Source organism: Eupeodes corollae, chromosome 1, assembly GCF_945859685.1.
Source record: "Eupeodes corollae chromosome 1, idEupCoro1.1, whole genome shotgun sequence".
NCBI classification, from domain to species: Eukaryota; Metazoa; Arthropoda; class Insecta; order Diptera; family Syrphidae; genus Eupeodes; species Eupeodes corollae.
This window is the reverse complement of record NC_079147.1, coordinates 65,805,587-65,860,110: the sequence shown is the minus strand read 5'-3', so window position 1 is coordinate 65,860,110 and position 54,524 is coordinate 65,805,587. Positions and strand designations below refer to the sequence as shown.

At 35.5% G+C, this 54,524-nt stretch overlaps 2 protein-coding genes across 2 annotated transcripts; one reads left to right on the top strand and one right to left on the bottom strand.

The window, feature by feature from the left end:
• Positions 1 to 12,569: 12,569 nt before the first annotated feature.
• On the top strand, positions 12,570 to 14,298 carry LOC129940417 (serine protease snake-like). Its single transcript, XM_056048735.1, has 6 exons — positions 12,570 to 12,824; positions 12,899 to 13,011; positions 13,320 to 13,487; positions 13,573 to 13,655; positions 13,734 to 13,885; positions 13,947 to 14,298. The coding sequence occupies exons 1-6, from the start codon at positions 12,645 to 12,647 to the stop codon at positions 14,226 to 14,228; spliced, it is 978 nt and encodes a 325-aa protein (XP_055904710.1). The 5' UTR covers positions 12,570 to 12,644; the 3' UTR covers positions 14,229 to 14,298.
• Positions 14,299 to 27,041: 12,743 nt separating this feature from the next.
• LOC129939820 (uncharacterized) lies at positions 27,042 to 27,884 on the bottom strand. The gene has a single exon (XM_056047985.1). It carries the CDS (start codon positions 27,882 to 27,884, stop codon positions 27,042 to 27,044), a length of 843 nt encoding a protein of 280 aa, XP_055903960.1.
• Between the last annotated feature and the right edge of the window lie 26,640 nt (positions 27,885 to 54,524).

Sequence of the window (54,524 nt, the reverse complement as noted above, 5' to 3'; positions counted from 1 at the left end):
AGAAAGATTGCCCGATGAAAGGAATTTCAGCATAGTCTGCCCGATACATAAAAAAGGAGACAATCTAAATTGCGCCAACTACAGAGGCATTGGTGTCCTTAACATTGCATATAAGATTCTTTCTGCCGTATTATGTGAACGTCTGAAGCCGTTCGTCAACAACCTGATTGGTCCTTATCAGTGTGGCTCCAGACCAGGAAAGTCCACTATCGACCAAATTTTCACACTACGGCAGATTTTTGAAAAAACCCATGAGCTTCAAATGGATTTAGTGGCCAATGAGGGCAAGACCAAGTATATGCTGTCATCGAAACAGGAAACTGAACAAAGACGTCTTGGACAAAACATCGCCATGGACAGCTATAACTTTGAGGTAGTTTAGGATTTTGTCTACCTAGGCACCGCTATTAACATAGACAATGACACCAGCGCTGAAATCAAACGAAGAATAACTCTTGTAAATCGATTCTTCTTGGGACTTAGAAGGCAATTGAGAAGTAACGTCCTCTTTTGAGTATCTAAAATCAACATCTATAAGGCACTCATCATCCCGGTTCTCATGTATGGAGCTGAGGTCTGGACCCTCTCAAAGAAAGATGAGAGGGTCTTAGAATGTTTCGAGAGAAAAATTCTTCGGGTGATTTTTGGTCGCGTACGCATAGATGGAGAATGGAGGAAAAGATATAACGACGAGACGAACTGAACGGACTGTACAGCGACACTGACCTATTTAGCAGAATTAAAGTAAAACAACTTAGATGGCTGGGTCATGTAGAGCGAATGGACATCAACGCTCCTGCCCGAAAGGTCTTCGAGGAAGACCGTGACTCAGGTGGTGCACTCAGGTGAGTGAAGACCTGACCCAACTTGGCGTGCGAAACTGGAGACAGCAGGCTAGGGACCAAGCTGGCTGGAGACGCATGTTGGTTGAGGCTCAGGTCCGCCCTGGACTGTAGTGTCACCTTAAGTAAGTATGTCCCTGGGCATTTGCTTTATAGTACGTATAAGATGGTTATAAAATGAGAGCGTAAACTGGGCTAAATATGATTTCAAACCATTTTAGAAGATTTCGAGTAACGTAATGTGAGCTAGAAAGTAAATCAAACATACATATATATACAAAGGGTTTTTCAGAAAGGTGTATGTATGCCATTCTGATGTCAATCATCTAAAAATGGGCATCGTCACTAAAGATGATTGTTTTGCCAAAATGAGATACGAAGCCTAGTGGGCGAACAAACGCCGTTGTCTATGTCCATGAACTTTGAGCTCCTGGATTTTATACTACCGACACAAATTTCGTCAAGTTTAAGTCTACGAAAGGTTGAGTTCTTGTGCACCGCAAGGTTTAAATTGCCTCGGGCTCTGCTGTACATTTTCACAGACCGCGGCGATGTTCTTCGCCGATCTTGCGTTCCTTGAATGTACGATTGTTGGCTTTTTGTTTACTGAACCGTTTGGCCACCAAAAGTTGAAGAGTCAATTGTGAAGAGCCACGACATGTACCTTAAAATGTACGCAATGCATGCAACGTTTGCGTTAACGAACACTCATTTTGATAATAAAGTTGCAATAGTGTAACTTGCCATAATGATTTAGCATAAGCAAGTGAATAATAAACAAAAGATTTGACCGATGTCACCAAACAAAATTGGACGCCACGGGGCGCCAAAATTTACCCTCGACAATTGAAAACCACTTTAGATTAAACGCCTAATAATAAGCAACGATGATAAGTTCAATAGCAGATAGCACCTAAGGGTATGCTACTAATTAGAATACATCGAATACCTGATTATTACCAATGTCGTCTCGTTTTTTCAGTGACATTCTCAAACTTTTTAGATGCGACGAATTTGTAGCAGATTTTTAAACAAGGAAAAACAGATACAGAAAGATCTGATCTTTGCTCTTAAGTTTTTCAGCTTTTTAATTTGGCTTTGTTTATACCTTTTAAAAATCTCCCAGCCAACTGCTCATTGCTTTCCATCAGCTGGACAAGCTCCTGGAATTGGTTTCGGTTTGTTTATTTCAACTGAAAATGTGCAAAAATATTTATTTTGCGAAGGAGTTAAAAGTAAATTCCATGAAATAAATTATTTAACAAGGAAATTTGCAGTTTTCTGAACTTTCATTTCTTGGTCGTGAGCAAATTTGTGAAACGTCGTTTTTTTCCATCATCGTTGTTTCTTTCCGTTTTACAGAATGCTGAACACACTTGACGTTTACAGACAACAGCAAAACTAGTGACTAAAGTTGAAAACGACTTATGCAGTGTAGCTTAAGACGCTGCGAAACCTAGTACCTAGCTCCACACAAAAAAAAATCATGCCATAATATTGCTCCTTTGCTGCTCGAAGGACGAACAAATGTATAAACAAACGGAATTTCCCATTTATAATATTGGTAGGGGTTGTTTAAAAGTAAAAAAGTAATTTAATGCCAAAGACACTTGCTATGAACTATCACGACCTAACCTGAAAAAAATCAAATTGATAACTACCAATTTTTCCTCTCATGCATTACTTTTCCAAAAATATTGTTTTATGGATACATATTCCTAAAAACTGCAAGGTTCACGCAGTGAATAATCCCGACTTTTAAACCAATGCATAAACTAAATACTTAAACTGCCATCATAGTTTGACTTAGTATTCTTCTCTTGTATTCATATAAGGTTCGGTATGCACTTTATTAGATATAAATAATAGTATGTACATTTTTGAATCAAGCCTTTTCATAAATTTTTGCATTTTCAAATAGAAAAATCCCCCAAAAAGCAAAAAACCTTTAAAATATATGAACTTCTACATAATACATCCACTTCCTCTACTAAATTATATGATACCGAACCTCTAGAGATTCAGAAGTCGGCACTGTATGCATTTTTATTTTCCCATAACAGAGACACCGAGCGCACCAGCTACAGTTCGAGTATACCACGTATAATGGCAATAATTTCCTTTGATATATAAATTCAGGTCTTCTGTCCTGCTGCTGGCTGATCCATTCTGATCCGCCATCCTTTCTCATTCGGCTTCAGCTTCGGCCTCATCCTGATTTACGCAAAGTGCTATAATCTGGGGAAAAGGAAAAAATTAAACGATGCGTTTCTGTTTTCCCTATATCCGCTTCACAGATATGGGGAGTGGGGGGGGGGGGGTTATACATACACTTCCCAAGTTCGATGTATATGAGTATTATTTTTTTTCGGTGAAGTGAGTGGGAAAATAAAATCACGATACAAATACATATCCAATCCTCCAAAAACGGAATACTTAATGTGACACATATCGAGCTTATACTGTATATGAACTCCCAAAAGACCATCTCGCATGAGTCTAGTGGGGTCGGGTGGGGTCATGATGGTTCGAGTTGGCGGTTGGAAGAGTTATTGCAAGGTCTCTTTCTTCCTCATTCTCTCTCCCGCTCTGTCTTTCTCTAAGTAGTTTTAATCCTTCGAACTTTTCCAGCATCGCATACTTTCAACCCTCTTGGACTTGACACGCAATTAACTTCAGGTGCGATCATCGCAAATGAAATTGCGACCGAGATTTTCATTTTGACCTGAAAGAGGAAACTCCTTTTTTGCAGTCGCCACCTGATGACACCCGCAATGCGTATGTTGTCCTTCCTTTGGTCGACTTCTTTAAACCAATTTGCGTGTTCATTTTTCAATTAAAAGAAAAAAAGGATTTTCCCGAAACGCAAAGTGAATACGTTTTTTTTGGCCCAAAATGAAAAAAAAAGTAATAAATCCCGATTCGACCCGGTTGTGTTGTCCTGTGTGTCATATGCATGTATTTACTCCTTAACGTCGAATTTGCATAATCAATCGTAGCGAGTGACAACAGCCTTACAACAGCGTTGCCACCATAAGGATTATTTATTTTCAAAAAAAATATGAATGAATGAGTTTATCTGGTAAGTAACATTTTTTTCTATAAATACAAATAATATTACTTTTTTCTAAAAGTTTGAGGTCAATATATATCTTAATTTTAAAGATAATTGAGTCCAAAAACATTTTTTATCAGTTTGTAGGGGCTTGCGAAGTTTTATAAATTTTGTAAGAAAATTGTCAATTTAATTTTTCTAAGAAAATAAAAGCCACCAAAAATATTTTGCATCAATGCTAAAATAAGTTTAAATTCGAAAATTATTTTTTTTCCTGAGATATTTCAGTCGTAAAGCAATATTAACCAATTTTTTTAAAGTTTATATTTCTTATAAAGAAAACCCGAAAGGATTTTTATAAGAATATAACGTTATTTTACCAATAGATTTTTTTAAATGTAATTAAATAATTTTAAAGACATTTCATTTGTTCTGGAGACATTCAAGTCGAAAATATTTTGTTCCAATTTTGAGCATTAAATTTTCAAAAACTTATTTTTTGTAAATAACAAAAGGGTTTGTAACAGGGAATACAATTGCTCTTTTCCTATTGATTTCAATAGCCTCAATTGAAATCCGATATCAAATTTGTTGTATTACGTCAGGTTTTTTAGATATTACTTTTTAAAATTCGAAAATTACAGTTAAATAAGGCTTTTTGATTCCACCTAAATTTAAAGGCATGAAGTAGCTTTTTTTCAATTCGGAGCTTTATCGTTATATGATAACCACCTTTTTTTTCCTGCTATTGAAGAATACTTACTTGCTTACTTCAGGTGGCGCTACAGTCCGGAGTGGACCTGGGCCTCAACCAACATGCGTCTCCAGCCAGCTCAATCCCTATAGTTAGCTCTCTCCAGTTTCGCACGCCAAGTTGGTTGAGTACTTCACCCACCTGAGTGCTCTAACTGAGTCGCGGTCTTTCTCTACTGCGCCGTCCCTCGGGATTGGATTCGAAGACCTTCCGAGCTGGAGCGTTGATGTCCATTCGCTCTACATGACTTAACCATTTAAGCCGTTGGACTTTAATTGCGTTATCTAGGTCAGTGTCGCTGTACAGCCCTTACAGTTCGTTGTTATATCTTCTCCTCCATTCTCCATCTATGCATAATTGCATACGGACCAAAAATCACCCGAAGAATTTTTCTATCGAAACATCCTAAGCCGCTCTCATCTTTCTTTGACTACCTCGAAGTTATAGCTGTCCATAGGTTCAAGACATCGTTGTTGCATGTCCTTTTTTGATGGCAGCATATACTTGGTCTTGCCCTCATTGACCACTAAACCCATCTTCTTCGCTTCCGTCGCAATGTTCAAAAACGCTCCACTCACATCACGGTTTGATCTTCCAATTATGCCAGTATCATCTGCGTATCCGAGTAATTGGATGGACCTTTGGAAGATTGTGCCTCTAGTGTTGACAGTTGAGTTTTGCACAATTCTTTCCAGAATTATATTGAAGAAGTCGCATGACAGTGCATCGCCTTCTCTAAAAGCTTTTTTGACATCAAATGCATCTTTGAGATCTCCATCGTCATTCTGCACAAACGGATCAGTTTGACAGGGATGCCAAAACTAGACATTGCTCTGTAGAGCTCTTCCCTATGGGTGCTGTCATACGCGGCTTTAAAATCGATAAAGAGATAGTGAAGTTCCTGGGTTTTTTCCAAGATTCGCCGTAGTGTGAATATTTGGATAAAGATATTTGGATGATAAGGACCTACCAGGTTGTTGACGAACGGCTTCAGAAGTTCATATAATACGGCAGAAAGGATATTTTTTGCAATGTTAAGGAGACTAATGCCTCTGTAGTTGGCGCAATTTAGAGGGTCTCCTTTTTTATATATCGGGCAAACTATGCTGAGATTTCACTCATCGGGCATGATTTCAATCATATACTGCAGATTAGTTGATGAGTTGGTGCATGCTCCCTACCAAGTCATCGCCTGCTGCTTTGAATAGTTCGGCAGCGAAGCCGTCAGCTCAGATATAGCTATCTTCACTTCGTCGAGGTCGGGGAGGCGGAATTGTTGATCTGCGTTGCCGAGGTTGAGTGGTTCTATCTCCCTTACAGCGGAATTCGGTTGGTCATCGCCGTTATATAATTTGGAGAAGTGGTCTTTAAATATTCTCAACATAGACTGCGGTTCTACTACGATGTTCCCATGATCGTCCTTACAGGCTTCGGTTCGTGGCTGTTACCCTTTGGAGGTTTTGTTTTGGTGCTTCGCAGCTATTATGTTTTTACGTGGTCATGAAGTCACCCCTACGGCACAACCTCCAACCTGGAGGGTCAGATCCTTAGCATAACGAGGACGGGGAGCCCGCTAAAACCGCTCGTTATAGGCCTAGTCTCCGAATAAGTCGTAGAAGCCCTATACCTTATCACTAAGTAGTTCAACCTTACTGAAACTCTAGACGCCAACGTTGATTCCATCAGAATTCGACCACTGTCGTCTGCACAAGGCAGCTCTCTCTTGTTTGCAGCCCCCAACAACTTTCCACTGGGGTTAGAACTCAATCTCCAGTTGAGGTACTACGCACCCGGTGTTCACCGCGGGGATGTGAGAGTAGGAGTTGATAGACAGAGATTGAAGAATACGACTTGGAGAATATATGGTTTGGACAAGACTGTGCCACATGCCACACAACTCCAGCTAATATGGATTTATTGCCAGAGACACGAAAATTACATCAAAAGAATCAATGCTTACAACAATTCACTTGGAGGTCATATTAATGATCTAGTGTTTCAAAATTAATGTCAACATTCAAACTTTATATAAATATACTTATAATAAATATCATGAAAAAAAAAAAACATTTTATATATGTATGTTTCATCTAGGTTAACTTTTGAAACCGCAAAACGGGAAACCCTGTATAATGAAGGAATTTTATAGACAATCCATATATTCTGGAGACATTCTATTCGAAAGTAATCTTTACCAATTCTGAGTAATATTTTAAAGAGATTTATTGTTTTTTTTTAACCCTTTCCGATGGGGTTTGATGGCCTTTAGTCAAATCCGCCTTTAAATTCAATGTATCAGGTCAGGTATTTGAGATACTACTTTCTAAAATTTTAAAATAACAGTTTTTTAAGGTTTTTAGAGGCTATCTTATTTTATAAAGAATTATTTTTCAATAAAATCCCTAATTATTTTTAAAATCTATGATCGCTTTCAATATTTAGTTAAAATATTTATATTATTTCATAAAATATTCTAAATATTTCAAGATTTAACCTTAATTACAAGAATCTTAAAGAAACGCCATTTATGCTAAACATTTTGTTTGTTTGCTTGTTTGAAAAAATATAAAAATAATGATGAAAATGGGTATTCTAAACACTTGAGCAAAAAGTTGAAATGAAAGATTGGATTCGAAATCATGCACTTAAAATTCAAACTTCAAAACATATTTTTCAAAGCTGTGAAAGTATTCAATTCGAGGTTTGCTCAAAACTTCCTATAAAATTAAATAAATTCTTTTAACTAATGAGAATTTCAAGAAACTAATTAAGACATTAAAATGTTATTATTCGCAATTTGCAAAATAATCCTGCAATTTATTGTTACGAGATATTCAGAGTTTTGACTTAGACTTAAAAAGGAATATTTTAAAAACCTGATGCAATGCAAGAAATTCGAATTACAACTTTTTCCTTTTAAAAAGTATTTTTTGATAGAGCTCCTGCAAAAAAAAATTAAATTCTGTCGACCATTGTAACTATCACTTTTATTTTGCTGAAAATTATACCAGGGTCTTTTTTATAAAAATTGACCGGCGACACTTTTACAAACTCTTGCACGGCGACCGAACTGAAAACTGTCATCACTCTAACTTTAACTAATTTTAGGTCTTTTTACAACACATGACCGTAACTGAATTTATTGTTGCATTTGACATTTACTTGACAAATATGTAAATTTTAATGTTTTTTTTTATATCATACAAAATTTTCCAGTCGAAATTTCAGAGAAAATTCCTGACATAAATTAGATTATGTGGTGCAACAGTCCTTTGAGAAGAAGAAGACCTAGTGACTTACAACTCTTAACCATTCCTGAGTGCGAGTAATGCTGTAAAGAATAGAGGGGACCTAAAGTTTTAATCCCAAACCAAATGGCTAATTTGGTAAAAAAAAAACTGTTGATGGGACAGGCAGGGATTGAACCCAAGACATCTGGCATGACAGCCCTACCCACGAACCATCACGCCACGGGTAATACAATTTCTAACAATGGTACCACACAACAGAAAACTGGAAAATACAGAAATTGACCAACAATTACAACTGATGGACGAAACAATAAAACGAACGATGGAAATGACAATATCAAAGTACAAAGAACGGGACCTAATGGACGCTTACAAAAACGCGACTATTGACGCACTACGTAGGAACGAGAGTGGCTTACTGACAAGACTCAAAAACTTGTAGAGACCACTTACAGACCCACAGGACTTGGAGGTTAGAACACTGAAGTCGTCAATACAAATTGTCAAATATGTTGATTAAGTAGAACTACAGGTTATCAATTAACAAGTACTGGGACCGTAAGATCCGATCAGTTAATTCCAGTGACCCTATAGTATGGTTCCCTAAAATCAACAAGATATTAAGAAAAAATGACCTTCCGAGTCTAAAACTCCAAAGAACCGAAGAGAACAGAGACTTACTCAGGACAGTGCAAATAGATCCAGAGGAAGCCATCTTTGACGATAACTTTTACATAATTGAAGATCCGAAGGAAAAAGTGTATGTTGTGGGAGCTGCTTTCCAGCAAGTGTACAAGGTGAATGTTAGCATTCGCCCCAACCACGACCTGGAAAACAAAGCTCTACTTAATCACTTTTACCTTCGAATTGATATGACCCAATGTCGATCCTAGAACCGCGGTTTCATGCGGTTCAATGACGATTCCTTGTCAAATGCCATAATCGCCGAGCAAACGGGCCCAAGTCCCTTGTTAGTGACGAAGGTTGAGCTTTAGCTCATATCCAATTCAATACAAAACAAAAAGTCAGCAGGTGTCCATGGTATATCCAACGTTGTATTAAGCCATTTACCGATGGAAGCAATTCACATTTACACCACGCTCTTCAACAATGCACTGAATAATGCATATTATCCAGTGCATTGAAAGACCGCTGTGGTTCATCCTCTTCCGAAAAAGGGAAAGGACAACTCCAACCCGTCAAATCTTCGGTCGATAAGTCTTCTTCCGAACATCAGCAAAGTTTTCGAAAAAATCATTAATAGGGCTTTGACTAAGTGGGCTGCGGACAACAAAATAGTTCCGTTTAAACAGTTCGGGTTCAAGGCGGGTCATGACACAATTCATGCTGCGTCTAAGCTCGTTTCTGATATCCAATGGAATAAATCAAAACAACAATGCACATGTGCTGTTCTGTTTGATTTGGAAAAGGCCTTTGAAACCGTATGGTTAGAGGGCCTTTACCTAAAACTGAGCTTGGCATAACCAAGCTATTGTTGTATATACTTTATGATATGCTTAACGGTAGAAAGTTTGATGTCAAAAGTGGCAATGTAACTTCTACCACAACATTCTCAATTCAAAATGGTCTTCAACAGGGAGTGGTAAATTCGCCGATTCTGTTCAGCAGTTACAACAGCAATCTGATAGGAAGTCTTACAAAAGCAATTGCGTATGCTGACGATCTATTTGCGTACAGAACGGCCCGAAAGGTTGAGGTTATTAGAATTCTCTTGCAGCGTGATTTCGACAAGATTCAGCGATAATGCGACGACTGGAAACTGAAAATAAGTGTCCAGAAGTCGGAGAAAATTTTGTTCGCGACGCCGCCGTTGGCTAGGGCCACGAGGGATACGTGCAAGAATTGGCGCAAAATGGTTATCGTTGACCTTCACGGGCAGCCATTAGCGAGCAAAAGTGTAGTAAAGTACCTCGGTATCTAGTTAAATCAGTATTTATATTTCTACAGACAACTGACGAAACGGCTGTTTTTTAGCAGTCGGCTTGACCCCAGAGTAAAGGTAATTTGCTACATGGCCCTCATATGGCCGATGATCGTTTATGGTTGTCCTGTGTGGTTCAATGTTGCCCCTTCCCAGATGGAGAAGTTTCGGGTGTTCGAGCGGCAGTGTTTACGACTCTGTACCGGCTTATGTAGGTAGAACAGCCAAATAGGTCAAATAGCAAAAGCTATGCCTTCGACTAACAATTTAATTTTCGGGGCGGCGCGCATTCTATCCGAAAGAGGAGTATCCTGAAAGTGCTTCATTCCACCATACAAGTATCAGTTCCTCTAATCTACCACGGCAGTTCCGCTAATCTACCACTGCAGACGAAGAACCGTGGATAGGCGACTCCTGCACAATCGGGAGGTCATGGCACAAGGCGAAGCAGAACTCCTTTGGTTCAGTAGGGTTGTGTCCGAACGGGACCGAACTGATAGGGTGAAGTAGGAGAACCAGTTTTGGTGACTTCAATCGGGACTTGATAGTGGGTAGTCGGGATGGGGTTTTAAGCCTTGGCCAGCTTACATACTTGTTTTATTGTTTTAGGGCTTAGTTTTAAGTAGAATAGGCATGGTGACACAAAAAGAAATAGAAAAAAATACAAACAAAATAAAAAATAAAATAAATAAAATAAAAAAACAAGGAATAAAAAAAAATAAAAAAAAGGACAACAAAATATGAAAAATAAAAATGTTAAATAGTTCGATTTGCTGCTGTAGTTGTTATAGTTTTAAGTAGCTTTAAGGTAGTTTAGGTTAGCTTGAGGTTTCATATGAAGGACCTTATTTTAAGTAGTTTTTAAGTAAAAATACAAAAGAATATAGTTATTAGTTTTTTTTTCAAATTTTCTAATAAATACAAAAATAAATAAAATATAAATTGAAGTAAAATAGATCTTTGAGCCGAAAGGCATTATTATTAAGTGTTATAGTTAAACTTATAGTGTCCGTGTGGGACCATTAAGTTAGTTGTAAGTTATGGGTAATTAGGCTAGTATAAATAATTTTTAAGAAAGGTTTAAGAATAAATTAATAAAAATGAATTAAAAAAAAAAGAATCTTAACAATTGTCGAAAAATACTTGAAAACTTCTTTATGAATTGTAAACATGATAAATTACACATTTCCATCTGTCACCTATCGCTTATAAAATAGGCCCCAGATGTTTTGAATGCATACGATCATATTAGGAGTACTTTAATTTTGTTTTCGTAAAATATTCGATGCCTCACATATTTTTTAATTTGTAAACTTTTAGGAGAAATTTATAAGAAAAGAGTGTGCTTTTACAATATTTTTTTTGAAAATTTATTCTTTTCGTGAAATTTCAAATGACCAATTTGTATATTTAGTCATGTACGTCCGCGATTATTTTACAAATTCTATTTGAAACCCCTTTGTGGCCGACTGTCTTGAGTTCTTGAGCAAACTTGAGTTGTAATGTTTAAATATCTACAAAACGATACAAAAAAACATTGTAATATCATTTGCGATATGATTTATCCCATGAGACCGACGAGGAATCCACAAGTCTAGGTTTTCGTCAACATTACGTATGTTTACGTATCGATTCATCACGTCATTTCAAACAGGTGTTTTTTCACGACCACCAAACCAGAAACCGAACTATTGGATAATATTTAAAGCATTGTTTCTATCTGAATAAACACTTATTGTCACTTTGACCTTTTTTACTTCTTCAGTTTACAGTTGGTTTTTAATAAAATAATATAATTCAATTTTATATATTCAATCAAAAGAACTTACTTTTGTCTTTGTAGAAGAGGGACTTGAAATAGGAATTCTTATACTTTGAACGGGTGCTAAGTATTTATTAACATTATTTTTTAAATTAGCATGCATTATGCAACATTATGTGAAATTAATTTTTCTTTTCAAGAATAATAATTAGTTTAATGGAAACAGATGTTTCAATTCGAACAGGTCTTACCCAAACAATTATAATTGCAAAATCAAGTAGGCAAATAGTGCTTGTCATATTTACTTATCTGGGCCATTAATAAAAGTAGTTAATACATTAGAGATTAATTATTATGCGAAAATCTATTAAATTAAGTTTAAGTATCAAACTGCATTAAACGCCGCCGTCTATATGAACTCCGCATGAATAAAACTTTATTTATAATAGAACAAAATAGGTATAACTATTTTTTCTAAGCTTATATTCCCCATAAATTAGTATAGAAGGTTACATCCCGCTTATTTGAAAACTGTCATAAAATACTGAATACAACCACACATTTTGTAAGTTTGAACTCACCTTAAATGATATAATTTTAGTTGCGTTCCATTTTCCTCATCGTTCCAATTTTTAAAACTGTCATATGTCACATTTAAAAGAAGTTCTGTTTGTTTTTAGTTTTATTATTCAATCTTTGGAAATAGGTTAACGTTTATTTTATTAAAAGTTAAGAAATAAAGCAAAAGTTGATCAAGTTTGGTAAATGTAGTTAACAGAGATAGAATAAATATAAAAACTGACCTTAAATACAACAAAATGTTTGCATTTCTTTGTTGAGCATATAAGTGGAGTGAACTGTAGGTATTTCAAACTAGTTTAAAATAATGCATGCTTTAAGTTTAAATTAAGTAGTTACAATTTTTTCTTCCTTAAAAGATAGTTAGTAGTAAGTTGAATTTGAAATTATGTTTCAGTCATAAAAATCTCTTTGTTCGATGCACTTAAAATTTACCGGCTCTTAAAATTCACAATAAATATGAGTGGCAAATCAAAATTATTATTCTTGTTTTTAATAGAATTTCAAGTATTTCTACCAATATCTTGTGTTAAAAGTCAGATTTTGAAAGAAACAATCGGAACCTATAATAATACTGGAGGAATAGTTCCATTTGCTGTTGGAGGTAAACCTGCTGAAAAAGGAGAGTTTCCTTTTATGGTAAATTATAACCAAAAACTTAACAGATCCGTAAATGTGTTTTAAAAATATACTATTTGTTTTTACCAAAAAAGGCTGCTTTAGGCTGGAAAGATGATGCAAAAAATATAACAGCTTTTCATGCTGGAGGAATGGTGATTAGTAACAGAATGGTTTTAACCTCTGCACATGTTGTGTACAGAAATGGGTAAATATTTACATTACATTCATTACGACATCAGTAACGGTTTGACATGCTTAAAATTTCTTCACAATTTGCTTTCGTATATTTCATCAATTGTGAAGATCGTTATCATTGTAAAAGTGGCTACATTAAAACATTATTCGATTGTCAGTCGATCCATTATCGTAAATGGCAAAATTTCAACTAATATTTTGACACTTAAAATGACATTTGAAATTGAAAGTTGTCAAATGACAGTGTTAAAGACTTGAAACTACAAAATGAATTACCTTATGCATTAGACATATGTTATAATTTCTGTATCATTTCAGCAAGCTACCTGATGTAATTTATATAGGAGGCAACCCTATTTCAGAAATAAATTCTTTTTGGATACCAAATATACAGTTTCAAGTAGTGAATGTTACAATTTTCCCCAACTATGATCCGACTCAGGGATATGATGACATTGCAATATTGCAATTAAACGCACCTTCAAAGTATTATACATTTCAACTATTTTGGAAGTTTTGAAAATTCAACAACATTTTTTCTTTCTTTGTTTCTCTTTTAAATTCCACACAGGCTTAAAAAAGTGTGTTTATGGCCCAGTCCTAAGCTGCCTAATACTGACGCTACAGCCATTGGATATGGACTCACTGACTTTGGTAGGTCTTTACATACGTATGTGCAAGTTCATTTTTTCTATTTAAAACCATTTAATATTTTCTTTAACCGACTTAAAGCTGGATCACCTTCCAATGAATTAATAAAGGTCAATTTAACGATATTTCCAATTGATTATTGCTATGGGTTTTTCAAACGTGAAAGAAGATTCGGAATGGGCCTCACAAGCAGTCAAATCTGTGCTGGTGATGATGCACAAGATACCTGTCAGGTAATTTCAAGATATCATGAATTTAAACAATCTAACATTAAATATTTTATTTTTGATAAAGGGTGATTCTGGTGGACCGCTAATTACTAGACATAACGATATAATGTACGCTGTTGGAATAACACAATCAGGGCAGGCCTGTGCTGGATTTCCACCAGCAATTTATACAAAAATCTATCCATATATTGAGTGGATAAAATCAGTCCTGAAGGAGCAAGGAGAATCAATTGAGACATGTGGAAAAGATGTTCCAAAAAAATCGTTTGAAAAAAAACGATCCAGAACTGGCCGAGTCACCTCTAACTTCTCTCGAATAAAACTTCAACAAATTTTCTATTTTTAGGATATTTGAAACGTCAAAGTAGTTAATTTTTTTTGTTGGTTTTTGTCAGTTGAATTGTCTTAAAATTTGAATAAAAATATTTAAAAAATGCTTGTTTAAAATTTTCCATATTATGTTGTTTTTGAAATTTTCGAGTTAAAAAAAATAAATGTTTAATAATTTAATTTGATTAGTTCAAAAACAGTTTTTTTAAACTTAAATAATTTTGTATCTATGTATAAACTTCGTGAAATATTTGAGCCCGAAAAAAAATCCCATATTTAACGAGGATAGGCTAAAGTATCCTAAAACTCGTCAAGAACTTAGGTAACACTTCCAGAAACATATGAGAACAATTAGCTTCACGGGTCTTGAATTTATAGAAAAACGTGTGAATGGAAGAAATAATGCCTGACTTTTAGAAGGGACAAGGGTAAAGATCAACGAAAACAAATAAAAGCTCATTTAGCAACTGCTTTAGTGATAAGAGTGTAAACGAGCTAGAATCCAACTATAGCATAAAAATAATGGAGGTTCAACATGTGCAACAGAAAAATCATCTATAAGAAAACCAAAGAGCACGTTGGTGTTTAGAACTCAAAACAAAGATTCAGCTGAGGACCAGCTTAGAAGTTGGATGAATTATTTTGCTTTGGTTTTAAAACATGTACTTAACAAAAACGTTCATTCATCACCTTCTGTGTAGTCCGCTGCAATAAATTCTCGATTACTCTCCGCAAACCGGGTAAGGCGCTAGTTATAGCTATCATTGGTTTTCATCATTGAAAAAACAACTTTGGAATTTTTCGACAGGTCTTTTATAGCTATCATTTCTGGCATTGAAAAGAAATTTCCTGATTGAAATTCATCGAAAAATTTTTGCTGACAAAAATCTGTAGTTGGAATTATGTGAAATTGGAACACAAATGAATGGAGCGATTCGTTCCATTTTTGAACATAAAAGTACAAGCTGTTCAGGAAAATGAATTGCCGTCCGTAGAAAAACACATTCTTAGAGTATAATAAATGCGTGATAATACTTTTATTTTCTCAAACAAAATTCTTCGTGTGATTTCCGGTCAATCGGTGTATAATTTTCACTTTTAATCAAAGGAAAACACCGACAAATATCGATTCAAAAATTGTTTACGGATCGATTCCAATGATAGCTATAACTGGCTCCTAACTGGCCCCTAAGAAAAAATTATGTACCGCGATCAAAACATTGAAACGGTTGGCTGCATTCCCCAGGAATTGTTACAACCAGCAGCGACTGTTCTGGAGCGAATTGCTACAAACGCTCATAGAAAGAGCACAGGTCTCTAAACGGTTCCTCAAAAAGTGGAAAAATAATGTAAGAGAAAAAACCGGAGAGGCGTTTGCGCTTAAAAAACGTCTTGACTTGAAACAGGATTCCTCACTGGATCCTCGTGCTTGATCACATCGATACCTTGACGATCATATCAAATATCACCTGTTCTTCATTGATTTTGATTTTCAGGAGGATAACCTGAAACATAGGAGATTAACAATGATGGAGAAAGTAGCAGAAATCGTGGGCAAAAATGAATACAGTATAATCTAAGATGTTCAGGCTCAGAACCTCGTTTCTGCTAAACATTGTCCAACAACGTAAAGAAAGTAGAGACTTTATAGTATCTGAAAAATATTGGCTCTACAAGAAGTGCAACCGAGAAGAGATATGTCAAGTCGTATCGGGAAATCAAAGGCTGCGTTGGGTATGTTGTCAAAATCTTGAAAAACAACTCTTTCAGCTTGAATACAAAGATGTGACTGCTTCGCTTCAACATCGAATCAGTACTCTTATATAGATGCAACCCTGAAGAATAATAGTTTCGTGTACCAGTAAATTATAAACCTTCATAACTTCGTGTTGAAGAACCCTCTTACGTTTTTTTTGTGGACCAATTGTATCTTATGAAGAACTATATATGATAATCGGTCAAGAACCCATTGACTGCAAGTCGCAGTGGATTAGAAACACGTCATGAGGAGCTGAAGACTGCATTGCACGTCAGTTTAATCTACAACTCACTTAAAAAGGGAGGGAAAACCGTCGAAGAGGAATCGTGGAGATTTGGATGACTATACATTGGCTTCTCTACAATAATACACGGGTTTTCCGAGCCCCAGAGCCTCGTCAGAAAAGATAATTTTTCTACAGAAATCATTGTCCAATTCAACCTTGTATGTGAATTATTTGAAACCTGTGTTCAGAATTTTGCTCAGGATAGTATAGTGCATGAAATATTTAGCTATTGAGATCGATGGCTAATTGATACTTACTCAGGTTTTCAGACCTGTTAAGTGCATTGGGGACACCTTATGGGATACAGGGCCTCTACTGCGCCTTCACGAAGGTTCTTAGTAATGGTTGAAGAAACCTTCTAGATGCTGCAACTATAAAGAAGCACATATCCGACATTTGTGCGAAACAGTCGTAGCTTTGTTCTTAAACTGATAGAGTTATTCCTCCAAATTTTTGACAGCATACCGAATGCCGCTTTTGCTTTGATGATGCCGCAAAAGACGTCTTGATCAGTTCCGCCTTCGATGGAAACGATACTTCCAAGATATTGAGAGCTCTCGACTGATTTTGAGAAAATATTTATTTGAGAGGATGGTTGAGTTCCGATTGTGATCATTTTTGTTTTCCCGGAATTAATTTTCAGGCCAACGATTTCTGCTTCTCTCTCCACATTTGTTGTCCATTGATAGAGATCCATTGTCCTATCAGAAATTAAGCAAACATCGTCCGCGTACTCCCAATGCTTTAAATAAGATGTCAAATTCCAATTGGTCCCACCGCTACCTGACAAAGCTGCGTTCAGTACATACATAGCTTATCACCGGCAAAAACAATATCGGGGACAGAATATAGCCCTGTCTGACTCCAATTCTGATTTCAAAATTATCTGAAAAACCTAGCATCGTGCATAACGTGACACTTGGAGCTATTGCTTTCATAATACAATTCGTTTTTCTGGGAAGCCTCTCCGCTGCAAAGATAGCCAGTTGACGCTATTAAAGGCCTTCTCGAAGTCGATGAACAGCAGGTGAAGTGGTGCTCGATATTGAACGCACTGCTCAAAAATGATCGGCAGTGTGTTGATGTGATCAAAACAGGAGGATCCAGTACGGAATCCTGCTTGTTCGGCATCGAGTGTGGCCTCTAGGTGTTCTCCGAGGCAACGGCAGGTAGAACGCAAATCTCCTTTTTTTGGAAGATCCCTTCTTTCACTCATCGGGGAAGCTTTCGGTGGTCCAGGCTTCTTTTATGAGCGAATGAAGCAGTTCGCTTGATGACGATGGCACTGCTAGTAAAACCTGTGCATAAATTCTATCGAGTCCTACCGCTTTGTTGTTCCTAAGTACGATCTTATCTTTATTAGGAGATGTGGTGCGGATTCGGGGATTGGTTGTTTCGGGCGCTTCAGAAGGCATCAGCTGCACGTTGTTTGGAAACACACAGTTTTAAACCGAAGAAAAGTGTTCTTTCCACCTTCTGACTTATTCATCAACCGAACTTAGAAAAGTACCGCCTTCTTCTTTAAGCTGTGTGCACTGGTCTGCTCTTTCGTTATTCTGTAAATTGTCCTGCTGTCGCAAATGTTTGCAACATCCTCTGCTTCTTGTGTCAATGCGTTGATGTAGTAACGCTTGTCACGGCGCGCACACACTGCGGTGAACCGCGCCTGTAGATAGTGTACGGTAACCAATTCTAACAAAATTTTTGTTTAAGCTTGTGTAAAGTAGTTGTGGTGGGTGATAAGACTCATTTTTACAAAATACCCTGTTTGATTTACACAATTCCTCGTCCAGAAATAAGTTTTTTAAGATATCCCAAACGTTTTTTAAGCTCTAGAGGCTCATTTTGTTCACGGAAGTATGATATTGACTTTATGACAGATTTCGAGTGTCAAAAGAAAACAGTGTTTAAAAAGAAACCACTTTATTTTCTGCTCTGTAGATTATAGAAAGTCCTACCAGGAATATTATGAAGTGTCCTTGAACGATGTATCCGTTTATAGTATAGTTTCGGAAAAAAAGACTTGATAAAATACAATCAATCCGAAAAAAAGACTTGATAAAATACTTCAACAATTTGGCCCCTGTAATGTTCTTAAAGCTAAGAAGAAGGGCATATGGATCAACTATAATATTCTTGGGTTAACTTTTTATAATCTAGACGCACAAACTAAAATCTAAGCTTGAAAAACAATTCATTGCTTTTGAATCTAAATTTAGCTAATTATTATCGCTGTTATAACTTAGCAGACATCCCTTACAAGTTTATACTTAGGGTGAAATTTTTTGAAAACACTTACCTTAACTGACAATAAGGGGATAGATACAATTATTCAAAATTGGGTCAAACATAAAGGAAACTTCCCTATCCTTTTGTTTTTATAAAATACTATTAAAATTTTTGTTTATTTCTTTATCCAAAAATTTCAGCAAAAATTTGCCCCATAATCATTTCGAATTCCTGCGCGACAATAAATAATGCAGATATAGTAAATCGGTCGTCGGCAACGCTGCTGTACTCCTGGGCTGCAAGTTGTCGTGAAGGCAGAGTAAGAGTCAGAAGCAGAAGCAGAGCAACGAACTCCTGTTGGGACATGTGGCTTTGCATAAATATAACTCAAAAAACCATTTCATGGATCTTTCGTCCTTTTAAATGTAAAACTCTGCTCATTTTTGTCGGAATGCTATTTTCTGTATATCAGGCTATACGACATACATCCACAGTCACAGACATTCACAGTAATTCTTATACATACTTAAATGTATATTTAAGGGCCTGGGACCGTGGGAACAAGTTTGTTCACGGTAAGTGCATCCCTACGTGGTATTAAGCTGCCAAGCTGGGCGAAAAAACAGGGGGTGGTGTAGTTTTTTTTCTTTCTTTTTTTTTAAGTTGACAGGGTTTGAAACTTGTGGCAGGCCTTGTTGCTGCTATATACTGCTGCTTTTTAAAAGAAAAGAAGGATGTATGTACATTCAAAAGAGTTCAGTCACACATTTGGCACTGCAACACTGCTTAATGCAAAACTTTCAAATGTTTTCCATGATGCATATTATGTACATATTCATATTTTTATACAGGGTGTTTTGCTGCATGGCTGCCTTTGAATCCTTAAATTTAATGAGCCTATCTTGAAGGGTACTCAAAATATACGAATTTTTTTTGTTCAGTGGTACATTTTGAACTTAGTAAACGTGAGGACAGAATCCTGAAAACCGAAATATCGAAAATCTGAAATCCCGAAAATTTAAAGCTTTTCTGGAATTTGGAATTTTGAGATATTGGATTATCGGCTTTCGAGATTGATAGGCTATTTCGAAGAAAGCCCGCCATTTTAGATTGTCTTAAAGAGACCATCAAGGCAAGAGAAAAACTATTACTAAAACGGCTCAGCAATTCAATTCAAATTGAACTTAGAAAGTATACATTCAAAAGGCCTAGTAATGGTAGAAAATACACTGCAAGAAAAACAAGTTTACTCGGCATTATTCTGAAATGTCTTTGATAAGATTTGAATCTTACCAGAAAGTACTACGAAAAACTGAAATCAATCATACATCCTTTAGCTAGGTTAGGTAAGGTTAGGTTTACGTGGCTGCGGATGTAGAATCCACACAATAAAAGGCTCATTGTGATACTACATGAATCTAGAGAATTACTTCTTACTATTCGAGCATATTGAGGTTTTTATACAGCGAAAAAGACATTTGATATCCTTTTTAGCTAGTTCACTGGGATTATCAAAAGAGTACTCTCCCAGATGAAGTTTGCGTCTTAGTGAAAGAGCAGGGCAAGTGCAGAGAAGGTGAGATTTTGTTTCGTCTTCTTCTTCGTCCATATAGCTCCTGCAGAAGTCATTTGAGGCTACACCAAGTCGTATTGCGTGTCTGCCTATAAGACAGTGTCCCGTAAGGACACCTAGTAGGAAGCTTAAATGAAGTCTGCTTTGAGATAACAAGTCCTTAGAGCGCTTTAGGTCCAGTGAAGGCAATATGAGTTTTGTAACTCTTTAGCTAACAATACGCCCAAAATTACTCGGAATTGAAGAAAATTGAATATGATGTACCACAAGGAAGTACCCTATGACCAACCTTGTCTATTCTATAAACTTGCGACATTCCAGTGGGGCATCACAGCTATGTTAGCCCCCCTTTACTCATAATACTAAAACGTTGCTTCCAAATAAATCCGTACCAAAGGCAACACAAAAGTTGTATCACAGCTGATTCTAAGTCTTATGAATTTTGAAATGGTAACCGTCTTATTTTAAGTACCTCTTAACGAAGGACTCTTTCAGGTTTCAAAGCATTTGGTTATATAAGTGGTTTCAGGATTATTCATTCTTTACCGGTCACCCTGTATGAACATTTTTCATAATGTGTACATCTGAGTATGAACATATATTTAGAACATTATTATAATACATGGAAACAGTTATATCTGAAGAACATAATGAGTTTTGTTTTGGGAAATTTTCAACTCTCTAAAAAGTCGTTGTAAGAGTATGGTGTATAGTATAGGTACTTTTTGCTATACATATGTCTGTATGAAAATAGTATTTTAAAAATAACACTTAAAGACGTGTGAAACTTTTTTTTTTTGAAACTTCTTATACGAAAAGGAGGTAATTTAAGGAACATAAGTTAGGTAAGTTACCTATCCCTACCTATATAAGGAATATTTAAAATTATATGCATATACCTACATGTTATATTTTTAACAAAAAGTTAAAACCTGAAGTTTTGTAAAGAAAATTAGCATATATAATGTGTGTTGAAATGTTGGCGGTGGTTAGCAAAAATAAAGATGTCTTGTCAAACTTAAGATTGCTTTTAAGTGAAAACCCTATGTACCTTCTGAATCATATTCAGGGTTTTAAAAGACAGAATTTTACTTAGAAGAAGCAAAGATTTGATGATGGTAAAAGCGAACATCATCGTTATATTTAATTTGGTTTAACTAAAAGATTATTATGAATCAAGTTATCATCTTTTATCTTTAAGTCAAATAATTCAATTTATTCTTGATGGGAAGTTTGAAACGGCCACTTGATTAACTACCCAACAATTATGCGTCACAGGCTTCTGGTGATCTACTATTCCTCTCAAACTTAAACTTTTGTCTCAATTTGTACATTTCTTACTAAAGTGCAATTGGGAAAAGTCTTTAAAAGAAAGAATAAAAAAGCATTGCATTGTAATAATCCATTTTTGTTAGTTCTCGAAAACAAACAAAAATGATCTGCCCAAGATGCGTGTGATATTGTTAATGATAGACACGCGACACGTTTTCAAGTTTCTGAAGCAGATTCATCTATCAATAAATTTAAATGTTACCATAATTGATGATTTATATTCTCTTTTTTACTAGCATAAGCTTTGAAGCTAATGTTTTACGGGTTTTCAGCCTTATATATTTCGCATGTATTGCCTTTCTTGACAAGTTAGACAAGTTATTGATAAAAGTTTTGAGTATGCATAAAATATCTTTATTATTATGAAAGAAATTTTCAGATTTTAAATTAAATTAAATTTAATTTAAAATTGCATTGTTAAAGTAACACAAGAAATAAGAAAAAAATATTGATGTAATAATACAAAGCATTCAACACGGTGCCAAAGAGTGTTATGACTCCGTCTGAGAGTCTCATTTTTTGAGACCAATCTTTTTTTGTACCCTTACAAAACAGAGTTCTACAAACAGTTTCCCCGAAATTGTTATGAATAGCTTTTTCTTCAAATCTGCTAAGCTTTTAAATCTATCCTATTCTACATATCTCATAGATGGAAAACGGAATTTGTACATCCAATACGCAAAAACGATAAATACCCTCCCTTTCGCATAATTGATCGATCGTATTTACGTCCCTTATTTCAAAAATCATAGAAACACTGATTAACTATCCATCAGATATACAAATGTCTCGAAGGCCGAAGGCTTTTTAATGAAAGGTAGTATAACAGATTGTGGCAGCAAAGGAGAACACGAAGAGAAGAGAAGAGATGAGAAGAGAGGAGAAGAGAACCGCTTGCTCAGAAGAAAAAAAAGAAAGTAGCGTGAAGTCGAGGGCATCCAGGGATGCTTTAACAGTAAACAGGCGCCGAGCTTTTATAGAAGAGTCAAAAAGAAAACAATGGGATTCACTATCCGCCTTGGAGCCTGCAAAGATTAGGAGGGGAATACCGTAGTCGAGACGCAGTCAATGCTAAAACTCTGGAGAGATCATTTCACCCAGCTGCTTAATGGTGATGAAGTAAACGATTTCGTCGGCGAGCAGCCACGTCAAATCCATTTGGTTGACAATCTAGAGTTCCACCCACCCGATCAGAGTGATCTCAAACTATCCATCACCAGGCTGAAGACTAACAAAGCAGCCGGTTATGACGGTCTGCAGGCGGAGATTTTTAAGTTAGCTGGAGCAGATCTGGTAAGGAGCATGCAACAGCTATTTACTGACATTTGGTCGGAAGAAAGCATTCCTGACGAGTGGAACTAAAGCACCATCTGCCAGATCAATAAAAAAGGTGACCGCCTTCTCTGCGTCACATTTGACTTTTAAACATCGCATACAAGATCTTATATGCTTATGTGAACGCCTCAGGCCATTTACTGACGAACTAATTGGCCTTTACCAGTGCGGCTTCAGGCCTGGAAAATCTACCATCGACCAAATTTGCACTCTAAACCAAATTCTGGAAAAGACCCAAGAACTAACTTCGAAACACACCATATTTTCATCGATTTCCAAGCTGCTTATAATATTGTAGACAGGAACGAACTATACCGTGCCATGTTGAGTGTTGGTATTCCTACCAAACTGGTATGACCTATCAGGATGACGCTGGAAAATGCTCGTTGCTGCGTCAAAATTGGAAGAGACTCAACCGAAACCTTCGATGCGCTTTCATGAACATAGCTGCTTCAATATTGTTCTTGAAAGAGTGGTGCGCAACACCAACCTTAATACAAGTGGCTTTCAAAATCCACAAAATATCTTTTATATGCAGATAACATCGACATTATGGGAAAAACCAAACGAGCAGTGACGAGTGCCTTCTCTAATATCGAGTCTGAGGTGAAGAAAATGGGTCTTGACATTAACGAGGACAAAAAGAAATATTAACTTAAGTCAAATAGAGTCGATTCACACCGTAGAGTTAGTCAAAATTTGACAATTGACAGGTAAAACTTGGAGATGGTTAACGAATTTGTTTATCTACCATAGCAAGCAGTTGAGGAGGAATAAGGTCCTATCGCGAAGTACTAAAGTCACACTGTACAAAACTTTAATCATCTCAGTCTTGCTGTATGGTGCATTGACACTCTCCGAGTCGGTATCTTCCTCTCGAATTACAATCTATGGTTCAGTTTGTGTCGATTGGCAAAGTAACATCTGGCGGAGAAGATTTAATCAGGAGTTATACGAGATGTACAGCGACTTGCCACTGGTCAACGTCAACTTGATATTCGAAACTGGAGGCAGGAAGCTAGAGATCGAGTAAGCTGGCAAAAGCTATTGCTTGAGGCCCAGGAGCACAATGCGCTATAGCACCAACTAAAGTAAAGTAAGAATACTATGAATCATTAATAAAGTCCTTAAAGCATATACATTTTCGAGAAAGGCACCATGTACTATTTTCGAGTATGCAGGTAAGGTTTCTGTTAAATACTACTCCTAGATTTTTCGCAGATTCAACAATCTGAACTGTAGTATTGTCAAGCAGTATTGGACGAAAATAATTTGTGGTTGGGTTTAAACAGAAGTTATTAGATTGAGACCAGTTTAGGACCTTATTTAGGTCTTCATTTATTGCATAACCTCCATTTTCAATTAGACCTAGAGAACAGCTTTATCGAAGTTGAACTTCGTCAGCATACAGATAAAATGACGAGTTGAATCCTAGAGACGGCAGTTCATTTATATACATTATAAATAGAAGAGGTCCCAAAATTCATCCTTGGGGGACACCTCGACTAAGCGGAAGGAAGGTAGGCGTTTTATTATTAGCAACGACTGCTTGATACGTTGAAGATAAATATGAAAAAAACTAATTTCACTGATGATGACACAAACTGGAATTTATCTCGTAGTTTGGTGCATAAAATATGGTAGTCAATGGTGTCAACTGATTCGAGAAGTCTAAAAGTGTGAGAAAAGTCTTATCAAGATTCTCTATCATTTCCTATCATTTCTTCAACAACAAATTATACGAGCTGTTGTGCAGTTATGACCTGGGTGATTTGATTTGGGCATAACATTTTATTTTGATCCAAGTAGTATCTTATCTGCGTGTTTAAGATTTTCTCAAGAACCCCCAATGCTATCTACTCAGTCTCGTCTAAATAATTAGAAACCCCTCAAACGATAAAAAGAATCATTTATTTCCGGCCGAAACCATGTTTTAGTCACATACACAACATCCACTTTTAAATCTGCAAACAAATACCCAAATTCATCAATTTTCGGAAGTAAACTCTGGGCATTTATTCAACAGATCTGAACACCATTAAGCTGACTATACAACAAATTAATCATATTCCGAAAAATATAATTATTTATAACTAACAATTGTGGTACAAAAAAACAGTTGCTGGATTTTTATAAAAATTGTACTGAATGTCGAACACAAATTTTCTATAAGATAAGATAACATTAGTTTGAAGCCAATATTTACCAAAAAATGATCTCATCTCCAAAATAATTGTATGCAATGAAGAACAGTGTTTATAATTTTTATAATTATGAGAAAAATCGAATTAACAGTTTCTTTAACAAAATATAACTGTTCGTAAAAATTGATTTTTGAATCAAATATCTTTTCAAAAATATGAAATTAATTTTTTTTATAAAAATATTGCTTTCAACATTCGATAAAATGTTTTCTTTATATCAAAACTAGCTGACCCGACAAACCTTGTTTTGTCATATAAATAAATTCTAGAGAATAGAAATAAATAACTAACTTATTGTAAGTTTGTACGGATGTGGTATTATGTAAGTGGGAGAGCTATAGAGTACTGTAAACGGTGACAAAATATTAAAATAACATATCACCAAACAAATTTTTTTAATTAATCAAGTTAATTTAACATATCGCTAATTATTACAATAATACAAAAAAAAAAACAATATCAATCCCTTAATGCAACAGAGTGTACAATATTTTTTGTGATCCCATCTTTCGCCAATACAAACAAACTGGATGGTTTGCCCACTCTAGAGCATGCCACGTATAATTGTCCATGTGAAAAACATGAAGTGCTCAAATCTAAGCCGCAGACAGACATCGTTTGGCCTTGAGACTTATTGATAGTCATTGCAAATGCCAATCTAATTGGAAATTGAAAGCGCTTGAATTGAATTGGCACATCTGTAGGTATAATAGGGATTCGCGGTAATAATATTTGTTCACCTCCGAATTTGCCATTTAAAATAATGGCTTCGATAACATTTTTCATTAATTTTTTAATTACTAATCGGGTTCCGTTGCACAACCGCGGTGGGTTCAAATTCCGAAGCAAAATTACCGGAGATCCAACCTTTAGTTGTAAATTATGCGGTGGCATGCCTGGTAAATCTAATGAGTTCAAAAACTCAGTTGGATAATTTTCTGCTTCGGTAGCATCACAAACTGTATCTATTGATTTGTATGACCCCAAGTCTTCTGGTAACAAATGTTGTATCTTAAGGTTTATATCGTTGACATCCACATTTTTTGCTGCTAAAATTGCTCTTTCTGTCAGCCACTCATGATTTGTATATTTTCGGTGTACATCGGGAAATATCTGTTCAATGAGAGCATCTTGTGAATCAATAATCGTGCAGAAATCGACCGGTAATTTTATGCATCCAGTTTCATCGGTAGTAAATTTTCCGTCGCCTATATCTAACAGTTGCTTTGAAAATGTTTCAGCGGGTGGATCTTGAAGCATTTGAACACGCATATTTACTTTCAATTGTAATTTTTCAACATAGTGTGTCATAGTGCATTCATCCCAGATGATAATTTTACACTCTTTCAGCACTGTGGCCATGAATGATTGTTTTTTTATATTGCACACCGCGTCCGGGTTGTTTTGAATATTTAGTGGCAGTTTAAATACTGAATGAGCTGTTCTGCGTCCATCCAATAAAGTTGCCGCAATGCCAGAAGATGCAACAGCCAATGCGATACCATTGTTTGATCGTATTTTAGCAAGAATTAGAGAAATAAGGAATGTTTTTCCAGTTCCACCTGATGCATCCAAAAAAAAGAATCCACCTTGTCCTGCCGAAACTGCGAGCATGATGTGGTCATAAATGGTTCTTTGTTCTTCATTCATTAGTGGAACATTGCGAGCAACTACCGCTGTCATTTCTGCAGTATTGTATTGTTGTTCACGATTCAATTCATTGTCTATTAAATCAGATGCATTGCGATTAGGTGAATACATACCGAAATGACTGAGTGGTAAGTTGGCAATTATAATGCAAAGATCCTCAATAGCAATCAATGCTTCATTGTACATAGCGTCACTGAATATTATCGTAAGATCGTTGCACCGTGTAAGATGTTGATGCAGTATATCATCAGTCATTGAATCTTTGTGATTATCCTATAATGTCTCTGCTCTGGCCGGGAAACATGTAGTCAGCACTATAGCAAGCGAATTTGTTTAGCTGTACAGTTCAATCCTGCTTCAGTAAGTACACATTCCCATTGGTTGTCGTCTTCCAGCAAGCCGAGTGCAAGGCATGCATCTTTATACGTTGGATACTGTTGTCCATTCACTTTACATATATTTTAAAATGATAATGGGCCGGTGATATTAACCAATAACAGTCGAAGATAGAAGCACTCAGTCTGCTTTGGATTGACTGTAAATACTCGCCCCAAGGTATTTGATTTGAATAAACCGGGACATGCATCAATTGGCGTACCTTGCTTGCGAGGCATCCATTTTTTTGTAGCAGCCCATGTGAAATAGCGTGGTGCTTCTGAATAGAGTAATGTCCGTGTGAAAGCACCAAAAGCATCCGCACGATTACACAATTCAAAAAATTCAGAGAGTGTAATTTTTGGTGGACTAATAGCACAATCAAACGCTGTCTCGCTCGTGAAATATAAGCGCTGGTCGTTTTCAAGATGGACGGCTAAATGAGTAACTGCTGGATCCCGTTCATGAATTGGGAAACCAAAGATACGCCAAACAGCTTCATTGGAGCTGACGTACCGGCCAATTTGATAAAGTGTTATTTCGTCATCTTTATTAATGGGAGGAGCATTCAAATTTGTATTTTCAAACCGAAAAACAGCCATATCAATGCCTTTATTCACATACTTGCAAATGTATTTGATGCTCTTCACTGAACTGCAGAACTCAACATTAATATGAGCATTGAATGTTTTACTCAGCAGAGGCGAATATGGGACCACCCAACGGTTATCAATGTCAATGTCTACGCTGTTAATATTTTTAACAAATGATTGTCCGCAATTGTCGGGATGTCTTCTACGATAAGTTGGATATCCATCAACATTTGTGATTGTATCGTTAGTGAAATATTTCGGAAAACTTTTAGTACACTTTCCGTCTGCCATGCAAGGTGATGAACGATTAAGATTGCCGCATGGGCCATGAATCATGTTTGTTGTAACAATATCAAACAACATTTGATCAGTAGACGGATCTGGAATTTCCGCAGAAATTATACTGTCGATTTCCACAGGACGTATTTTATCGACTAACCAAACCAAAATGTGAGCATGAGGTAATCCCCGCTTTTACCATTCAACGCTATACATCCAGCAACGTGTGGGACCGAATACATGTAATTTTGTAATGAAATTTATCAAAGACTTCAATTTATGTCTGAATACACGTGCTGTAATGTCATGGCGATGTATTGCATTTTGGCCAGGCAATAGTAAAGATGTAATCTCCGACCATTTTGTATTACACGTGAACGTGATAAATAAACACGGCCGCCCATATTCGCGTACATAAGTCAGAGCATCCTGGACATATTCTTGCATATGGCGTGGACTTCCTATGTATGATGATGGTAGAATGACAGAGTTACAGATTTGAGCGGCGTCGGCGTTGGTGATGATAGCGTCTCGTAGGTGAATATATTCTTCCACACGCAACTTTTGTTGATTAAATCTCAAGTATCGTAATCGTTCGCTCTCTATCTTTACATACATGTCGACCATGAATTGCTGACAAAGCTCACGACATCGTAGAATAACGTTGCTCTGGTCGCGTCTAATCATCAACTGATGCGACACGTCTTAAGTATTTTTGAGGTATTAAGTTAATGTGAGAACTAAACTTTTTTTAAATTATGAATAAGACAAATATAAATAATAAACAATTACAGCTCCTACAAAGAAAAACTGATCAATAATCACTTGCGCAGTTATCGACAGAGTTTAAAATTATTAAATTAACAATATTTATTAAACAATAGCACTTTGTTGGGTGTCGCAACAGTCCATGAAGAACCAGGGCCTAGTGACTTACAACTCTCAACCATTCCTGTGTGCGAGTAATGTTGTCAGGAGTGGAGGGGACCTACAGTTTAAATGCCGATTCCGAACGGCTAATTTGAGAAAGCACTTTTTCATGACAAGAGTTACTCTTGGAGAATTTGTCAATTCCTCGCAAGAGGCAGTACCCGTGAAAAGACTTTAGATGGCATAGGCAGGGATCGAACCCAAGACCTCTGGCATGACAGTCCAACGCACTAACCATCATGCCACGGGTACTACAACAATAGCACTTAGGAATATAAAAAATAGATAAAAACCTATTCTCAGACCTACCGAATGTATATGCAAAATTTCATTGAAATGGGTTAAGCCGTTTCGGAGGAATATGGCCACTAACACTGTGACAGGAATATTTTATATATATAGACATACTTTCGACTCAAATATCTTTTTAAAAATTAAAAATATTGTCTTCAATATTTTCACACAGAAATTATTGTTTTCGATATTCCGTACATTTTTTATAAAAATCCAACGGTCAGTTTTTTTCATACAAAATTAAAATCTACAAAAAATAGTACACAAAATTAATGTAAGATTCTCAAAATCTCGTGAATAAATGAAGGTCTTTTCTTCAAAATGAGCTTGGTGCTGAAATTTCTTTGAAAAATCCAATCTGTATTTGTTTGTAAAAGAAATAAAAACTTTTAAGAAATGCTGCTAGAATTGATAAAAATTGTTTTTCGACTAAAAATCTTTAACCAAAATAGATTTTGAAATCAAACAATTTTTTCAAATGTTAAATATTATGGGTAATTATTAAATCTTTTAGAATAATTATTCAACTGACAACTTTTTTGAACACAGCACTGAAACCCACAAACTTTTAAGCAAAACAAATCGACAAACGGGATGGGAAGTTATCTTTGTGGGTCTCATCCCAGCCCCCTTTTGGACTTTATTTTTTAGAAAGTTAAAGCTTATAATTTATTAACTTCCCATAGGAAGTTATTGTAATGGGTCCGATTTGTCAAATTGAAAATGTTGACACTTCTCGACGTTTCAAGGTCCCTAGAGTCGAAATAAAAGCTTTTTAGAAAGATGTCTGTGCGTGCGTGTGTACGTACGTTCGTACGTCCGTACGTCCGTACGTCCGTACGTTCGCGATGTTTTTTCGTCGTCCATAGCTCAAGAACCAGAAGAGATATCGATTTCAAATAAATTTTGTTATACAGATAATAAGGCAGAAAGGGCTCTCAAGAAAATTGCGTCTGTGGTTTTTTTACCATAGCAGTTTGAAAAAAAGGTGAAAATTTTGGTTAACCTTAAATATCTTACGAACCAAAAACGCTAGAGACTTGAATTAAATTTTATATAGTATATTGTAATGTGATACAAAACAGATATAATTTTTGAAAAAAAATCAATATAACGTTTTTTTTCTAAATCAAAAAAACTAAAAAATAAATTTGTAACCTATAAAATTTTACGACTGAAATATGATTTCATCTCTTAAATATTTTTGTGCAACGACAAATAATGTTTTTGACATCTGATAAAATTTTGAGAAAAATCTAATTGTCAGTTTTTTTTACAAAAAATAAAAACCTAAAAAAAAAGTATAAAAGTTGGTAAAAATTGATTTTCGACTCTTGACTCTTGAATTTACTTTTATCTTTTAAAAACTATTGTTGTTAACATTCAGTAAAATTTTGAAAAAAATCGAATTGACAGTTTTTTTACAAAAAAATAAAAACCGAAAAAAATTAACAAAACTTGGTAAAAAATTATTTTCGACTCAAATATCTTTTTAAAACTTTGAGATAATAGGTTCTAACTAATTTTTTCTTATAAGAAATATTGTTTTCAACAGTAGGACAAATTTTGAGAAAAAATCGAACTTACAGTTTTTAAAAAAAAAAAAATAAAAACCTAAAAAAAAAATTTATAAAAGTTGGTAAAAATTGATTTTCGACTAAAATATCTTTTCAAAAATTTTAAAAATTGGCTTCAAACTAATTTTATCTTATAAGAAATATTGTTTTCAACATTTGGTAAAATTTTTAAAAAATTCGCATTGACAGTTTTTTTACAAAAAAAAACTGTAAAAAAACAATACTAAAACTTCGTAAAAATTTACTTTCGGCTCAAATAGCTTTTCAAAAATTAAAAATATTGGCTTCAAACTTATTTTATTTCACAGAAAATATTGTTTTCAATATTCAGTAATTTTTATATAAAAATCCAACCGTCCGTGTTTTCATAAAAAAATAAAATCTACAAAAAATAGTACGCAAATTTGGTAAAAATTGATACGAGTACATATAGACAAACTTTTAAGCAAGACAAATCGACAGACGGGATGGGAAGTTATCAGTGTGGGTCGCATCCCAGCCTCTTTTTTTTTAATGACCGAACCGAAGAAAGAAAGCTCTTGCCCTGTCGACTATTGCTTTATAGAAATTTTGAATGGTGTGAATAAATGCTTAGAAGGCGTGGTTATCGTCTAAATAAACAAATCGATTTCTTAACCATGTTCACAGAATTAGAGAGCATTTCCTCTTTTTATTCTGAAATCGTCTTATGTGGTGACTTTAATATTGTAATTTGATTAACAAGGAAACATTAAATTCATTTATTAAATCCAACTCATTCATATCATTTGTAAGATAGTGCAACACTCTTAGACTTAATCTTTACCCGTAATATCAAAAACTTTTTGATCTACGACCAGCTTTCCGCATCCGCCATTTCGAAACATGAATCAATTTTTGTTACATTTGATTTTGTTCCCCGAACAGTAGCTATTACTCTTGAATATCTCAACTGCAACACGATCTACTTCAAATAAACTCGTAACAAATATATATGTTATGACTTACGCCGATGACCAGGTTTTATTCATAGAAAATTCTAAGTGCAGTTTATTTGATAAGCGTGTGAAGTAGGGTGTCCCGTCGATGTATACATAAAAAAATTAAGTTTTAAACGTATTTTATTATTAATATTATCTAAACAAATCACATAAAAACAAAATAATCAAGAAATAATTTTAATTAATGACATAACCTTAGAATTTAAACTTATTTTTGTGTCCAAAATTTGGTATTTCTGCACGAGATTTCAACTTGTTTTTAATAAAGCCATCTCTAGAAGTTGGGTCAAGTACACTCTGTGATGCCTCCGTTACCAGTTTAACACATCTTTCTACAGATTGGGGGTGACAGGGAATGTCAACAATTTCCAAGCTCTTATTTTTTGCCATGATGTGAAGGTCTTCAAAAGAAATATTTTGAAGAACCGGGGGTGATGTTACCTGACATTCGTTCGAAGTTCATCTTTGGTGGTATATATATCCTGCGTTTGTTGATATTTTCAACTTCTCTAGCTTTTTATTCTTCGCAATGCCAGCTTCCGAATGTGGTCCCTTTCATCAAACAACATACTGATAAGAAGGTTTTCTGAATGTCAAAATAAGCATTTATTTCTATAACAGAATCCACAAAACATCTCAAATTTTCGGGTAGATATCGGGAGTACATACTTAATTGGAAAATATGTTTGGCTCCATCCTTAAAAGACGCCTGTCGCTTGATTCGGAACCAAATTGGAGCTTATACTTTCACGACGTATTCGAAAAGCAATAGCTAATTCTCTGATGGACTTACAGTACTAGCATAAAGTCTCAGTATGCGATTAGCTGAAGTAAGCCATCTCTAGTGCGCCATTTTTTCAGGTTGACGGTTTGCCAGTTCCGGAGAACAGAAACAGCTTGGCATATCTGATACAAATATTTTTGATACGTACTAAGTTCATCAACCACATTTTTCGACAGGTCATGCATATCACCAGCCACTGCACTGCACAAAAGCTCACTGTGGTTTTACTTTCGCAATCAGCTAATTGTTTCCCAATAGCTTCAGAATATTCTCTAGGACCCGAAGTGGAACCATCTAATGTCAAGAATAAATGACGAAGAGGTAACTCATTGGCGTGAAGCATGCAAATACACGATTGCAGCGGTCTCTTCAAGAACTCCTCTAAATATTGAATGACGCCTCCCCTCCAACCAGTGTTAGTTGCAGTTCCGTCACATCCAATGCTAAGCACGTCATCTAAATTCCAACCTTGACTCTCTAAAAAGGTTGTAATGGAAGTAAAAATCCCTTTGCGTTGCGATAACCTGGTGTTGTATGTCCTAAGTAAATTGATCTAGGTTCTTCCAAAATTGAGATGTGTTCTTCAAAAAATTTCTTTACGTTGATAACCCACCCCTATTTTCACATTTATCAGGGTCTTGTCCTTTCTTCCATCAATGTAAATGGTTTTTATAGCAATAGCTCCAATATCTTTCAAAGTTTCTTTACGTGATTACAGCTCGGTGGATCTTATTTTTGTTTATAACAGAGTTGAATCTTTGGAAAAAACCAAGCCGACATCAGCCAAAACAGGAGAAGCGACAGCAGCAGCAGATTGCGTCGAAAAACCGTATCGATCACATACCTTGGCTACATCAATCTATTGCGATAAGCTCTTGAAGTCGATGGTGCCTCTGTCAAAGAGGGGTTTGTTGGGGATGCCTCTGTTACCGAATGTGTTTCTGGGGAAGATTCAGGCACCTACTCTTCATTGTAGTTTCCTGAGACAATATCCGTTTCCTGCATAGGCCATTTTTTTGCTTCCCTCTTTGACTCTTCAATTTGCCTCTGCTTTCGTGTCTTCAAGATATTTGTTTCTTTCTTGTCAACCCAATATAGCACAAGTAGTCCACAACGTCTTGAACTCATTATTTTAAAAAAATCACAAAAATTGCTTTTAAAACTGTTACAACGCACTTTACACAACCCGTTGTTGATCTCGAATGAATACTAAGGACTTGAAAGTGTAGCTTTTGCACAAGATCAGGTCTAAAAATTATGGAGTTCAACAACCTGTTTAGTCATAAACAAATAGTGAATGAAAAACTTCTGCGTTTTCTCAATAAACCACATATGTGGATTTTCTCATATTTGTCCACAAAACGCCCACTTTTCAAATCCTTGCGCTTTATATCCGACTTTATTACCGGATTTAATTGTGTAGATATTTGTCAGATATAAAACAGCCTTCAGTTTTAATTTCGACTTTATTACCGGATTGAGTAGTGTATTTTACAGGTAGGAAACAGGTAAAAATCCATATTCTTAAAGGACATCAATAAATTAAGTCATTTGTGCAGGTATACCTCAAATTTATAAACAAATTTTTCTTCAAAATCGGATAAGTATAGAAACTTTAATTCAAATTGTGTCAGATTTATAGAGCAGTGGTTTTAAGTTCCAGGAAAATGATAATAAGAAATATGCGCCAAAAATTAAAATATTCAATTTTGGAAACGTATTGTTGCATGCAAATCAAAACGTCAAATATTTTCTAAACCTAATAAGATCAAAAAGTTAATATTTTATAATAAATAGTAGCTCAGGAACCGAAAATAAGGAAGGGAAAAAAAGAATAAAAATATCAATTTGTCAAAATTTTGAGGGTCGGTACAACCCCCTAGACAAATTTTAATATTTTTTTAAATATATTTTTGTAATCTAAGTACAATTACGTAAGTTTTGAGAGATCTTTTGTTCGGAAAATCCAAAAAAAAATTTGTCGGGATACCCTAGTGTGAAGCCCAAAACAAAGGTGATCAAGCACAAGCATAATTCGTGGTTTTCTCTTGAAATTAATTAACTGCTGAAGCAAAAAGACTTAGCTTTTAAAAAATGGAAACTGTTTCAGTTGACTTTTCATAATACTTTTTGTGACTTTCGAAACAAAGTACGCATTCAAATAAGGGAAGGTAAAATTTAAGTATATTCAAATCATGTGAGGAAAGATCGCCTTTCTAAAACACTCTTAAAAAATATGCGAGATCTTGGAGTAGGACCATTGAAAGGATATTACCTTGAAAGCATCAATCCTGATGTTCTTAATGCTGATTTAGCAAAAGTCCAGTCCGAATCACTTAATGAAGTAGAAACATCATATAATATGACACCAGTGGATCCAAGTTTAAATTGTTTTGAATTTCAGGCAGTTGAAGAAGCTGATTGAGCAGTCAATATTTTACAAATTAAATCTTAAGCCATGGGGTTTAATGAAATGCAGCCCATTTTTTATTAAAATAATACTACTTCACATACTTCCCACTTTTAGGCATATTTTTAATACAATCATTACTACAAGTTCTTTTCCTCATACCTGGAAAGTTGCTTAAGTAATTCCTGTGATCAAGAAACCTTCTATCTCCCGAATACAGACGAATTTCGATACTTCCATTTATTTCAAAAGTCTTAGAAAAAACTTTACATGGCCATATCTCGAATTAAAAAAAAACAATCTTTTATGTGTTAACCAATCCGGTTTTATAATAAATCACAGTTGTGTGTCTACTATCATTAAATTAACTGATGATCTTAGTTGTGATATTGACCATGATCAAGTGTCATTTTTAAGATTACTTTACTTCTCGAAAGCCTTTGATACGATTAATCACAGTGTTTTTATTTTCAAAATTAAAAGGCTGTTCCGATTCAAAGATTAAACTTCCGATTTAATGTTTTCCAACCTTTCTGGGAGAAAATAAGCTGTCGTTGTAGAAAAACATGCTTCCGGATTGCTGAATATTCATTCCGCAGTTCCCCAGGGATCAGTACTAGGACCATTGCTATTTTACATGTGTATTTAGGACCTACCAACCCAGGTGCATTATTCGTCCATTTATTTGTATGCAGACGATGTCCAGATTCGCCTAAGTTTTGAATTGGGCATGATTAAAAACGGTGCTTACCTACTTAATGAAGACTTGTATAGAATTTATCGTTTGTCTAAGGAGAATAACTTGAACAAAATCTAAATGTATGGTAATTTATAAACATAAGCTTGATCACAGTTATCAGGTTTAATAAAACACTTAGTTGGGATTGAAGAAGAAGGTTTAATAAAACACTCAGTTGGGATTGAAGAAGAAGCATACATCACAAGATATTAGACTTTCCTCAGCAAAAACTTCAATTATCCCGATTATTACGTACGGATGCCAGATATTTTGCAGTCATAGCTCAGAATCTAAAAGAAACCTAAATGTTGCCTTAAACAACATAATTCGATACGTGTTCATTCTTAAGCGTTATGATCATGTTTCTGCGTATAAGAAAAATTACTTGGTTGTACCTTAAATGCATATCTAAGTTACAATACCTTAATGACTTTGAATGGCATCGGAGCAAGGAAGGAGCCATCTTATCTTTATAACAAGATTGTGTTCTCTACTTCCATCCGATCTTTCGTATTTATTTAACCAAGATTCAATTGCTCTGCCTCTGAGCGCCAATTTTTTGGTTGTGTTGTCAGACTATGAAACTCCCTACCCTTAGACATCCGAGAGCTTCGAGGACGTAAGCAGTTTGATCGCGTTATCTTTAGGCTGAAAATTCTTAACTTAATTTTCCTTTTTTGTTTAATTTATCATAAATGTTATTAAAAATTAAAAAAAAGGTTTAAATGTAATTTAACTATAACATAATTTTTTGTTTTTGTTTTTTATATAATGCTCTAAATTGGAAAAATTTAAATCCAAATTTGTAAGCATATACAAGAAAGCATACAAGTCACATCTTCTTTGTTTTTCTAAAGGACAAGTTAGAATTTTAAGTCAAAAAGTTCAAAAGCATTACATTCTAAGGACTGTTTCTTTCTGTTTTTTTTTGTCACTTAAAAGAGATTTCAATTAAGATTATCATAGATTTAAATTAAACACTGTGTTGAAATTTCCTCGGGACCCAAATTCTCAGAAAACCCTTCCTCTAAAGGCTAAATATACTTAAAAAACACTAAAAATTTCACCCAATTTATGGAAGAGGTGATGAAAACATATATTTATCTATCTACCCCCGCTTCGTTTATATGAACTTCATAGTTTATTTTCACTTGAATGATATTTCTCTATTATATAGAATATATAGAGTCTATTTTCTCGCACCTTCTTTTGTCCTTCAATCCTTGCAGGCAAACAGCCCATTTACCTATGGCATCACATCATCAAAACTATACCTAAATTATGTAGACTTATAGTATAATGTCAACAGTGCCTGGTATATGAGTAGGTAGGTACCTATAGATACCCAGGTATAAAGAAGACACCAGGTGCACATATTGAAAATGCCTTCACATGTGAAATTTCCTATCAGTTCGATCTAAGGATGTCAGTCAGTTGAGGCAGAAGCCATCATATATGTCATCCATTCATGCAACTATATTTGCATTTACCTGTACTGTACAGTATACCGTCACCATCAGTAATCGCTTTGCTCCATCGACGAAACGGAAGGATAATGGAGAGTCCTCGCTCCTCAGTCTTCAATCTCCAGTTTTCAGTTCTGGGTCCTCGCTATCGCTATACGAAGTTAGGTACTTATAGTTATGACTTGAGTTGTGTACTCGAATAGACGAAAATATGAATTCCTTTTTAAGTGTACATAGATAGATCTGGAGGACAAGAGAAATCTCAAAGACACACAGCGAGTTGAAGAGCTTTTGATGACTTCCACTAGATAATACGACTGAGTGACACCTTCAAACTTGCTCCGTGCTCGCCGTGTCACCTAACGTTCTTCATAGAAGTAAGATATAGAGTTCCTCAAAACTTATCGTCGCATATTTTACGGAATAGCGTTCAAACTATATACTCGTACCTGCATCAATATGAATCCTCATTCCTTGCCTCACAGCTCATACAGCTCATAGCTCACCTCAACCTCACACACAGTGACAGAACAGAGGTGCATTAGCCCGCTCTTGCTTCTGCTGCTGCTGCTGCTGGCGTTGGTGATGATGTCAATTATAATATATGGGGCGTGCAAAATGACGCGATCTTATCTGCGAATTCTATGGTAGATTCCAATTTTATTGCTCCATGGATAAGCGGCACAAAACGAGTGCTTATATCGTACGTTTATACGATGATGACTACGACGACTAACGTTACGAATGGACAAGGAAGTCTTAGAATAGTCCGCTTTGCTGCGCTACCGTTGTTCCCGCTCCCACTCCCATTCCAAATTCCCGCTCAAGCTCTCGTTCCGCATATGCAAAGACATTATTTGTAAGGATTTCTTCCATTTTTCCGTTTGGTTATGTGTCCTGACCTGAATATAATATTTATGAGGTGAGCCTCCTCGAGCTAAGAAATTGGCTGTTTTCTTTCTTTTCGACTCGTATCTCAGAACTCCTTTTCTTCACATTGGATTCGAATATCGCACAGAATTGGAGGAATGCTTTCTATGACGTTTTATATTCAAGAAAATGTAGAAGAAGGTGATTCCTTATATTTTCTTAAGGTGTTTTCTTGTTTTTTCCTTTTCTTAAGGTCTTTTTGTCTTTTTGTGTCCTCTGCACTTTTGCAACTCTGCGATTTCAAATAAAGATTAGGACTTGGATTTGAGGTTGACTAAGGGAATAAATTACGAGATAGTTTTTCATTTTGATCGTGTGCAATGTTCCTCTGGTGTTGGAGTAAATTTCATTCAACTATGTGATGGAAAAATGTTTTTTGTTTTCTCTCAAGACGTCATTTTTTTCTCTAAGGAAGACGTTTATGAGCTTAGACTTTAAATATATGAACGTTATGACAGAACTAAGAGTATATGTACAACCTATGTGTGTAGACAGGAAGTCGGTTAGTGATGCGTTGACCATAATGGGTCAGCCTATAAGATTTAAACCGAAAGATATCAATCAGTGCTGCAATTCTGTGTCGCAGTGCGTAGACAGTAGGAATAAGAATGTAAAGTGTTTTTGTTTTTGCCTTAAGGTGCTGTGAAGAAAGTAAAGTTAAACTCTTTATGACGGAGGACTTGGGGTGTGATACAGAATACAGAAGCTATAAATAAGTGAAGGATATTTGTTGGATTTATGTAATCAAGCGTATTTTATATTAAACCTTTAAAATTTTAGTCATAAAACTTGTTAATGCAAGTTTGACCGAAAATTAAAATTTATAGTGAAGGGTTTGTTAAAACAGACGGGTGGGTCAAAAATGCCACCTAACTTTTTCATTCATCCCTGAGAACATGACTCGCACACAGGAATGGTTGAGAGTTGTAAGTCACTAGGCCCTGGTTATTCATAGACTGTTAAATTATTTATTTAGCCTTAAAAGCATTACAGATAACTTATATATATATGTATATACAAATGAATCCCTATTTGCCTTGATCACGTGTTAAACGGCTGGACCGATTATGCTAATTCTTTTAAAAGAAAAAAAAATAGAAAATTGCGCGGAAAAAACATTTAACAACAACATTAAATAATATCTAAAACAATATTATTGATAATTAGATAGCTTTCAACGAAGGAGATATAAAGTCCATTATTGATAGGTTGGGAAACGAAAAAAACGAAAAAAGTAGAGGAAGTGGCGAAATAGGAGAAGAAATTCTAAAATTCTGTGAAAAGTCACTTACCCTGATACTAACAAAGCTTTTTAATGGACAATGGAAGTACATTTTGTTCCAATAGATTTGGAATTAACAAATAGGGAGACAGACAGCGCAATTTTATATTTGCATAATATTGTATTGCTTTCCGGAACACCAGAAGAAATTTTCCACCGACGACGTATAACGAACAGTTGGAAGCTGCTATAGAATGTAAAACACATGTTGGACTCAAAGATTAAAACAAATAGGACTCACATCAGGCTCACTCGACAAATTTAGAAAACTTCAAGTAAAAATGGAAAGACGATTACTTAATATAAGGACGTTTACAGAATAAAAACCGAAGAAACTAACATAACAGATACAATTCAACGAATAAAACAATTAATTAGGTCACATTTAAAGAACGAAAGACAAAAGATGGTCGAAATTAATAACCAAATAGACCCAACCAATTAAATCAAAACGGAAATGAATACCAAATTCTAGATGTATGGATGATCTTAGATTTGTCTACAAAAACTGGTGTAAGAACCCAAAAAACCACAATTTTTAAAGCAATGTACTAAGGCGAAGACGTTTTAATTCCACGAATTCTTTCCATTCTAAATGACATACTCTTTGACTTTGAACGGTTAAAAGTAAATCTTAACGGCAGTTGTTAACTGTTTGTGGCATTAATCTTGAAAATCTATGTTTTTCACATGGCCAGTTTTGTGTCGCCTGTTCCCGTGTCGGAATATCAACAAAACTATTTGAGAACTAAGTAAGAACTTCGTTTCTGAAGTATATTTTTAGTTAATTATACTAATTCAAAATCAATATTTATAGTTAAGACAGGACAACGTCTGTCAGGTCTGCTATTCTAGCTATAAAAATATGTAAAATAGATGGAGCAACATTGCGTAGAGAACTAGGGAGTAGTAACTTATAACTCTCAACCATTCCTGTCTGCGAGTAATGTTGTCAGGAATGGAGGGGACCTACAGTCTTAAGCCGAATCTGAGCGGTTTATTTGCGAAAGCATTTTTCATGACAAGAATTAGCGTTTGAGGATTTGTCAAGTGAAAAATCTTAAAAAATCAGGAATGAAACCCAAGACCACAAGCATGGCAGTTCTACACACTAGACCTCATATCATGCCTCGGGTACTTTAATATAGTAATAAGTCTTCTTAAAAGTGATAATAAGTATTATAAGAATCTTAAAAAGAGGCTGGGATGCCATCCACACAGATAACTTCACATCCCGTCTGCCGATTTGGCTTGCTTAAAATTTTTGTAGGATTCGTGTTTTATAAAAAAGTTGTCAGTTGAATTATTCTAAACAAATTTTAAAAATACCAATATAAATAAATAGTTTAGTTTAAAAATCTAGTTTTGATAAATAGATTCTTATTCGAAAACACATTTTTAGCAATTTAAGTAGCATTTCTTATATTTTTACAAATTGGATGAATAAAATTAATTTGAGAGATATCAAGAACCAAACATAAATTTTTACCAAAATTTGCGTACTATTTTTTGTAGATCTTATGTTTTTACAAAAAAACGGACTGTTGGATTTAAAAAAAAGAACTGAATATCGAAAACAATATTCTCTGTGAAATAAAAAAAGTTTGGATGCAATATTTTTAATTTTTGAAAAGCTATTTGAGTCAAAAGTTAATTTTTACCAAGTTGTAGTGTTGTTTTTTGTTTTTTGTTTTAGGTTTTATTTTTTGTAAAAAAAAAACTGTCAATTTGATTTTACTGAAAATTTTACTGAATGTTGACAACAATATTTTTAAAAGATAAAAGTACGAATAAAAAATTATTTCATCTCCAAAACAATTTTGTGCAACGTTTTTAATTTCTGGTATGTAAATATGTATTTATACCATCCTAATTTGTATATATACATATATTGCTGCTTGTGCTTGTTATTTTTATTAAATCAATGTCAGAGTAAAAAATAGAGAATAAGAAAATCATTAAACAAATTAATATACATAAAATATCTGTGAGACGAAACAGTCTTATTTCAATAAATAAAAATGTTTTAAACCAAGTCGTCGTCCACAACTTCAGAAGTGGAACAGCCATTAATTTTATTTAATTTTCCGAAATTTTGAAATATGTATAAGCCACGATATTATGTCATAAACAATGAAGAAGCAAGAATTGGTAGCTTGGTTAACCGAGCGAAACATACAATTTGCAGCAGATGCAAAAGTTGCTCAACAATTATTCCGAAGACCATTTCATCGAAGCAGAAAATATTGAACGTCCTGAAAAGAAACTTAAGCGTCGTGAACTAGCTCGACAAGAAGAAAAAAGTTCGTCGTCGCCTTCGTATCAACCTTCGTTTAAGGACATTCAATATTACTTACCATTGTTTTTTGGTGATGATACTTACGATGCTATGAAATGGATCAGCACTTTTAAGCGAGCATGTGATTCCGTTCACGGTGATAGTGTGTTTAAATTAAAAAGCATTTGCCGATTTATGAAGCCCGATTCCGCTGCCGAAATATTCTTACAAATTGACGAATCAAGTACCTATTCTGATTTCTGGAGCAATTTTTTGGTCAATTTTGGACACACTTATTCTGTTTCCGAAAATATTGATAATAGGCGAGGTACTCCATTTGTGTCTTCAAACAAATCCATTATGGGCTACAGTTTAAAAATGCAAGAGCTTGCACCACGTGCTGATATTGACGAGAAACAAATTACTCAATTTACCATTGATGGGTTCCAAGTTCTTTCCGCTAGCATCGCTATATTGTACTCAGCACGCACAATCGATGAATTAAAAAAACTGGCACAACGTTATGCTCAACTACGAGGATCAAATTCAACATTTAACAGACGGAAAAACTCCGCATCATATTCAGCGAAAGTTGCCCAGCATCAAAATGAATCGAAACCTTAAGTCAAGTTTTCCGTTAATGACTCCGAAAAAATGCTCGTTCAATGTTACAATTGCTCAGGCATTCAGTATTCAGTAGTTTTTTTTATATAAAAATCCGACAGTCCCTTTTTTCTCAATAAAATCTACAAGTAATATAGCACGCAAATTTAGTACAAATTTGTTTGGTTCTTGATAAAATTCAAGAAATGCTACTAAGATTTAACAAAACTTGTTTCTAACTAAACTATTTCTTAATATGAAATTACTGTTGGTAATTTAAAAATTTTTAAGAATAATACAACTGACAACTTTCTTAACCCAACACGAAAACCTAAAAACTTTTAATCCCAGCCTCTTTTCTACTTGCGACATATAGGAACTATGCATATGGCAAGTTTTGCCATATCGAGAGATTTTAGTCAAACATGATATTATCATGGAAGAGAGGTCGAAAAAAGTGGGTCCCGCGATTCCGTCCGGTCTGTTTTGTCTGTCTGTCCACGGTCCTACAGCCTAAAACATTGGGTCGATTGAGTTCAAACTTGGAAGTTAAGGTTTTGAGCAGATTCGCGTTTGTCGTTTTTTTTTTCATTATTTTGTAAGATCAAAACTAACAGTCGCATCCATAATTTTTTTTGGTAAAAAAACAAAAATTCAAATCTTCTCAAAATCAAACCTTTAGATTTTTTTTATATTTTCTCTAAAATTATATTTTTTAAAACATATTTTTGTATTGCTCAAGAATGGTACCGCTCATAGAACAGGTATTTTGTTCTTTAATTTTCTCAGCAACAACAACTGCATACCAAAAATGTTTTTAGAACAAAATTGAAAAATTTTATACATATATAAAAAATAAAAAACCGGTCTAGCGATTATGAAAAAAAAAAAATGAAAAATCAAGGGTTTTTGATTTATAAAATGGCATTTAAATTTTTGAAGACAAACTTATTTTTTAGGTAAAATTTTGAATTTTTAAATAGATTTTTTTAAAATTATTTTAACTGATGTGCATGAGCCCGAAAGAGCGCATTATTTTGACAAAATTGCAATTACATTCCTATCTTTTATCTCAATAAATGCATTTGGTACATATTTGTGAGTTTTTATAACAGTAACTATTCCAAATACCACGATGGCCGTCCGTGTAGCGACACTGTATCGGAAACTTAAAACCTCTACAACTACTGCTTACGTGTAACTTCATAACTAAAATCCAAAACGCACAAGAGCCTGACTGTAAACAGCTCATGAATAGCAATTTTTTTACTTTAACGAAAAAAATAAACTAATCGCTGAAAACTTGTAGAAAAGAGGGAATGTGATTGCATTGTAGTAAGTACCTTCTACCTACTAATAACATTCTTTCATTATCATCATTAACATGGCTGAGCACGCCAATGAACTATTCTTGATTCGTTTTAGACACCTGCCTAACTACACAACCAATAGGCGATCGATTTAAAATTTAAACATACATGTTCTGCCTCTTTCTTATCTTCAGATACTTTACTTTCCATCCTGGTTCTTCTTAAATTAAATTAAAATAGAGCTAGCCAAAAGAAAAGCTTTGAACGAACTAGTTGAATACACAAACAGTTGTTTTCGTTAAGTATGCCTGCAAGTATTTTTTTTTCCGAAATGAAACACAGGAGCAAGTTCGTGCGACCCAGTCGTGCATTGTATTATATTATATAATTACGCTGATGGAAAATTATCCTTAAAATCCTTTTTATTTATTTCATACCAATTTTATTTCCTTAAATTTCGTTTGAATAGTTTTTACTAAACACAAATTTAATGTTATTCATTTTTATGATTAAATTTATGTAGCTTCCACCATGATCTCAATCCTTTTACATTATTCTTCATTTAATCCCATACCACATTAAATTTCTAGATATAACGACCATTTTTCCTGAAATTATGTTCAACTTTCTCTACTTTCAAAAGTTATATTTACTCCTTTTCCTAGAAACGGTCTTCGATTTTTGTTTGTTTTTTTAATTTAAAATGATTCTAATACTCTACAAAACACTTCAGTGAAATCAAAACCACATTACGACCCACTCGTAATGGTTTTTAATCATAACCAAAACTTTGTATCATAGCAAAACACGCACAAACCACTGAGCGACATGAGTTTTTATGGTAATTTCTGCAACCAAAATTCTCCCCAAAATCCAGAATCCTTTAAATCAACACCCAAAACGAAATAAATACACCATCAAATATTATTGGAATCAGAAAATGAATAAATCTCGGTCACACATGTTGAGGCGAAATACATTTTTGAAAGCCCAAAAATCCTAAACAAAATATATAGATGACACTGCCACCTGTCAGTGAAAAAAAAAACTAAATAAAACAAAACTATCTCCCGATTGCATTTGGAAAACATTTTTATATGCAGTTGGCTTTTTTGACCACTAATCATCAATGTAGAATGGACACTGCACATAGATGCAAAAACATTATCATAGATTCAAAAACTAGTCATACGAAGAAATGCCACAAATCATAAACAATAAATACCACCACTAGGTGTCACCCCAAAACATCCTACATTTGGAATCCGGCTGTGACCATTTTTAGACCACCATCATCGCGTTTTGTAGGTTTATTTGAATTCACTCTAGTCAGGGTCAGAGTCAGAGCCAGAGACAGAACCAGGCACACATTTTAATAGAAATGGGATTATGAGGCAATAACTCGCGGATCCTTATCCACATAGGATCCTACCCAAATATAGGACGCAGAGGACATCGTGTTGACAACATTATTCGTGGCATGCTTTTTACCCGAAATGACCTGCTGGCTGTGGCTCGTTTGGTAGAGAGTTAGAGAAGATTATCATTCGTTATAAAGTTTTTTGTTTTTGAATTGAATACTTTACGCCGCTACGCCGTATATCTTGCGGGGGAAATAGGTCAGTTGAATATTTTGCAAATTATGGCAAAACGCAAAGTAACAGTGGGCGTTTGTTTAATTATCTCAAAATGTTGAAAATTAATATTGGAATGAATTCTGATGAATGGAGTAAAGTGGGCGATTTTAGTGATTTGAATTTATTACAGACATTAGCCCACCGTGTTTAGAGTTAGTTGTATCATATTTCAAGTTAAGCTTAAGAAATTAAGTTTTATTTGCATACAATTCAAATAAAATAATTCATAATTAAAATCGAAAAAGGCAAACAAATTTTTCTAAATAAACTTCTTTATGTTAAGTACAATATTTTCTATACAAAGTTACAATTTTTAAGTAACTTTAATAACTCAAGGAGGCGCTACAGTCTTGTGTGAACTAGGGTCTCACCCAGCAAACTTCTCCATCTAACTCGGTCCCTAGCTAGACCTTCCTCAGGTGTTGGACTTTCATCCTTCTGGCTGAATTTACATAGCCCTTCCAACTCTTCGTTCCCTCTTCCTTTCCGCTCAACCTCTATGCGAACGGGACTGGGGATCACGCTTTTCTTCCGAAACGGCTCAAGATGATTTAAGTGCTTTTTCATACTCCAAGTTTCTGCACCGTATATAGACGGATGCGATGTTCAAATGGTAGACATGTGCATTCAAGAGGAAACAAGCGTCCATAGGTTTTTCTCAAAACCAACCTCTGTCTATCAACTCCTACTCTCACCTCCACGTGGTGAACATCGTTTGCCTAGTACCTCAACTGGAGATTGGGTTCGAACCCCAGTGGAAAGTTGTTGGGGGTCAACAAACGAGAGAGAGGCAGAGGTGTTTCCACTAAGGCACCTCTCCTTATCCAGGCGGCAGCTGACGAATTCTCGAGATAGAATCAACGGTGGCGTCTACAGTTCCAGTAAGGTTGAACTACTTAGTGAACACCATATAGGGCTTCTTCGACATATTTGAAGCCCAGGCCTGCAAGGATCGGTTTATCCGGCTCAACATCTTTGGAGTTATACTAAGGATCTGGCCCTCCAGGTTGGGGGTTGTGCCGTCGGGGTGACTTCCTGGCCACGTAAGAAATACCTTTAGTTTCGAAGCACCAACAAGCCTTGGATACGGACAGATTTACTGTTGACAACCCAAGCAAACAAACTTTGGGTCTGTACGTGGAATTTTAGGTCCCTTAACAGACCACGTGCAGCCGAACAATTAGCGGAAGGCCTAAACTGCTCCAATGCAAATATTACCGCCATCTAAGAAGTGCGATGGGATGGACCGGGCAAACGCAACTGCTATAGAGAACAAAGACAGGGTCTATTTGTGTGGATTTGTTGTTGGAACTAGACTCAGGCAAAAAGTCTTGAGTTTCAACAGTGTGAGCGAACGAGGCATATTCTTCGAGATCTTGGACAAGACTTATGAGCATTGCCCTGGCTATGACATTAAAATTATTTTAGGACAATTTAACGCCAAGCTAGAAAGAGAAGACATCTTAGATATCCCGATCCAATCCGAAACAAGGAAGTACTGTGAGAAGCTTCGACGTTAGACGGCTACAATCGCAAGAGACTGCCATGACCTTTTCCGATCGAGTCTCTAATAACCTCTTTAGGAGTCCTATGCTGCCTGCATTAAGCATTGACAAATAGTGGCAACATTGCCTTGCAGCCATCATTGATGCCGCCTCTGAAGTGCTAGGTTTCACACGGCCACCAAAGCGAAACCCCTAGTTTGACGAAGAATGCCGGCAAGCGCACGCAGCGAAACAAGAGGCATACAAACCGGCGCTGCACAAAAGGACTAGAGCTGCTCGCGAGCTCTACGAGCAGAAGAGGAGAAAGGAACACCGAAATCTTAGATGGAAAAAAAGAGAGCATGAGAAGCGCGCGATCGAGGAGGTAGAGGGATGTCACAACAGGAATGAAGTTCGTACATTTTGACAAAAGGTAAAAAAAACCTCCCTACCAGCCACGAACCGAAGCCTGTAGGGACCATCAGGGGAACATTGTAGTGGAACCGATGATGAGAATTATATAACGGCGATAACGAACCGAATTCCGCTGTAAGGGAGATAGAACCACTCAACCTCGGCGACGCAGATCAACAATTCCGCCTACCCGACCTTGACGAAGTGAAGATAGCTATATCTAAACTTAAGTCAAACAAAGCTGCTGGAGCTGACGGTATCGCTGCCGAACTATTCAAAGCAGCAGGCGATGACTTGGTACGGAGCATGCACCAACTGATCTGCAAAATTTGGTCGGAAGTAAGTATGCCTGATGAGTGGAAGCTCAGCATAGTGTGCCCGATACATAAGAAAGGAGACCCTCTAATCTGTGCCAACTACAGAGGCATCAGTCTCTTTAACGTTGCATATATGTGAACGTTGCGTATTATGTGAGCATCTAAAGCCATTCGTCAACAACCTGATTGGTCCTTATCAGTGTGGCTTCAGACAAGGAAAGTCCACTATCGACCAAATATTCACACTACGGCAGATCTTGGAAAAAACCCAGGAGCTTCAAATCGATACCCACGATCTTTTTATCGATTTTAAAGCCGCGTGTTCTATCTATAGGGAATATCCCTACAAAGCAATGTTTGGTTTTATCATTTCTGTCAAACTTATCCGTTTGAGCAGAATGACGATGGAGAATGCACGCTGATCTATCAAGGTCGGAAAAGATCTTACCGATGTATTTGATGTCAAAAAAGGTTTTAGACAAGGCGACGAACTGTCATGCGACTTCTTCAACATCGTTCTGGCAAGAATTGTGCACAACTTAACCGTCAACACTAGAGGCACTAGAAGTAAAGTCCTCTCTCGAGCATCTAAAATCACCATCTATAAGACACTCATCATCCCGGTTCTCATTTATGGCGCTGAGGCCTGGACACTGTCAAAGAAAGATGAGAGCGCCTTAGGATGCTTCGGGAAAAACGGGTGATTTTTAGTCCCGTACGCATATAGATGGAGAATGGAGGAGAAGATATAACGACGAATTGTACGGGCTGTACAGCGACACTGACCTAGTTAACAGAATTAAAGTCCAACGGCTTAGATGGCTAGATCATGTAGAGCGGATGGACATCAACGCTCCAGCCCGGAAGGTCTTCGAATCCAATCGCTACATGAGGGTCTTATGTAGCGACTATTTGGTAGCTCGAGAGAGGGCTTAACTACTCAATTGCTTTCTTAGAGATCAACGCTGGCCACAACGTCTTTAACTACCTCAATGTTATATCTTTTGATGGTGACGTTTTAACCGTGATGTCGGTATTGTTGGGCCTTTCTTGGTGAAAGAATGTACTTTATTTTTCCTTCTTTAACCATTAAACATATTTTTTCCGCCTCTGCCTCAATACTCACAAAAGCCTCACGCTGAGTTCTTCCGATTTTGTCAATGTCATCAGTGTATGCTAGTAATTGGACAGACTTTTTAAAGATGGTGCCTCCAGTTTTGACGTGGGAGCTCTGCACTATTCTTTCAAGGACGAAGTTAAATAAATGTCATGACAGCGCATCACTTTGTCTAAAGCCTTTGTTGATATCGAAAAGGTCGTTTAAGTTGTTTCCAAACTTTATGGGGATCGTACGTTTTCCATGGTCATCCTACACAAACAGTTTAAAACATTCTTTGCCACAAAATGTTGTTAGGTTTTTTCAACCTAAAATTTGAAATTAAGAATTTTTAATTAAAGTATCGTTACCCAAACATTACTTCAACCACAACACAATTTTTACTCTTCTTGAACTACAGTTAAGAACAATGAAGTCTTTGCTTAGTATTTTCATTATTTTAGTGATATTTCTTCGTAGTCAACCAAGGGATGGTCTTGCAATAAGGGTCAATATTATTATAAGAAGATCATGATTATCGGACCAAACCTTGAGCTATATTTACTTATCCGGCTACCAATCCTTTGACGGTCTCATCCTTAAATTAAACTTTCTTCTATTGTTTGAAGTCCCTTGCAAGCTCCCTCGAGTTGGTGAGTTCAATCGGCTTTTGCATCAGTGAATGCCTGGTCTTTGTAGAGGAGTCTATGTCTTCGTCTTCGTCTCGAACTTCGGGTCTGGAATTCAAATATTTTGTTTGTTGGACCTTTGTTATCCATTCGCTCGAGCCAGGGTAATCTAAGTGGTTTGACTCCCTGGACTACATTCCAGTCTTGATACAGCTCCATTGGCGGTTTGTGCCCCTTTTATACCGTTGAGCAGAATTAGCAAAATTAGAGTTTTGTATAATGTACACTAGTCGTACCCGTGCCATGCGAGAGGTCTTGGGTTCAATCCCTTTCTGTGCCACCTAAAAGTTATTCACGGGTACTGCCTCTTACGAGGAATTGACAAATTCTCCAATAGTAATCTCTGGTGTGAAAAGTGCTTTCTCAAAATAGGAGTTTGTATTCGGCACTCAAACTTTAGGTCCCTTCCATCTATGGCATGACTCGCACACAGGAATGGTTGAGAGTTGTAAGTCACTAGGCCCTGGTTCTTTTCTTGGTGGATTTTAGACTAGACTACTCAATGAAAGCACGCTATTGTTTCAATTGGTTGTAGACTTTTGTAGACAGAAGTACGACTGAGAGTTTCCCATCCAATTGCTCTTTTTGGTCTCTGGCATTCTCCGGTGCGCTAAGGCATGCAGTCTTGAGTTTCTTCTTTGGGGCGGTCTTTATCTTCTGTATCTTCATTAGTCGGGATCAGTACAAAGATCCCGGACGTTTCGCTCGACCCAAAATGTTAGATGCATACCATGTGCTGATCTGGAGATTTCCAGATTGCTGTATATATTTTTTTCCTGACAAACCTAGTGTTACTTATTAGTTATCGCCGCATTGCAAGCTACAGTAAAGTCAATTAGTCTTAAGCCTGTTGCCATTGCTTCGTATAGACAGTGCTTTTCAGCTAATCCGCCAAAGGTATTTTCCTTCATAACTTTAGCATTGAAGTCACCAAGCGCACGATTCTCACATGGTATCTACTCCAGACAGGCTCCGAGGCTTCATCCAGGACATGATATTAGAATGATGTTTTGTAAGGTAGCTTTTATGTGGATTTCAGCTTGCCGATCGATAATCACCTTGAAATCGATGGTCTTCGATCCATGCCGATTTTCCACGACAAATTCTCAGAGATCATTGAAAAGCCAAGCTACATATTATTGCCTGCGAAAAGCAGAATTGTTCTAAATCCATATGACTTTTTTAGGACATGGAGCAATTTTGCATTCCTCCGACGAAATGTAAATAAAATATGGTATCCAGTCACCTTAAATGTCCTCATGAAAATTATAAAAAAGTGTCCTGATTTTGTAAGCATTCCTGTAACTTTTTGCAACGAATTTATAGCAAATATTTATAGCTAGGTATATATTATGCACCTCAACGAAAGTTGGTGTTAATTCACTTGGTCGTTTTTTAAGGGTAATAAATCATTGTGCACACATTCGTAAAAAAAATTGTACCTACTAAAATGCCGGACAAATAAATAATCAAGGATAACAATTTCTATATTTTGAAAGCTGTTTGTTTTTTCTCTTGGTTAAGGTAGAAACCAACTACCCCGTGTTCCCGGATTTTACACCAGACTGCTTACTACCCATATAGCTGGGTAAAATGTTATTCTCTTTTTGTTCTGGTCCCACCAAAATAAAGTGCCTTGTTAGCCAATTGTGTGACCTGTAGAAAAGTGGATGTTACAGTTCATGATACTCTTATGACATATGAACATATGTAGGAGGTGCAGGTTCATAACGAAGGTTTATACCGTGGTCATTATTTAAACTTTCGTGATGGCGTATTGCGACATTTGTTGGTCCTCCAATGTCACAAAATTGCTTATGAAGAACTGCTAACTTGTTGGAAACATGACATTTTTCATCAGGACCGAATTTTTGAGTCTTTGAATTTTTACTTTCCTTTACATTTTTTTAAAGTGGGATTCACAGCTAAACATGAGCTCCAATTTCAATCCCCTGAAATACCAGCCCTGATTTTTTTTTCCAACAATCAGAAAAACTGAAAACCGTGAAATTAAAACTGCAAAGTCCTTCTGCTTTCAGTCTTTCTAAAATGTCCTTGTCCTTCACTTGAAATGAGAGACTAATAGAATCCCTATACCAATGAACTATCCATCTGTTTAGCAAAGGATTAATTTTAAAACAGGACATTTTAAATTAAATCCAAGAACTATTAAATGTGTCCTGCGAAGCTTATCCAAAAGATGGCGAAGAAATAGACAAAAGAAAATAATCATAGAATTTTTGTATACGATGCAAATATAAATTCAAAACCCAAAACAAAAACTAAAGGAAAACAGGCGGAAAAAAGCCCTTTCCGATGGCGTGGCAGGGACATCAACATCATCAGGATTGAATCATCGATCTTTTTACATTCCAACAATAGAACATTTATGAATTCGAAAGCGACATATGGAAAGCGCAATGTCAACCTAAAAAGTGAATCCATTGGTGTATGGTTTTTTTTCCAGGCTACGAGTACTACTTCCGGCTACCATTGCGACTATATCATCATTGCAAGGATGTTACGAGTATATGGATCGGTTTATCATTTTTTCTTTTTTTTTTTTAAGAAAATAGTTTTTGTGAATCATGTCTTCAATTCACACACTGACTGTCCTCTGAACGGAAGATAAATTACCTCAGTGGGTTGGTCTGACCAGGGTATTCCTCTTACATATATATACTGCATTTGGATATGGACGCGCGAGCAGCAATCTCAAGAGAGATGACAATGCAATGCGAAGAGAGGGGATTTTTCAGTTGATTCTTTTGTATGAAATTTTAAGTCACACAAAATGAAACTGTTACGGAGGATTCAATTTTCAGGACTTTTTTTTGTTGTTGTTGTTCTTGTCCAAAAATTGACTCACGAAAATGGTCGGAACCTCTCTTGCTATGGGAGCTGTGGACTGTGAGATGACTAGCAGTGAGCAGTGAGCCTGAGCATATCATAAGGGAATGAAAATTTGCGTGGAAAATTAATATTGATGATTAAAAATTCTGACAACGCCAATTGATTAATTTTCTACAACGAAATGAACGTCTGGACGGCGAGCAATGAGCGACGACCGACGGCGACGACGATGACAATACGACGTGGGATGGATGAGATAATTGCATTTTTAAGTTTTAAGATTAAGTTAGTGGGCACATACTCGGATGTGCCTTTAATGACAAATGTGGCAGAAATTTTAAGCCAACCTATTTGTCAATCACTGACATGGCTGTCATATCTTCAAGGTATTTTGCCACTGGAACTTGAGAAATTAATTAAAATATTTCGATGTAGGACCTACATAACTTGCCTTAGTATAAAGGTTTTCGGTTAAATATTTCTGGAGACTTTATATGAAGGTATACAAAACAGAAAATTGCAATATAAAAACGACGAATTGTAAGTTCCTTGAAATGTTCCCTAGTTTTAGTAATGGGCTGTATTGTAGACTCATGAACGCTTTCATGAGTGAAATACTATTTACATTAAATAAAAGTTCGTAGAATATTATATTATATATTTACACTGGATTCTAACAAAAGGTATACTTTTTTAAAAAACTTGCGTTTTGTGTGATAAATCTAAAGATATTTTTTTTTCATCGTATAAAGGGGAACCATATCAGGAAGCTGACAGCCACGGCTACGGGTGATTCACGAAGATGATACAAAACTAATTTAGTTTTTCGAACTGGACATTTCGAAGTGAAAGTTTAACGATTTCAATGCACTGTAGAAGCATTTATAGTTTAATTTTTTGTATTGACGTAATTTTTACCTATCAAATATCAAAAGTTGACAGCTTTTAAAGTGATAGCTGCTGCCCAAACAACGGGTTACTCAAAATGATACCACTGACTGAAAAGGAATTTTTAAGCTCAGTTATTACACTGGTAGAAAAGGTTTTCTTAATGGCAATACATTTTAACTTTTCCAATGGGTTTGTATGGCATTTATTTAAATATAACTTCAAACTCAACGTACTTTTTTTCTAACAAAAAAACACTTATATAATGTTTTTTGAGGCTATCTTAATTTATGAAGTAGCTTTTTTTCGAAAAAAAATCAGTTCTTGTTACGAATCAATATTCTTATCAATTTTATTTTAGATTTATCAACTTTTTGAAATACATATATGAACAAATATAAAAATAAAGTTGACAAAGTATATTTTTAAAACTTGAGCAAAAAGTAAAGTTAAAGTTTATTCTCGAAATTAACACTAAAATTTAACTCCAAGACTCATAAAAAATGATAATTTTCAAAAACTAAGTAAGATACTAAAATAATTTAAATTGTACTTTTGCAAAATCATAATACAATTAATTGCTAAGAGATCTTTTGAGTTTAAATTTAGCCTAAACAACATTGTTTTGACTGTTTTTAGCATTTTTAAAGCGGAAAATTTGAAAAACATGATGTGATGAAGTCAAGATTCGAATCTAGGACATCTTAATCCTTTAGAAAAGTATTTTTTTGTTTGCGCAAAAGAAAAAAAAATTCAATTTTGTCGACTAGTGTTATCAGTCAATAAATATATGTATATATATGTTGGCAATACTATTTAAACTGGCGGCCATTTTAATAAATTATTGTTCCGTATTTCTAAACAAATTATACTTACTAGAAAGTTACAGTCAGCGGTGACCACTAAAAGCAATGAATTGTTAATTTTTCGTTCATCAATTGAACAAGCAAGTTGTGTAGGAGCCATGGTTTCAACGGGAAAGCGCAATATGTGTTCAGCTCGTGACACAATTGATTTATTGAAATATTCGTTTAATAGCCGCATGATTTTAAGTTACGGGCCCGTGAATCAAAGGCGGATTCGTCAGATTTTAATTCTGGGCGGTCAGACACTTTGCAGAGTTTTTTGGGCACCGCTTAAAAACGTTCTTTAATATTCTGCAAGTAGTACCCATGTCAAGATGGTTAGTGCGTTGGACTGTCATGCAAGGGGTCTTGGGTTCAATCCCAGCCTGTGCCACCTTAATTTAAAAAAAAAAATCGCGATTACTGCCTCTTGGGAGGAATTTACAAATCCTTTAAGAGTAATTCTTGTCATGAAAAAGTGCTTTCTCAAATAAGCTGTTCGGATTCGGCCTAAAATTGTAGGTCCCATCCATTCCTGACAGCAATACTCGCACACAGCAATGGTTGAGAGTTGTAAGTCACTAGGCCCTGGTTCCCAACGGACTGTTGTGCCACCCAATTTATTTAATTTTAATATTCTGGAAAGGAGGCTTACAAAATCACAATAACATAATTTGTATTCATCCTAACTTTATATTTACATATTTCAAATGTATAAGTAAAAATTATATTTGTTAGATTTGTTGGGAATACTTTTGTTTAGGGGGACATGGTATGTGCAGAGAAACACTTCGTAGTTCATAATTTTTGATGTAGAAAAAATGTATACAATTGTTTTTTCATCAATAAAGAAAAGTTTGCAGCTTATTTGTTTAACAAAAATGAGGCTGG

Bases quoted from the DNA above. Each gene is read 5' to 3' on its own strand.
- LOC129940417 (XM_056048735.1), top strand. From the start codon at position 12,645: ATGAGTGGCAAATCAAAATTATTATTCTTGTTTTTAATAGAATTTCAA. The intron at 12,825-12,898 runs GTAAATTATAAC...TTACCAAAAAAG, and splicing joins AAGGAGAGTTTCCTTTTATG to GCTGCTTTAGGCTGGAAAGA. The intron at 13,488-13,572 runs GTATTATACATT...AATTCCACACAG, and splicing joins CAATTAAACGCACCTTCAAA to GCTTAAAAAAGTGTGTTTAT.
- LOC129939820 (XM_056047985.1), bottom strand. From the start codon at position 27,884: ATGATTCATGGCCCATGCGGCAATCTTAATCGTTCATCACCTTGCATG.